Source organism: Streptopelia decaocto (assembly GCF_964273445.1).
Source record: "Streptopelia decaocto genome assembly, chromosome: 2".
NCBI lineage: Eukaryota > Metazoa > Chordata > Aves > Columbiformes > Columbidae > Streptopelia > Streptopelia decaocto.
Genome location: NC_138655.1, coordinates 142,071,636 through 142,143,724, shown reverse-complemented (window position 1 = coordinate 142,143,724; position 72,089 = coordinate 142,071,636). Strand labels below are relative to the sequence as shown.

The 72,089-nt window shown below is 41.1% G+C and overlaps 1 protein-coding gene across 6 annotated transcripts; it reads left to right on the top strand.

The window, feature by feature from the left end:
- Positions 1–21,645: 21,645 nt before the first annotated feature.
- ST8SIA6 (ST8 alpha-N-acetyl-neuraminide alpha-2,8-sialyltransferase 6) lies at positions 21,646–68,950 on the top strand. 6 transcript variants are annotated; one of them, XM_082046195.1, is made up of 9 exons: positions 21,646–22,052; positions 22,313–22,408; positions 32,286–32,384; positions 37,941–38,027; positions 49,967–50,111; positions 51,976–52,088; positions 53,413–53,505; positions 56,446–56,918; positions 58,967–68,950. In XM_082046195.1, exons 1-8 carry the CDS (start codon positions 21,796–21,798, stop codon positions 56,912–56,914), a joined length of 1,359 nt encoding a protein of 452 aa, XP_081902321.1. In that variant the 5' UTR covers positions 21,646–21,795; the 3' UTR covers positions 56,915–56,918; positions 58,967–68,950. The 6 variants fall into 6 exon arrangements, with proteins under 6 accessions (XP_081902321.1, XP_081902322.1, XP_081902320.1 ...); XM_082046196.1 differs by having other exon boundaries at positions 21,647–22,052; positions 61,225–68,950; XM_082046194.1 differs by having other exon boundaries at positions 21,647–22,052; positions 57,279–68,950.
- Positions 68,951–72,089: the final 3,139 nt, after the last annotated feature.

Sequence of the window (72,089 nt, the reverse complement as noted above, 5' to 3'; positions counted from 1 at the left end):
CACATTTTTCTATCAGGAAACTTCTCATGTCCCATTTTCCAGCCTACTGGAGATCTTCCCTTGACATTGACGAAGCTGCACAAATGTACATTGGAGACTCTCCAGCTGCTCCCTTCAGAAGCAAACTTTGTCATGGAAAAAAATGTTTCATTTCTGAGTATGAGGAACAAAGTATTTTTTCATCAAGCCAAAAGTTCAGCAAAAAACAGGTGCCACAACTCAGTGAAGCTGGCAACAAGTTTTCATGATGTCTGAATTCACAGAGTTTGCAAACAGACCTGGATTTGGGCTATAGGCTTCCGGTAAATAGCCCTCTCTCCCCTTGGATAAACAGCTTTACCATTGTGTTTTCCCATTTGGCTGGTTGGTTTGTGAAACTGGGTTTTGTCAGGAGAAATAAGAAATAACTAAATAAGAAATAACTAACAAACAGCTTTCTTAGTCAAGGATGGGTCCTTGCCTTGTTTTCTGCCACAGGCAATCTCAGAAGAAGCTTGGATCAAAGTAGGCCAGGGATTTTTGTTCTGAGCATATTTTTTAAATGTTTCCTGTTTAGTGAATTACTTATTTTTGTCTTCATATCATTGTCTTTTTAGCACCTCTTTAACTGGAGACTATTTTGGGGGGTGGCAGCAGCAAACAAATTGGCAGCGGCATGGAGATCTGACCTGACAGCAAAACTACCTTCTCATTGTAATGACCACAACTTGCTCACATTTGAAAAGCTCGTTCTCATTCATGAAAAAATATAAACCCTCTAATTAAGACTTCTTATCACTGATACCTCCTCTCTGCACAGACCTAGGTCAAGGCATGAATACTCTTTCTGATACATCCCTCCTCCGTTTGAATAAAGCATAATGGAAAATAAAATATGACAGTGAAATCTGCCAGTGACCATGAGGTGAATAATGAGTCTTCCCCATGCTTCCCGTGCTCTCAGTGTCTGTAGCACAGAGTTTGGCAGAGCCGCTGGGTTTGCTCATTTCCTTTACTCTGAGCCAACATTCCCAGTAGCGTCAGGACAATTTTAGAAGCAAGATGCACTCAACTGAACTTCATCTATGAAGAGACAAACAGGTGCTTATAGCTGAGTTTTCAAGTCCATATATTACCTTGATAGCTTCTTTTTTTTTCTGTCTGAAATAGAGCAATTTTTGAATATGGGCTTTTTGTCAATCCCCAGATTTCAGGAAGCCATCTACTCCTAAATCTGTTCATTCTGGGGAAAATGAAAAAGCATAGGAGAAGATAGAAACACATCTGCAGTATTTGGAGTAACTGAAATAGGTGAAATAAATGTTGAGCAATATCCAGAATGCCTTCTACCATAATAATGCCCTCTTGCAAACCTGCTAACTCAATGCATTTTAACTTCTCTGTGCTTTGCTGCATCGCATGATTTCAAATTATATCTTGGGAAGGAAGAGGGCTGAGTACATCCACCAGTGCAAAGAAGTGATAAGGAAAAGTTCTGGGGAATCATGACAGAGGGAGCTGGAGGTTGTGTGGGGATATATGAAGAGGAATGCATGGGCACTCCGACAGACAATTTGTGAATTTAGTCCACATATTTTTAAGTTTACAACCTGCAGGGCTGAAGATTTGTCAGCTGATGTGCTGCAACACAGTCGGAAGCAGCAGAGACCCCATATTGCTGAGCAGATCAGCAGAGACATAAATCAACATGCGTCTGGCCAGAGTGTCTGAATGGACACCCACACTGGCAAGTAGTGCCCTGCGACAGGAGTCGGTCTGTGGAGTGAAACAGTTGGCACTGAGGATCCAATGTCCACACTATTCGTGGCGGGGGGGCGGAGGGGGACGGGAGAGGTTACTGATGCCATGAGTAGTTGGAGCACATTAGGTACAGTCCAGAAACATGTCTTCTAGTTTGATTTCATCTGAAAGCAATCCAGCTTGTGCACCCTGAGACCATTCCACAAAGCAAACAAAAATAGGGTTGATAGGGTGGCTGACTTTAAAAACATTCTGAGAGTGTAAAATGCTGGTCTAGGTGCACCCTCTCTCAACTTCTCTAACGACATATAACAATACAGCTGAGTGTAAATCATTCCTATGGGTAGGAAAAGATTTGGTAACAGGTGAGTTAGTACCCATGGGAAACACAGCAGTATTTGTTCCAGAATTCTCTATTTAGGATGTTGAAGAGCTTTTTGTGCAGCTTTTAACAATTTGTAAAATACCACAGGCCCACAACTGTGTCTGGAAGACCTTCTTTGATCACCTGCATCTCTGGTCTCTGGCACTGCAGATCTCTGATCCTCCTGCGGGTCCCGGGGTGATACTGCACAGCCAGTAACATAAACCTATTGCTATTTCCTTTGATCATTAATCACTCAGGATTTCATCAGTAATTGAGATACCTAAGACACCCTTATAAAGACTATAAGGTTTCTTGTAGTTGAAGCCCTTCTCCCTTTCTAAGGCACTTACATTTTCTTTTTCTAGGAATAGCCTTGGTGATAAAATGAGTCACCTAACCCAGTGCCAGCAGGGAACACGATGACTGACACTTATACAGCACCTTTCATGCTAAGAACGTTTAAAGCTATGCCTGGAATCCTGCCCTGGCTTCTGGCTGTGCTGTCAATGTGATGCTGGAGGCTTTCTGCCCACACAGACGAGGGGTCTCAGTGTGAGGGTTCAACGCCCTTCACTGCTGCTTTGGGAAGGAGCTGTGGCTGTCTGACCTGGCTGGTGTACATAAATGTTAGGTACAGAGTTACAGTGTTCATATGCCGTGCCATGGGGAACAGCAATGGGAGGGACCATGCAAGCCTTGGGTGAGGGTCCTGCAGCAATGTCACAGGCACTTCTCCTCACCCTCCTGACAGCAAGAGCCAACAGCTCCATCCTCCAGCGCACCCATGCTGTCCCAGGTGCTACAGAGATCCAGACAGTTCAGTATGAAGAGGTAAGTGACATGGGCTTTATGCTTATTTTGGTCCTACTGGCTTAACATAAGCAAGACTTGACTACATGTCTTAGAAGGATGGGTTACTTTCTCAGGGATGTGGTGCTTAGCACTAATGTGCATCTAACCAACCATAGCGACACTAGAAATAATCAGACAAAGGAAAGAGATATTGCTTGAATGGATTCAATGATGACATTGAGTCTATTATTTGTATTATGTACTGTAAGTGGTTGAGTCACCATCCCTGGAGGTATTTAAAAGATGTGTAGATGTGGCACTTAGGGACATGGTTTAGTGGAGCTGCCAGTGTAAGGTTAAAGGTTGGACTTGATGATCGTAAAGGTCTTTTCTAACCTAAGCAATTCTGTGATTTTATGATTCTGTGATTATTTTCTAGTAACACCTTTGGGATCTTTATCTGTCTGTGTTGTTCAAGAGGACCTTTGCTTTATTTCTCATTTAAATTCCTCACCAATGTATATCCTAATCGTACTCAGGAGCTGGGTGAAAAAATATTCCCAGGTCAGTTTTCACTGGGTGAAAAAATATTCCCAGGTCAATTTTTAGAATCACCTTCTGTAGCCATTGCTGAATTTATTTGTGATTTTTGTCACCCAGCTACTAACTAGTCCCAGAGCAGTAAGATGTGATACAATGATGTTATAGAAATTGCTATTGTAGCAGTGCGAAGTTCCTGAAAAATAGATTTTTAGATCAAATCAGAAATAGGGTAGAATGTGAGTGTGAATGTCCTTCTTGTATTTGTCAGTCTGATCATGTACAGATTGAGTGTCCCTAATGCTATAATTATGGAAAGGGAGTTCAGGGGGCAAAAGAACAGGCTCTGCAAAGCCTACAGGTTGCTTCATTATGTCAGAAAGAAACATGGTTCTTAGTAAGCGTAAATGTCACTCTTCCTACCTCTTTGTGCAAACAGCCGGGACTGATGCCATGGCTGCTAGCAAGGAAAGCTCTGAGACTTGAATATTTAAGTGTACAGTTCAAATGCAGAAGTGCTTATATATGATTGAAATAGAAGGTCTGAGCTCAATACTTCAGTCACGGGCCATTAATTAATATCTCAGTGCATTAATTAATATCTCAGACTGTCATGCTACAAAAGGAGAACAATATATTCTTTTTGGCAGTTCAGCAGCAATTTGAAGAAGAAAAAGCCACCAGCAATTTTTAGATGACAGACTGACAATTGGGATTATTTAATGACAATAGGGAAGTCAATAGTGATCTGCAGAAGTCAGAGAGAAGGCTAAGTATGTAATACTAATATCAGTAGTTTATGGAACACTTCATGGACAGAGTCCCAACACAAAACCACCTGAGAAGCAAACAGCTCAGTTGTTCCTTCAGCCAGCGTGCCAAACACAGCTTCAGCTTCTGTACCACAAACTACCTGATTCAGAGAAACCTGAAAACTGTATAGAAAGGGTATTAGAAAAGTGACATTGGACTTCACTTTTTCTTTTATGAAACTTGAGCTTCTGCAGGGCAGGTACATAAGTTCTTAAATAAAAATGTTGTAAGTATCAAATGAAAATGTAATTATCATTTAGTTACAAAGGAAGTCAGTATTTCTGTAGCCAGTAGCAAGCAAGGGGAACAAGAGGGAGACTGAAGAGGACAGCGTTGGTGGGAGCCCTGGTCTTTTGAGTGCCTGTGCACATCTGCCCAGCGACATCAGTAGTTTTCTATTTAAAGTCAGGCACTTGTTCACTGAACCTGACTCAAAGATAACCGCAGCTTGTTTCAAAAAACTGAAAAAATAATAGGTGTGAAATGTACTGGAAAACAGCACGGTTATTCATGTGCCTCAGCAGTTTCCTTATTAGGTAAAACAAGCTTTTGATTGTTCTCCCAGGACATACAATACCTCAATATGCTGCAAAATAGGCTGTTATAAAATGAGCCTGCACGACTTGCATACCTCAATGACCACTTCTGTGACAAATGCAAATTAATATTTTGAATCCAAGGTCAAAGTCTAATCATGGAAATGACAATGGCTCAGTCTGTGATGAGCTGCGTTAGACGTGTGGCACAGGGTACATTGCCAGCTTGTCCTGGGCTGACGGGGATCTGGTGGCTTTGCAGGGCACAGGGACTACTGGCTGCCCTTGTGATGGGTTCCCTTGGAAGTTACAATGCAAATTCCTCCCAGCAGATGCAAAAGAATCCAACATGTGATCAAAATCTTCCTATGGAAAAGGAAAGCACCACACATTACAATAGAAAGATTAGAAGCTCATAAAACAAAAGGGTGGATTAGAGTTCCAGATATATCGTGTTGCAAATGGTCTTTCACAGTTGGCTCTGCTCTTTGGAACCACTGAATCATTTCCTACTTGGACACATTGGGAAATGTCAGCTTTTTCCAATTCAGTTCTATCTGGTTGCATCAACTGAAAATTCAGAGTCGCTCAGTGTCAAAGTGTGGTAAAGATAGTTACATAGAAGAATATCAATGAATTCATTATCCTAGCAAGATTAACCTCGTTTAAATAGCACCATCCCTCATCCTGAACGAGGTTAGAATAAAAGTTAAGGACAGGCCTTACTGCAGGAAGAAAGTGTCTCTTTTAAAATCTGGATTACTTTTCAGCAAGTAATCCAAGTTTGGGTAACCTTTTAAACCTTGAGAAGTTGTTCTGTTGGGAAGGGATGTACTAAAACTTGTGATCTCCAGTTCAAAAATACTTATTGAAAATGGTGTCTGAGCCAGGATTAAAGTCTGCAGCCTTTTTATATTAATTTCAAATTATACTAAGATATTCTTTAGATAGTATTCTATTATTAAGTAGATAAAACAAATCTCTAATGTGAGTTAAATTAAAGTCTTAATGAGGAAAAAGTCATTATGTATAACACAAAAGCTGCAATCATACCTAGACATGGAAATGTTTTATTAGGCATTAAGAGCCAGCTTCCAAGGCATGTGATGGAGATTGATGGGTAGAAACTCTCCTAAATGTAATGAAACAGAAAATCCATCTTTCCTCTGATATTAGTGTAAGAGAGAGAGATGGTCACAGCACGAATCTGGCAGAGTTAATTACAAACCTGAATGCATGGGACAAAGCTGAGGAGCGGCATCTGTGCATACGAAGAAGTTTTGTCACAGGAGCTGGGGCTCTTTTGCTGTCTCTCCTCCTATCCAACTGCAGGTGGCACTGGTTGGGCACCTAAGGATGACTTATGAAGTAGAAGATTATTTCTATCTGTGGAAGTTATGGAAATAACTGGATGCAGGAGATCAGAACACTCTGGGCCTCTGCCCTTGAGGAATGGGGTGATAAGACAAGAAATTATGTTGACTTAACCATGTGTCCAGAAGGATTCACTTTGACTTTGTAGTCTTGATATCAGCTGCCAGCTCAAAGGAGATGAATGTGATGGTGATGTTTCAAGGCATATTATTGAAGTGGCAGCTGCTGATCACTTTCTCTTGCTGTTCTGAAAAATGATGAGGCCCTCGATTTTACACGTCTCCAGCCTGACTGCAGACTAGTGCTAGGAGAAAGAAGTAAAAGGGATGGTGAGACTGCTTTACATACATCCTTACATCTGGTCTAAATGCAAGCAGTTTACTGGCCCAAGATGTGATCTGGCGGTGTGAGTTTGTTGAGCTCGTAAATCCAGGATGCTGTTAAGACCACACCAGATAGTGGATACTGCAGCAAAGTCCCTGTGCGAGCTGGCAGAGCCACTGTGGCAGCAGCACTTGCACAGGTAGCAGCTCTTCTGAGCCTCAGCTCTTAACTTACATGTCCGGGCTACGTGGACCATATAGAAAACATCATATGCTTGATGATTTTGGAGTGCACACACTTAATATTTGAAACCTTGTCAGTGCCCCTGTGGTTTGTGCACTCCCCAGGGCAATGCTGTGTCACTGCTCCCACCAGCAAACCCTCCATGGTGCTCCCAGGCCACCTCAGCAGCAGGTGGACAGACTGCACAGGTGGGCGAGTGGCCAGGGTGGCCAGGGTGGCCAGAGTGCCACCTCCAGCACCTCCCCCACTGCCCCCCGCCAAAGCAGCTCTGCAGTGGCCAGCGCTGCTGTGCCACAGATACCTGGGACATCAGTCTTTGGTACTGCGGGTGTCTGGCTAACACTGCTAGTACAAACTAGTGAAGAGAGGCTGCTAAATTAATGTATTCTGTGATTAAGTTACAAAAGACATACCCATCATTAACCAATCGACATGATAAATGCTTTCTAACTACCTACAAAATGAGCTGATATTTTTCAAGTTTCAGATCCTGCTGCAAGACAAGAGGGAGACAGAAGATTAAGTAATACATTGTCTAGAAGCAGAGTGCTTAGCTTATATTTGACCAGTAATTAATAGATGCATTGTAAGTAAGAAACTAAACTATTGTACCTAACTTCATACTAACTTTATAATTATGCAATTATTTCTTTGTATAGATGTATTGTATCTTAAAAAATTCCAAAAATTGTAATGAATATGCAATAATTGTGTGAATCAAAGCAACACAAGAGTGTCCAGTTGTGGAAGCACTTATAGAGGATGATCCTCAGTGTTCCTCAGCGCTCGTTCCCCAGCGCTGTTATTAAAGAGTGTCTGATTAACAGTATAATTGACTTTGCTGTTAAGTTTATTTCTTCGTTTCACTAGTGGGAAAACACCTTCATGCAAAGAAGAGGTCATAATAAGCTTCAAGTTAATTATTGCTAGTCTGCTTTTAACCGTTTTTAAAAATAAAGCTGCTCTAACACTCTGTTTCTTGAGGATCTCTGTGTTGTGAGATTGTCTCACTGAGCAAAGGGTTGGTTGAGTGGTTGTCTGCAGTGGGAATGAAAAGAAGTTTGCCACAAAGCAGCATCCATGAACACATAATTTCTGCCAAGACATTTATCCTCTATCCATATCATGTTTGCTGTTTGCAGACATTAATTTGTAAAGATTTTCTTTTTGTTTTCCTGAAAAAATTGGATTTTTATGAGTAAAACAATCAGTGAAGGTGGCGAGGGTGCCACTATCCTCTTCAAACCATCAAAAATAAAAAATAACCTGAAGTTCTACAATACACAGATCCTGTCTGTTTGCAATCTATTATTTATATTCATTGTCAATAGTTTATCAGTTCTGGCCTGTTTTGCCACATCAAAAAGCTTGTTTTTCATGCACACAGCCATGCAGTAGAAAAAATAGCATGATCAATGACCTCAGTACAAAGAATATAACCCACTTAAAATGACCTGTTTGCATACAGTCTACAAGCTGAAAACATCAGATCCCATTTCAGGGAAATGAAATTTATTCTCAAATAGAAAGTAACATTTTCTTACTGTTTTGAGTGAGGCATTTGAATGATTTCTCAGCAATAACAAATACACTGGCAGAAATCGGGATGAGTTTGTAAACAGCCTGCAGAGGAAAAAATTCATTCTGATAACATATCCCTCTTCATAAATATTGTATCTAGTCCTACCTAACCAAGAGCTGTTTGTGAACATTTCTCAAAGTGATTAATGACATCTCACCATTTCCTTCTCTCTTTGTGATGATCTGTTATAATGACAGCAGCTTTTATCATAACTGTTTGTGAGAGCCCCTCGCTCTTTTGCTTTCTTCTTTCTTTTACTGTAAAAGCTCTCAAAGGAAGCTTTTGTATGTCAGGAGAAGCCAAATTAACATAATGTGCAGCACCTATAAATAGTTTCCTCAAATTAGACTCTTCTACAAAACCTTGAAGTGATATTTCTTTGCTTTCTTTTTTTTTTCCCCACTGTAGGTAAAAGATACAATCTTGTATAACATTTTTCCCCTATAAAACATAATTTTTGTTGTTCTGATTAACTTATCCTGACATTTTCTTCGGCTATTTTTCAACACTTTTGTTGAGTCCCAGGTGAAAGATAGTCAGCACCTTGTTACCGTATTTTGAATTTGTGCAAAAAAACCCTGGATAGAAATGTGGTATGAAGTATTGGCAAATTAATTACCAAGGACAACAAAAAATTGTCCTAAAGAGAGATACTGCAAAAATTGGATTTTTCATAAGATATGTTTCTAATTTTTTTTTTTTAAACATTTAGAGAATTGCTTCCAGGTGTAAAGAAATTAAATAGAAAAGAGCTCATCAGCTGAGAAGCATTAAGATAAGGATATTTAAAGCACTGACTGATGTGAGGATCATAAATGAGAAAATGTTAGTCACTATTTGCACAGCATAAGGATCATGTGGTGAAATCATCAGATATTAATGCAAATGAAATTACAGAGTATTTTATTTTCATACAATGCTGAACGGAAGTGTGGAATTCAATCCACATGGTGAGCATGGTGAGTGGGTTCAAGAGTTTAGATAAATTCCTGGAAGATAAATCCCTTAGTTTTTTTAGCAAAACAGTCTGGGTATCACCAGAAACTCAGAGATTTCACAGTGCTGAGGGGTTTACACTACAGAAAAGCCTACTGGCTGTATCCCCTTCTTATATTTTTCTCTTTGGATATTGTTAGAGTGAAGTATTGAGGCTGCCCTACGCCCACATGGTGGTTGTTATGATCTGAAATGTCTCAGAGTCATCACCCAGGTTTCATTCTGAAGGCAAAGACCTGGTGCCACCCGGCAGTTGTGGGGATGATGGTGGGGGGGTGTCAGCCTGGCCCCTTCCTCACGCCTTCTCTCGCTCTCCAGCCAGCCTGCTGCCAACATCTGGTCCCGGAACAGGAGCACGGCTGTCAAATCTGTAGGAAAAAACATAAAATAATACTGCTTGTTGATGGAGAGTAGCCGCTACTGAGTTGTTAGTACTGTAAATATCAGTCACGGCCAGGAGGCGCCGGTTCCAGCTGTGCCAGATCCCTCCGACCTGGCACGCAGGCTGGAGGAGGCTCAGGGCTCTGCTCCTGCAGAGGCTGTGGCTCTTCTGCCTCAGTGTCATTTGCTTGGGGAGTTCCTCTAAGGACCAAGTAGGGCAAAATGGTTTAAAAATGATCCCTGTGAATTATAGCGTCTCTTGTCAGTATGAGTTGCCTACCACAGCTAAATAAAGCAAAGTCTTATCAAGCACAGCTTTTCAAAACCTGGATAGGAACACACCAATTCTTCCAAAACATTTCATCTTCTTTCTTTCTGATTTCCTTAAAACTCTGGAGCTTCCTTTCCTGGTTTTGTTGTTGTTTTCTTTCCTTTTTTCTTCCTCAGCAATTTTAAGGACTGATAATATAGTTTTTAAGAAAAAACTCAGCTTCTCAGAGTCTCGTGACTCTGGTGAATGAGCAGTGGGAAAAACACCAAATATCACAAGATGCATAATTAAATCACAGGCATCCTTCAGTTTCTGGAGATTTTGTCCTGGGAATATTTTCCTGATCTCAAAAGCATTTTAATCCCAGCCAGGGAAAGGCAATCACCCTTAATCTAATTTGATTTAATTTAGGGCTTGCAGTGACGCTAACTCATGACCAAACTGTTTGCTTTTTAATTCCATGGCAGCATAATCCATTGCTATATCATGGGCAAATTACTGATCCCAGCTCATGAATAAATACAAAATTTATTTACATAAAGCATAGACTAAAGTATTGGACAGCTACTCAAAGAATGTTGGTTTTGTTCAAATTAAGAACAGTATATGCATTGAAGAAATTCTATGAAAACTATTATTTCAAACTCATAGGGCTCCTCAATAAGCAATGGATGCAGAAGCATGAAATAAGCTCTTCTTGCAGCCAGGCTCACTATGTTTTGTGAGACAGCACTGTCTACATTAATTACTAGTCTCTCTTCTCCCTACCAGTTTCTTCTTAAAGAGGAATTTACAAAATTAAAATAGCATTGAAAGTTTTGCATGACAGAAATTCTTTTAACACTTCCGCTTCTGTAACTGAATACAATGACTCAAATGCAACAGAGAAAAGTCCTTGAAACAGGCTCACAGGAGGGGTTTAGAAACAGCTTTCATGCCCCCTTTAATTTGACTGTCGGCTTCCAAGAATCGCAGAGCGAGCCTTTCATTTTTTTCACAGCTTAAGTTGTTTTTTTTTATACTGTTGCCAACCCTTTTTTTAAGGACTTTGGCCCCTCTTTGCTGGGTAAGGCACTCCAGCTGCAATGCCGCCCGGGAAGGCCTCTGTGTGGCCGCACTGCCTCTGTGCTCACCAAGCTTTGCAGATCTCAGTGCTCTTTGTGCCCAGCCCATGGGCTCTGTTCAGGGCTTTATCTCCTATAATCACCTTGCACATTTAGAGCTCAGAACAATAAAACCTCTGGCAGCTTGCTTTCTTGAAGGAGCATGCTCAGCCTGGCAGAACACAAGTTCACTGCTTTGTTCTTCTCTCAGCTTTCTGTAACATCACAGCACCTAGCCTTTAATTTTTAATTTTTTTTTTTTTCTCGTCAATGTAAATAAAAATTTAACCCAATACTCTTTCCAGTTTCTGATAACTGGGGGAAGAATACCTTTGATGTAACTGAATTGCCAAAGTGAGCACACGATGTGTTTGACCTTAGTGTGAACATGGTGGGCAACAAGGCCGGTGGTGCTCTGCACGCCGATGGCCTCCAGATTCAGGGTACCAGAGCCCTTCCCAGGTGACGGATGAGTTACTCTGGTGGGGGCAGGATTTTTCTGAGTGCTTCCTACCAGCTAATTCCACTCTCTGAATTCAACAGCAAAACTGCCTTTGATTTCAGTGCCAAGTGGTTGGAAAATCCCACCCTGCTGTAAGGCAGAGGGTGATGAAAAGCAAAGGGAAGATAAAGGAAAATTTTGGTCTTAACTTCAGGGGAAATGGAAGTAGGCAACATAAATGCAGCACGGCGTCCATTGACAGGGTAACTCCTGTCAATAGGGATGCACTGTGCCATGTCTCTAAATTATTTTTCCCACATAATTAAATATGCAAAGCAATTAAAACCTAGAGTTACCAAGTCTAGTCCATGTTAAAATCCGACTTGATTCAGCCTTGCATCTGCAGTAGAAGTTATGTACCAGGCTATAAAAGAAATACTCATTTAAAAGCTTGCCACCATCTCATAGCATAATATATTTGAACAAAAGAAAAAACCTCTGTTTTCATATCAGGATAGGAATGCTTCTAATTCCCCTAAATTTCTCTTATTGTCAGGCAGGAGGGCTTTATCTCACCTGTAGCTGAACCAGCCTCCCTGGGATCTTTTTATATGTGCGGTAAAAGAAGTGAGCTTAAACATGTTCACTTTTGGATGAGATAAATTTATCCCCAGAAGCAAATATCTTTCCTTTAAATATTATATAAATGGAGCCAGGGTAAATTATTCAGATGCAGATGTATATATTTATATGACTGTATCTGATCATATGAAACCCAGCCATGGTATCAAAGCTGTGTCCCATTAAAGTAGACTTTTTGTGTCTTTGTTTTTTAAAGAACTTTTAAATAAATAGATCTAATGAAGTTGATGTTTTGCACGAAAAAAATGTATGATTTCAGTTTCCTTTTAAAAGCAGAAGTCCTTACAAGGTTTTGTATCTATAACTGGCAAAACAAGTTTGTTTGTACATCATTTATTCATTTTACATCCTTCCTAGAAAAACACAGTATCTGTAGGCTATTTAAAAACAAAATGTGAATGGGAAGTTAGTTTTCTAAGTTCATATTTAATAACTTAATTGCCCCAAATCTTCTCTGGACTTAAATATGAGCAGTAACTAAATATGGAATCAGGAATCTAACACAAGCTTCCAAATATTATACAGTCTCAACCTTATGATTACAGAATAGATCACTACAATCAAAGGCGGAGTTTTGTCTCTTTGTTTTTATGTTACCTTGACCTAGGAGTGCAGATACTATAGTCTGAAAAAAAAAAAAGCCTGTTTGCTATAGAGAGAAAAAACCAAGAGTGATCTGATCCTCTTGTGCCCAGCCCACAGCTTATTCAGTGCATCTTCACCCAGAGCCTGGAGAAAACATCGCGTTCCCTTCCCTGCTGTCCCCTCCAACAGCTGCTGTGGGATGCAGTTAGGATGATGCCTTCTGTGCTCAGAGCACGGCCACTCATTTCACATCAGGCTCAGGACCTCAGTGCCTCAGTGCACCGGTGCCCAACCAGTGCAATGCTCCACGCTCCCCTCACAGCTCCCAGGCTCATGCCTCCTTCCCCAGTTTCCCGCAGAACATCTGGCAGCACCTTCTCATCACACATTGGGAGTGTACTCCCATAGTCACGTGTTCTTGCTTTTGTTTAGCCTGAAATACCTTTGTGTTTATTAAAAACTTCCTGCACTGTTTTTTATGAGTCTAGATAAAATATATGCTCAATAAATTTAAAATGTCAGTATATGGTAAAACAGTATCTGTAAGTGGGCTACTGAGCAATCATTAAGGAGCAAAACATTGAATTATAGCACTGTGTTGCAGCTTTACAAACTATTTGGTATCTGAACAAAGAAATCGATATGTCACAATTTTGAATTACACTGCACCTTTTCATTTCCAGAGATCATCTTGCTTCAGATCTTGACACGTATCACTGAGTCAGGCACAAAACAGGCCCCATGGCGATCACTGGTTCCTGTCTTACAGGGCTCAGTGCACTACATGCAAATATCCCATATAGCAGCCAGTTCAGAAACCTGACACTATGTGTTATTCATCTTTAGCTAGACAGACGTGACACAGAAATGAAAACATGTAATTCTGTGCTGATAATTTGGTTCACTGAGGTTGAGAAAGGGAGCTAGTTCCAGTTCTCACAATGTAGTCTGAATTTGTGGTCTAAGTCTCAACCCTGGTGAAAAGATTTCTTTTTTCCCCAAAAAATCTATTGCACCATACATGTTACTGAAGGGTGAGTCACACAAGAAGGAAAACTGTGGTGCAGTCTGAAGCAGCATCTCTGCCCAAGGAAGATCCAGGCTGTGTGGTTTGGGGCAGTTCACAGAGGTGCTGCTGTCTGTGTTACTCTCTGGTCAGCTGTCAGCAGGATTAATTCAGTTTTGCATGACCATACCCAACAGTTATCAATAAAATCACATATTGCTTACTTGTTAAATTCTCAGTCTGCTCTTAACCACAGCTAAGTGGAGCCTGAGTACATCTGGAAAGCCTGAATAAATTTTCTCCAGCTGCAGGTTTCAAGTGATGATTCCTTGCTTTAGAATTGCCTTTTACATGTGCTCAGCTATTCGGTCAAATGCATACTCATGCAATATGCAAACAAAAAATTAAAGGCAAAGGATTTTAAATGTGGGTCTTTAAAATGCACATCTCCCCAGCACATGATAATGGTACTTTAAGCATCAGCTGAAAATGCCTTCATCCTCCCCCAGTCTGCCCTTGGGGCTCCACACAGCCTTGCATGCCAGCGGGGTGTCCCCCATGCTGAGCCCCACAGCTCCCCACGCACCCCCTCACCACCCCTCCCCCGCTCGCTCCTGCTCTCCCCTTTGGGTCCTCCTCCCGAACACTGATCTGCTTTTAGATTCCTTCAGATCCAATGGTGATGCTAACAAAGGCTGTTGAATAAAGACGACTCAGAAATGCTGTATGTAAACTGCACATTTATAAGCTTAGTCTGTTTAGCTGAACCTGTGAACTTTGGGCCATTTCTAACAGCACCTCACGCAGTGGGTCTCTGAATGAAGTACTATGGGTATTACAGCCCTCAAGGTTAAAAATAAGGTTGATCAATCTGTAAGAAGCAAATAAGCATGTGCTGCAGAAGTCTCACCTGGGAGTTAGGTACTGAATGCCTGTTCTGAAAGCAATGCTAAATATGAGCATTTATTGATCCCTTCTGTCCAGACAGCACTCACTTTTCCCAGGTTACATTTCGTTTTCCCCTCTGCTAGACCCTAATTCTCTTCTGCCAGGCCATTGAAAGCACTGGATAATTATAAACCAAAATGTGCTTTCTCTGGAAGTACAGTAATCGAGAGGCAGACAAATACATAAGTGGCTATCTGAGGACCATAGGAGAGATTCAGGCTTAGCCAGCATACAGATTCTGCACGAGTGGCAGTATATTTGCAGAGCCTAACAAAAGCGAGCCAGGAGAGTAATACGATCAGCAAGGCCTGTCACCGAGGCATGGGATATCAGCATATTTACTGAAATGGAAAAGGGATCATTTAAAAGAATTGTTATTCTTAATTAATGCATGAATCACAAAGGAGATTATACTTGTCTACCAAAGGATCTCACTGTGGGCATGGAGTCCTGTACCTAGCACTGTATGCTCAGAGGACAGAGAGGGAGCAAGCGGAGCCCAAATGATCTGCTGGGAGAGGGGCAAAGTCCCGACTCCCCCCTTGGCCCGTGCCCACTGCCTTTTGCAGCCCCTGACGGTGGCAGAGCCCATCCGAGGTTTGTCACTTGCTCCCCATGGCAGTGAGGGGCTGTGCTGCCACCACAGCCAGGGCCAGGCCCCATCCCGCTTCCAGGCCCTGGTGGGACAGCCACGCTCCTGCAAATGTCAGCACAAATCCCACCTTATTTTGGACTCCAGTCTACAACTGGTAGCATTCAGAGAGAAAATTGCTTCAGAGCAGAGAAAAGATGTTTGAGACAACCCCAGTTTCCCATAAGCCTTCCCAAATGCCTGTATATCTTGCTGGCTCTTCAAGCAGTCTGGACTTACTTCTGTTCGGAGTTAAAGGTTTTCAGTTTCAGTTTCTAAATGGCTCAAGATGTTATTAGAGAAGCAGAAATAAAGAATTGTCTAGAGTTTTTTTTCCCCTCAGCCTCACCGAGGATCCCGAAACAGGAAGGGTGTTCTGATACTGAGGTATTTTTTTGCATGGCTTATTTTCCTACATTGTTTCTCTTCCCAGGGCATGCTGAAGGTTCGGTGACTGTCCTGCTTTTCCCTGTCACTGCATGGATATGCCCCCTGCCCTGTGTAAGCACTGATTTCATCGTGGAGACACACTGAGCTTTTGGAGGACTCTCGCAGGTGCTTCCTCATAAGCACAGGACTGGTCCCAGTTTAAGAGAAATATTAATGTGCTTAAAGCTGTGTCTGAGTTCAAGCACCTTGTGAGATGGCTCCCTGGCCCTCAAGCATACTCAGGATTTATTTCCTACACAGCCCCATGACCTCTGGGACATGGGCTCTTCCCCAAATGATCTCACAGCCACCAGCCCTGTCTAACTGCCCCCGTGGCGGATCCCCACATCCCCCTCTTGGGCAGGGCAGCTGAGGCGGGGGGCTTGGGCACACCTGCACCCATTTGGCACCTCCCTTGTGCTGCAGCCTTGTCAGCATTGTCTTCCCAGGGCTGCGAACAGCATAAGTACCACCTGATGATGGAACATGGCAAATCTGGGATTTGCAGCAGATACGTTTCTACAGAGTATTCAACAGTTTTTATTCCAGAAAAGAGCAGGAGAATCAGTCTTACACAACAGTAGGTTTAAGCAGATATCTGGCCAGTTATATGTTTAACGGTATTTAATGTGGTTAATGGCTTTTTCTCAGTTTAAAGACAGAGGTCCTGTGTTCTTTCCTCAAAACCCCTCAAATCCATGTGGTTACGGTGCTCTGTATCACTTCTGTTGTTTTATTTGGTACCAATGAAGTAGTCCATCCCCACACACAAGCATATGGTGCTTCCTTTTTTTTTTATTTACTGTATTCTATGTGAATTTCAGCAAATTAAATGTAAGAATGCAAAACCAAAAACCAAACCAAAACAAAAATAAACAAAAAAACCCAAAACACCCCAAGCAAACAAACCACCCAATCAACCCACAAATACAAAGGGATCTAGCTTTTTTAGTGTGCTGTGATCCCAAGAAGCCAGTTTGGAGCTGGGCTGTCAGGCCACCATCCTGGATGAAATTCAATAGATTATCTTCCCATCTTTCTTCATATAGACATCCCTTTTTTTTCTTCTTCCAAGTAATCCCTGCTATTTGCTTACATCATGAATTTATTTATTTTCCTAAACTGTGGCTCTGATTTCCCATAACCATAAACGATGTTGACTGACCCCTGCAGCCCATCATGTGTGTCATTAAGGATGATTCTGAACTCCACTATGGCCCTTCATTTCTATTGCTGAGTATTTTATACGCACGCTTCAACAAACATGTGATCCCAAATTGGATTTTTCTACAGATAAGCAGCTGGACACACTGTGCCACACTCACTGATGGAAAGAAATGTTTAGCTTGACATAATTACCTTAACTATCGACCATAGTGCCTGATGAGAACTCTTCCATTATGTGACATCCCTGGAGGCATATTCCCCCTTCAGCGGCGCAGGCATTTTAGGAACCGCTGGGAGCTGTACTGTCAGTCTGCATGCTGATCTATGACGAGTAAATGTTGCTCAAACAATTTTTGTCAGTGCTGATTTACTTGCTTTGTTTGTTTGCTTGAGGTTTTAATAATAGTATTAAAAGTCTTAGCTCCTGGTGTATTTGACTTTGTGCCATTGGTCCATTAGGATTCGGTTGAGTGTTGTGCATTATTTTTAATTTGCATTCACAGTATGCTCTGTAATAACTCACTCTGAATTCTAGCAATGGATGCTGTGAATTTGTATTAACAGCAGTGTTGATTTGTGCAATGTGTAGTAAAATTCTTCACAAAAGAATACTTACCACTTCATGTCCTCTAGCATAGGAGATCAGAGTTTCCAAATAACAACAGACTTTTCTTAGCAAATTGTTCCTGGGCTAATCGTAATGGGAAGGATTTCAGCTTGGATGGCAATCATTGACACAAGCTGCTTTTGATGCCAGAAGTTTACGTGGTTTCAAAAAGCAATTAGACACAATTATGGAAGAAAAATCCATGAAAGGCGACTAAACACACAGATAGCTGTGGTTCAGAAATTCCCTGAACCGTAGATTGCTGGGAGCTGAGAAAGGATCCTGGGGACGGATCACTGCACAGTTTTTCCCTAGGAGCCGTCTTCTGGGCACTGCCTGAAGAATATGCTGTTCTAGTCTGACCCAGTATGGCCTTTCTTATGGTGTCATGTTCAGAAGTCATGCTGAGAGCACTTAGGAAGAGGACAGAATGGAGAAAAAAAAAAATCTCCCTTCAGGTTAACAACTTGCAAGTTTTCAGGGTTTCTGCATTAAAATCCTCTTTTGTATCTAATTAGAATTCAGATCTTTTTCCCTCATCAGCTTCCTTAGGAAGAGCACACACACTGGACTGCACTACAATCACGGGCATTTCAATGCCTGCGGTGCCCTTAATTGGTGAAGCTTTGCACAGTGCAAAAGCAGAGCACTGATTTTCAGTAGTTACTGGACTCAGGTTTGCTTATGCTACAAGATGCATTTTTGGCAATGAATGTTTATCTGCCATGGGGCAGGATTGTGATTGCTAAAGAGGAGAAGCTGGTTATTCTGTTAAACTAGGGGAATCTGGTAAAGCACACACAACATATTACTCTGCTAAAAAAAAAGCCAAACATAGCCAGTTTACAACGGTGGAAAATAATCGATTTTGTGCTTAAGAGGCAAGTCCTACCATAGCTGTGACATCTTAAAAGATGCTCAGCATCTTGAGGACTTCTCCATGTGCCCTGATTTTTTTCACCTTGACCTCTGGAGAGTGAACAGCATTGTACAGGGAGAATCATCACTGGCACATTTGGTGGACATCTCAAAACAGGGGTACACTTAACTCCTTTGAAACAGCTAGTATGCCAGCTAGTTTTACATAGACCTCAACAGACTGCTTGCTGGCTGAATTTAGTTATTACGTTATTATTTTAATAAAGCCTAATTTGTAAGTTACAGGCCACAAAATCCTGTCCTGAAAACGTTAAGGCCAGACTGATAAAACACAGCAGCAACAGTCACACAAGGTGATTACTGGGTTTATTTATTTATTTAGTGGGATACAGGGACATGCTGTTTTTTGTTGTTTTCTTTTGTGAAATGATCTGGACAATTCGATGTCCTAGAGTCTGGCAGACAGTATTTCAGTTCTTGTTGTTTATCATTATTTAAGCCATGTTGCCCAAAACTGTGGGTGCAAATAAATGAAAAAGTTGTGGAATGCAACGAACCAATTACTTTCTCATAGTTTGAAACACAGATAATTTGTTTCTGTGAGTTTGTTGGACTTTTTTTTTTTTTTTTTTTCACTGAAAGCATTCACATTGATGACTACACTGGAAATACCAAAAATAGTGGTCTTGCACTGACACCTCACTCTGGGGGCTCTCATGCTTTGCCACAATGTGGGACTCCACTTTCAATTAATAACTTTAGTACCTTTTTTTCCCATCCTAATTGTACCAGTCATCTCCCCTCCTATTTGCAATAGCTAATATCCCTATGACAGCCATTGCTTAGATGAGAAAGCAGCATTAGGAAAGCATTTAATGAGCATTAATTGCTTCTTAATATGATTTAGCTGCTGGAAAGAAGGCGGCTGAGCTAGCTCCATGTGACCAGCAGCCCCACAGGCACCACCACCAGACTCTTTGAGATGCAATCGTGTCAACCTGGGGGGCAGCAGCCTTTCACAGATGATACCCACAGCTACATTTTCCTTTTCCAAATTAGCAGCTAAGTAGGTTTGTAGGAACTCAGCAACAAAGTCATCATGACACCACCTGGCTGATTACTGATCTCTTCCTTCTGTGTAAGCCAGTAATTATCAGTTCCCACTGACTTTGGAAGCTAATGGGAGTCAGAGGCTGGGGGATGCTGCCAAGATGCAGCAGCTTCCAGCTGTCAGGAGGACGGATGGGACACAGTCTCAGTGTACACTGCTTGGTCTTTGTCTTCTCATGTATGGCATACTTGGCATGTGTGCCTTTATCATTTTGACCCTCTGAGTCATGTTACTTGACACCATTGCCTCTGACATGGCAACATGATGCAAGAGAAACTTTATCTTTGAATCCAGCATTCCTAATTTTGATTCCTGATTTACCATTGATTCTCCTCTCACCCTTCAGTTAGGTCATTTAACCTCTCTACTAAGCTGCTCTGCAGGAAATTAAGTCTGGTAACACCCAGAGATATTGTGACAATCAATCAATAAGTGTTTGTAAAGTTGTTGGTAAACAACAAGCACTAAGTGCCAAGTCTAATTTAAACCAATATGGTTTATAATCTTCCCCTTTTCCTTGCAAGAACTTTAATATGACACAAAGATTAACCTTCTGATCTGGGAAAAAAAAAAATCTCTGCTGATATTATAAACTGGTGTTGGCAACAGACCTCTAACTTGAAATACGATGTCCTCACTGACATCACTAAATTTCCCATGGATTAGCTGACAGTGATACTTGAGGACTCATGGGAAAACTGTGTTGCAGAGGAAAATAACAGTGAAGGAAAAAACCAAATAGTTTTCTGGACTGTAATTCTTGGTCGTCTTTCATTCAGAGCTGAAATAGAACACCAGTAGACTTTCTAAACCGAAAAATTTGTTGTTTTACATAGAGTATTTAATGGATATTATGACATAGTTGATAATAACCACTAAAATAAGCAGGAACCTTTAAGTTTTACAGAGGTAACAGTGGGATTGACATTTCTAGTTCATGCTAACCAGTGAACATATACTTATCCTAAGAAGCTGGACTGTTGGCCCCTACATGTTAATATATGTCAACTGGATTTATAGGATAGGCCTGAAGCTGAAGTACATGTTTTGGCAATGGTGATGAAATACCTTCATGTTCAAGACTTTTATGACTCATGACAACCTGAAACCAGTAAACTACTTGAGGACTTCAGAAGTCTTAACACTGGCTTTGTTTCTCTATTACGACTAAGTACTTCAGAGCCAAGAAGAAGACAGAACCGTGCTCACAAGGTGACCGTGCACTGAACCAGTCTGATACCCGCTACCCCCCGGTGACAGCAGAGCACAACTGCTGCTGGCTCCCTCCCACCAGCACCCACAGCGCTGCTCACCAGTGAGCTCACAGATACCCTAAAAAAATAACTAGATATTTCCTGGCATACCCCATCACAGCTGGTGCCATTCCTCTGGTAGACAGTAGGCATGCTGCTTCTCACTGCCCTATCTAACCGCTTACCAGTCACAGTATCAAGTCCCTTGTTACTTATACAGCTGCAGCAGAGCTCTTATTTTGAGGCTTTCCAGACATTGTTTGAGGAAGAAGAGCAGCTTCCAGGCTTAAGGGAATGCTTGAAGATACAAAAAAAGGAAAAGATAGGGAAGGTGTCAGCTGGCTCACAACTGGAAGGCTGCTGTAAAGTGTAGCATCGCTGCTGCCCACTCACTTAAAAACAGTGGCCTAATTAATGGCACCTTGTCATCTTACTAGGTTTCTCATAGCAATGGCTGGCCTTATGAAAACAATACTAAGTACACAATTAGGCAAAAAGATGCTAGCTTACTATAGAATCATTCTTTACCAAAACCACTGCAAATACATTTTATTACAGGCATTGAACGTTATTTATAACTAAGAGCTATTCAAGCAGCTCCGACCTCGCTGCACCAGTCAGAGGGCATGGCAGGCTCCGGGGCTCCCCGCCAGGTGACCCCCGCACACCGATGCCTCACCTCCTCCGAGCTGAAGTTCCGACAGTATTTAACTCCCTCGCACCGCGGGGTAACCGCGCTGCCACTTTTGCTACCGAGAAGCCCGCCCGAGCGGCCGCCAGCGAGGCCGCCCCGGTCCTTCCCTCCCGCCGCGGCAGCTCACCGCGCCGAGCCGGCACCGCCGCCCCGGCAGCGAGCGGGGAAACCGCAGCTGCTGCCGAGCCGCCCCCTGCACGGTGGCCACCGCCGCCGCCCTGCGGGGACCTGCCCGGGGAGCGCCGCGCTGCCCGCCTGAGGGGCGAGTTCGGCGGGGACCCGGGCCTGGCCCTGCCCCTCAGCGCGACCACCGGCGCTGCGAGCACCGGCCGCGGTGGAATGGGGACTGATGGCGGCGGCGCAGGGCTGCGGCCGCCGAAACGGGCGAGGGGCGGAGCAGAGAGACCCTGTAGCTGCCACGGCCTCCTCCCCCTCCTCGCCGCCTCCCTTAAATACTATGGGGCGGCCGTAGCTGCGGTGGGCGCCGCTGCCGAGCGCACGATGCGAGCTGTCATCGCCTTGGCCGCGGCGCTGGGCAGCCTGCTGCTCGGCGGCTGCCTCCTGCGCCTGGGCGGCCAGCAGCCCCTCCGCGCCAGGTAGGGCGGCCGAGGGGTCCCCCGCTACGATGGGGCTGCGGGGCGGGAGAGCCTGGAGCCGGCGGGGGAAGCCGGAGTGGGACGCGGCGAGACGCCGCCGCCGGGAGCGGTGCGCGGCGGAGCCCGGCTGGGCTGGGCTGGGCTGGGCTCGGGTGTTGGCGGCGTGTGAACGATTCGTGGGGAGGAAAGCGGCGCCGCTCCCGCCTGATGATGTTTAATCACTGGTTTTGACAACTTTGTTTTCCCGTCTCCTTTGCCAGGGGCTGGGAGGAGGACGCGGGAGGAGCTGCTGTCACGCCGAAAGTGGTGCGAGCCCTCAGGTCCCCTCTGCCGTCCCTGCCTCAGACCGAGAACAGGTACGGGCTGCCCGCCGCCGGGCACCGGCACCGCGGGTCCGGCTGGAGGGGTCTACAGAAGCAGAAATGTGCCTTCACTCCAATTCGTGCTTCCTTTGCTTTGGCAGCTCAGTCAGAGAGAGCGCTGAAGACCTATTAGACCAAGGAAATGAAAATTCACTTGAACTGAAATAAATTATTTGCTCGTAGGCCCTCTTAATGACAGCTGTCACTCTGCCCTTGGTTTTGAGCCCGATAACATGTTGCGTGAAGCAGTTTTGTTAGCATATGATGCAAAAAGTGCTTGCTGAATGGCATGTTCCAGGTATCTTTTATTCTTCTTTCCAGGAAGGTGAAGCAGCAGCTGGGTAACATTATTACCATTTTTGTAATGTGTATTTAGTTTAAAATACAGATTTCTCCTTTGAAATCAATAGGATGAAGGCCAGAAATATGAAGCATTTTTATGTTACATAGCATCTTACTTTGTAGGAGTCCTTTCACTTGATTCCCCCATCTTGGTCCTTTAGATCAGTGTAGATATTTGCATTACAGCCTGTTATTTTATACTGTGAAGTTTGATATGAAAATAGTTTGCAAAATTAGCTGTGAAACCAGTCATGTCTTAATATGCAGGCTTCAATATTAACTACTATTTTCGTGCTCTTGAGTCTTCATACAATGTAGAAAAACAGTGCAGAAGAGGGTAGTGTAATCCATGCTAGAGATTACTATGTAAGAAGTCATTCACAAATATTTTTTCTATAGTCTTTTACTTTATATGGCTTAATTAGCATTGTTGTTCCAATTATTATATGTTAATATAAATTATAGTCAGAAACACATGATAAAAATTACAAAGAACTGGGGAATTGGTTCTTTAATGGGAACTGTGATGGCTGGCTATACTGAAGTGAATGGTCACAATGCAGTTAACCTTACTGAGGCCACCATTTCACCCAATCTAGCTGAATTTGGGGTTGAAACAGCATGTGCTTTCCCTAAGTGAATGCAAGTGACATTAGTCAGAGTAATCATTGCAGCGTATCCGCACAGTTGGTTTCTTAACATGTTTCTGATGAGAGATCCTGTGTGCTCCTTGGCTCGAAATTTTGAACTTTTACAAGTTGCAAGTTTACAACATCTTTCAGAATTAGAGTAAAGCAGGAAAAGGAACAGGAACATTTGCAGCATTTTAACTGCTGTTACGTGCCTCTAGCCTGCTTTTCTTTCCTGTGCTTCTTTTTTCCCCTTCTGCTTTTTTTTTCTTCTTTTCCACTCCTTACAATTTATTGGTTTTGCAGTATGTGCTCTGTTCTGCTTTGAGTTTTGTAGCTGTCACTCTGTTCTCCTCTCCACTCTGTTTTGTGTTATGTCTGTGGTTCCCTCCACCCCATCTTCTCATACTCCTTTTCCCTTTCTGAGCTGCAGTCTCCTTTCACCCAGCTCTGTGTGCTAAACCATGGAGTCAAATTGAGTAGAAATGCGAGCAGAGAGTATTTCAGAGAACAGAGTCCAGCTGCTTCCCAACTGCTGTTAGTACAGTCACAAACGGAGCAAAGAAAGTGGAAGCAGCACATACTAAAGAGGGCTGAAAATCTTTGGCATGTATGGGTCAGTTCTTAATCTCTATAATAGGGCGTGTGAGCATGAGATTTTAAATACACGTTTTTCCTTAACACACTTGGAGGATTTTGGCACCAATTTGGAGCCAGTTTTTATCAATTTGAAATTGTATTTTTTGGTAACTGAGTGACCACAAAAGTGTGACAAGTGAATTATTCATTTAAAAAAAGTTTCATTTTGCTCTAGCTCCTATAGCTGTGGTGTCTTCGGAGGGAAGTCTTGATGGCTGAATCCAAGAGAGGATGTTCTTTCTCACCTGAGTGACTATGCTCAGTAAGCTGGCCTGCCAGGAGCTTGTGGTGCATGTTTGGGATATGAGGAAGGAGAGAGAGCTGCTGGACTGACCAGGAACTGTTACTTAATCCAGGGAGCAGCTGGACTGGGCATAGAGCCATGCTGGAGGGGTTTGATCCAGGCAGCAGCTGGACTGGGCCTGGGTGAGGGCCATGCCGGAGAGATTTGATCCAGAGGGCATCTGGACACATTCAGGAGGTTCAAACCAGTCCCTCGGTGATGGAGATGGATGGTCCAGTCAAGAGGAATTCGATTCCAGTTTGCAGTGGGGTTTTGCTGCCATATCCATGAGTAGAGCAAAAGTACAGAACAGTCCCTCATTGGAATAGGTTGTGTAGGGCTGACTAAATTTTTTATCATGTGAGGCTATGTTGATGCATAAAACTAGGAAAACTCTCTTGTTGCAGACTCCCTGAAGTATGGTTTTCCTAAAGTACCCTGACAGTTTGAATAGCGTTGTTGTGTTGCTGACAGCAAAGTCCTTTCCTGCGTAAGAGTGAGAGGATGTGCATGGATGTTGGGTTAGAATGTGATCTCTTCCTCAGTGTGATGCATTTTTCTGGTAAGTGTTAGTGAAGTTTCTTTTTCCTGGTTTTCCTGTAGCAGAGACACAGGCATGGATTCCAGAAATTCTTCTGAAATAACTAATTTATTCACAAGGTACAGCATAGAGCAGCTCAAGCTGGGTGCCTGCTGGAGAGGGACCCTCAGTGAAGAAAAACTTGGGCAATTATACCCCCACAATCCAAGCCCTCACCCACTGTGTGTCACTCTGAGCCAACTGCAAAATTAGAGTCTAGGGTCTCCCTGTTCTTCATTGGATCTCTTAATTTTTGTCAGGCAGGCCGTCAGTCAAAGTCCTGACCTTCTGTTGCTATTTTGTGCCTGCAGCTGGAGAGAAATAAGTTCTTGGCAATAACCAAAACATTATTCTGTGTCTCATCTTCTGTTAGATACCATTTTGTTCCTTCACTTATCTCCAGGGGTGCAGCTCCCCTTATCTTCTAGCTCGAAGACTCTGAGGCCTTTTTTACTTAACAAAGCAGAAAGTGCAAAGGTTCACAGCTTGCAGAAGTTATGCTAAGCAAACTTACTTATGCTAAGCGAATTCTATATAAGCAGTTTCTAACTAAGTTCTATAAGCAGCAGCATAATCAATAATTTAATAAGCTAAGGCAGTCTATTCCCTAACACAAGCTAAGATTTTCTCACCAAGTTTGGAGGGAGGATCTGGGAAAGGAAAAAACTGGCCATTATCTTTCTTTGAACTCCAAGTATATGCCAATCTTCAGAATGGCAAGCTAATCTTATAGTGATTTCCTTTGCTTTTGGAGACATATTTGTAACCAGACATCTCCTGAAGAATCTCTAAGACCCTGTTATTTGGTTGCCTTGCAATACTGAAAGCTAATCTGTTGTTTTACTTTGAGTAATTCTTCTAAAAGGATGAAACTGAAAAATGAAAGTATGAAAAAGAGAGGATGGGTTCAGACTGCCATAGGTATTTAGGGAGCTATTATTCACAGTGGTGTTTAATTAGATGGTGACTAGGCACCTAAAGTTCTCTGAAGATCTGCATCTTAGTAAATAACCTTGAAGATGTGGTTTGTGTCTTACAGGACATTTCTTACCACTTTTTCTTGTTAGATAAATCGACTGCCTTTACAGTGTGACTTCCAGTTTTTGTCTTGCGTTTATTTTGCAGCCTGCTATGCTTCTTACTACAGTTTCTTACTAAAACCAAGGTCATTGTTAGTACGATTTCCCTAGTAGTCCCCAAATTTATTCACGGAACCAGTATAATTTACACTGCAATACTATGGTTCGCTGGTAAATCCTAGTGCCTGTGCCTTATACCATCCTCTCAATTTTAAACTGTGCCTGCAAATACCGTTTAAACTTGCTTAAGCCAACAGTACAACCAAAACAAGTAGTCTTGCACTTGTCTCACCTTTAGACACTTGGTGCTCCCTCCCCACCTCTGTGCTGGTATATTTGTGTAGTCACAGCATTAATAGCAAAATAGAAGGCTCAGTATTGCTAGAGCTTATCGGGGAAGGTGACAATAATATGAGGAGCTAGGTGGTCTTCTCTTTGTTATGAGGCCAAGGGTGTGCTATGTTAAGCTTGGGCAGAAATTCTAGCTCCTTTTGTACTGCCCAGGAATATATAGAAGATAAATAATGCCATCTCCTACAAGGGAAATGAAAATAGTCTTCTCAAGCACTATTTATGTATTCTTTATATACAAGTAATAACAAGGCAGCAGTACCCTGCACAACTGACCGCCACTACTCTGTTATTCTGTTTGTGTCATCAATTTTACAGCATTCACTTACTATTTCCCTTACTTACTGTGTCTTTGCAGGTCCAAGGCAAGCACAGTGTAGAGGCTGTTGGGGTAATTGAACAGTGGGAGGAAGTGATTGAGGAGCTATGAGTAAACAAGTTAGTATTATTACAGTGTTCATAGTGTTGGTTTCTCCATTTCCTCTCTCAGCAGCAGGTCTTTATGCAGGCCTAGGGAATAAACAACTATACTTAATTAACTGTGCTACAGAGACCTGTACATTCTGTCTCTTGTCAAAATATTGCATTCTGGCAGGGAGGGAGAAGGGGAAGAAGAGACAGGCTATTACCTCGATTATGAACAGTAGCTTGGTATATTGCACAAATAATTTGCTACAGTTTAGATCAGTCGGCACCGGTGGCCACTTCACTAATTTTACTGCTCTCTTAGTATTTTTTTCCTTCATCCCCAAGAGATGCATGCAGACATATTTTAGGAGCGCATTTCTAACACATGCCTCATGTATTAGTTCTGTCTAAATGAATAGATGTTCAGCTGAAAGCCACTGCCAGGACACATTTATGTTCTGACAGTGGTGAAAGGTTTCCCAGCCTCTTTCTGTTTACTTGGTCCAAATGAAACTGCTCTGTCATTCTGTCTATCGTGTACTATTGTAACATCATTTTAGTGTAAGCACCTTATTCTTTTCACTTTACCCACTGTGAGACTCTGAATGTTGTTTGTCATGTTATGTGTCATGTGGTTTATGGATTTTATAAATAAAAAGTATCTGATGTTATGTACAAGTGGTGAATGCACCAGAAGGTCTTCCAAATAATTTCAAAATGCAGCTTGTCTTAAAGACTTGATTTAGCATTCCTTAGATAAGCAAAACCTGCATGGGAACTTGAACAAGAATTGTAGGATCAGTCTCTTTCATAGTTACTGTGATTAATGTTACAAGACAAATTCTTACTCCTATGGCTTGATAAAGCCATTTTTATAGTCCATTTCACCAAGCATTTAGATTGTGTATTGTCTTACTAATCAAAGTGTTGTGAACCTTAAAAATGTCACTATATTTTTATCGTCTGATGCATTGACAGTAGTGTCAAAGATGAAAACAATTAAGAGCACCCTTCCTAGGGAAGTATGGATTATGTTTTTTAATACTATTCAACTAATAGTCTATGAGATTCAAATATAAATTAGTCTTTTCAAGGAAGAGGTTAAGACAGAAGGTATTCACAATCTGGATAGTGTTGTTCAGTGCCAGTTTGGTAGAAGGGTGGAAATGTGCAGTTTTGCATGCAGAAGTTTTTCTTTTTAGCAGGAGATGCTCAGCTGGAGCAGGGTTCGGAAGTCCAGTGCTGCTTCAGGCAGACAAGAGCAGGAAGCCATACAGACAGTGCAACAACTAGTTCTGCTGGGCACAGAATGAGTAAAGCTAATGAGTGGGATTTTTCCTTGCACTCAGTTTGGACTTAACTTCTGCTGAAATTTGGGGTGAAATTCCTGTTGCTTTCAGTCCAGTTGCAGACAGTCCAGTTCTGAGCTCTTCTGAAAATGTCATCCCACACTCTTTCAATTGTTTCCAGCTGATTTTGTGGGAATTCTGGAGCACTAGACTTCTGGTCCTGGACATATCTTTATGTTATGGTATAATTCACAGCACTGTATTTCCTTTTTCCGTCTGTGGGGTTTTTTTTGTTTGTTTGTTTTTTCCTTACCATTCATTCTTTTCTTCATCTATCTTATGTCCAGCCATTTTCCTACTCTACTAACTGTTTGGGGTTGAGTTTGCTTTTTTTTTTTTTTAAAAGAGCCTCCCTTTTCTTTTCCTCCCTGTACAACTGCTCCCCACAAACTCTGTGTTAACTGAGGTACATGTCCTCTGGTGATTACCTGCACTAGGGCTCCCTGTAGTCTCAGGACTGAATGTTCCAGGTGCAGCAAAAGGAGTCGTGGACTTTTCATATAGTTTCCCTATTTCTTATTCTAAAGGTGGGTGCAATCCTCGTTTTAAAGAATTTTACAATTTAAGGAACTGCTGTCTTCCTGAGAGATAGATATAGATAGATATAGAATAACAACGTGCTGATAAACGTGGCACATGGTCTTAATCTAACTGTGGATTTATTAAAGTACAGATGGTGTACTTTCTGAGTTCCTAGGAAGGATGTGATCCTCAAGCTGTTTGTATATGATTAAAAAAAAAGGAAACTTTTTCAGATTGTGGCCAGTGAGGTTGGCTTTGAGTACATCTTAACTCTAAGAGAAATGCAGCAGAAATTTCTGTTTCATCAGTTTTATGAGTTCAAACCAACAGAATAACATGGTTTCCACTTCAAGTTCTCATCTAGTTTAGGAGTTTGAAAAATTAGTTGAATGTAGCCTGGTATCTGTGTTTTTAGGCATATTATCTCATTTCATTGCAGAAGTTTTAGTGCAGTTCTAAGTATTGAAGAACGACTGTCATCCACTAGGTCAGGTAAATTCATTTAGTGATAAATGTTGCCTACCGTAGTTGTCCTAAGTGATCAGAAATCTAATCTGAGTCTGTCTGCACAACTCTGCAATGAATAATGCAGCAGAAGTCTGGACTGGCCCTTGCACACCCTTCTCTATCTGAATGCAAAAAATCTTTCACTCCTGAAGCAGGGGCCACTCAGTGAAACAGAAATGTAGAAATTTAACTTTTACTAGGAAAAGTCATTGCTTTGCATATCTTGCAAATAAATAGTTTTATTTTTTATCTTTTTGCACCATATAAAGTCCATTGAGTAAATTTTGTGTGGAAATAGCCACAGAAGATGCATTTTGGTGATCTTGTTCCTACCTTATATGGATAAAGAATTTGGATTAAAATTAATATCTGTTTTTCCTCACAGTTGTGCCATTTCCACCAATCTTTACATGTGCCATGGAAAGGGAAGGAAAGACTCATTCCTTTTTTTCTCCCCTTGATGGTTGTAAAAGTGATTGTCAGGATTTAATGACAAAACAGAACAGGGATTTATTTTGCTCATTCTTTTTTATCCTTGTAATGGTTCTCTGCACATGGTTGAAACACTTGTGGGAGAATGTTCGTTTTCTGACGGAGGCTGTGAATGCAGCGAGCTGCTCCGGCCTGGCCTGCCTGGCTCGGCGTGGCAGGAACGGCTCCTCTGGCCAGTGGTGCCTCACAGGGCTGGGGCCACTTCTGAAACCAGCATCCAGCAGCCTCATTTTGAGTTGTATTGAAAGACTTATTTACACCAATAACATGCACCTGGCTTATGATATCAATAGTTTGTTTTGTTTGTTTGTTTTTGTTTGTTTGTTTGTTTTTAAGGCTGTGTTTATACTGCTAAGCTTTGCTTGTAGCCATTTCTCATACTTCAAGCTGCAGAAGAATCATTTGAGCTTACTGAGTTAAAGAAGCAAGAGAGAGGAAACATTACTTAGTGCTAACTAACTGTGTTTGAGAACTGGTATTGGGTTCTTTTGTGAAAGGGCCCACCTGGTTCTTTGGTGTAGACAGAACCATTCAGGCTGCAATAAACCTGTGTGTGTAAATGGTATATGCAGAATATTTGCTGGCACTTACTGTGTAAGACCTGCTGAGTTGTGTGCTTGATCCTCTGAACCGCATGCTCTGAGAGCCCTCTGCCCTCGTGTTTCTATGTCACTCCTTGAATTAGATAAGGAGCTGTATGCAAGATCAGTCAAGGAGCTCCCAGCAGGTAGTGCCAGCTGTTACTACTTATTAAAGACACTGCAGAACTCAAAGGATAGAGGTTTGTATGGTATTGTCTTATTAGTGCCCGCAACAAGGGGTACGCAGACTGCCTATGGGGCACCGAGTGTATACTGGGAAGAAGTTCCTGATGGAAAGAACGGGGGAGATCTGATGTCTCTCCTCTGAATTGCTCCTGTGGAGTGACTGAATCACTAGAAATTCATGGGCAATGGAAAGAGAAGGTGCTCTCTCCCTATTCCTCCCCTGTCTTAGCTGGGAACATACCATCAGTTCAGTAGCAAAATGAACAAGCATTTATTCTGCTCTTTCTTCTTCAGTCAGTTTTCTTATGTGAATTGTTTAAGACTTTAGTTGTTTAAGAAGGCAAGTCTTAGGGAGCAACCTTATTAATACCTTTAGGGAGGGTGCAAAGAGGATGGAGCCAGGCTCTTCTCAGTGGTGCCCTGTGACAGGACCAGAGGCCAAGGGCACACACAGAAACACAAGAGGTTCCCTCTGAACATCAGGAAATGCTTTTTCACTGTGACAGTGACTGAGTGCTGGCACAGCTTGTCCAGGGAGGTTGTGGAGTCTCCAACCGTGGAGATACTCAAAAGCAGTCTGGACATGGTCCTGGGCAACTGGCTCTAGGTGGCCCTGTTCAAGCAGTAGGTTGTACCAGATGATCTCCAGAGGTGCCTTCCAACCTCAACCCTTCTGTGGTTCTGTGGCTTGAAATGGCATCTTTGCCAAGTAAGAGCTACAAAACCAGCTTGCCAGAAATCCTGTTGCTAAGTGGTCTCTGTGTTTTAACAGGTGAAGGTCCTTGTTAGTAGAAGGGATGATGGTTCAGAAGCAGAGTGTGTTGTGTGCGAAACAGGAAGGCCCTTTCCCATGCATGAGTGCCACTTTACACAGATGGCTCAGCCGTTCTGTGTTTCTGAGAGCAACGCAGGTTGTGTTCACTGCTGCAGCTCACACCCCTGAGGGAATGATCCAGCATCTGTGTCTTCTGTGTTTCTAGTTCTGGTTGGGACAAACATGCAGTGTCCAAGTGTTCCGTTAAGTGGTGAATCAGTGGAAAGAACCCAAATGGATTGGGGTGTGGGGAGGGGAAGATGGTCAGAAGCAAGGAAAATAAAAATGCTGGAGGGAAGAAACTTAATAGTAAATGGCAATACACACAGCAGAAGAGTGGTGAAGGAAGATGGTGATTGTGTGAGACTGAACCTCAATACAGGGTGAACTGAGGTGAATGAAACAAGACCTTGGTATCTCGATCATTTACTAATTTACAGCTCAATCTTCTACCAGGACTGCAGTGTGAGAGGACCACACAAGGAGTTTGGTGAAAATAAGACAACAGGAATTAAAGATCACTGTCTGGCACTTGCTTTGGTTCCTTCTGCAAATATTTATTCTCACTGTGTAAATAAAGAATAAACGAGGGAGGAAGTATTAATCTCCAGTCAATAAGTAAAGGTCCAAATACAAAGATCCACTTCACCTCTGTGTTTCTTACGCATATTATATTGTCTCTGAATATTGCATTTCATCAACAACTTCAGGAAATCACATCTGCTAAATATTTTACTGGTGAATATTTTAAATATCTCCAAAACATAATGTTCAAGAGGTGTCCGATTTAATTTCTTCTTTTTTTTTTCTTTTTAAATTATATTTTCTGATTACAGTGTGAAGCAGAAAATATAATTCAGACTATGAAATAGAGTTACTTTAAAGAATCAAATATTTTATAGTCACTAGCAGCAAACTCCCCTTTTATACAAAAGCTTCACAATAGAAGTCAATAAGATTTCTTTGGTAATGTTTTCAGCTAAATCAACAGTTATTAATCTTATTGTCATAGCAAAGTAAATGTGACAGCATTGTCAGAATATGTTCTTTCTTTTAAAGTTTGTTGCTTTTTCTCTTCCCTGCCCACCCCCCCCCCCCATTTTTAACAGAACAACTGTTAATAAAAATGGAATTTACCAGCTTGAACAGGCTTCAAAATGTAAGGCAATTCAGGACAACATTTTGTCATCATCTATCAAGAAGAAAAGGTAGGTGTTTGCTGTGCATTCTGCTTTGTTTGTTTTAAATAGAAGGGTAGAAGATTGTCCTCTTTTTACATAATTCTCGATGATATTAATGTGGAGCTATACAACAGGAAACTGAAATTGTTCAACCAATGATTGCCTGCATTTTTTTATTTCACATGGATTAGATCTATTCAAAGTTAGAATTTTTTTTTCCCCACAGCGTAAGTCACCAAGATTTCTCCTTGCCAGTTAGCAACATTTTATTCCAGGATATTCGCAAAAACATTGAAGAGAATCTGTGAGGTATAATTTAATTCTTGAGTGTCTTTTTCCTGATTGGTGAACACTCCTGCTATGAGAAGCCTCAGTTAATGGATTCTTTTTAGCATATTCACTAGACTAAGTACGGAAATGTACTAGTATAAAAACTTACTAATTGATTGCTCTCATTATAATAACTATTCCACAGGAAACTAATAATTCAATTTTAGATACATTGAAAAAACACCCCAGATTAATGTTGAGTTTCAGCTTGCTGTTCTGCCTTTTCCTGACATGGAAAAAAAAATCTTTGACATCAGCCCTGCTCTAATTCCTTGCTATTTTCTAATGTGAAAGTGGGAGAAACAGCCCGTTGCTTTTGACATATAACATTCTGCCTATATGGATGCACAAATAAATAAATCACTGTAAATAAGAAAGGCTTCCCATTAGGACTGAGTTCCAGCTTAAAATTAATTATGTGCCACAGTGTCTTTAAAACTGGAAGCTTTTTCTTCTCCTCCCTCCATTTGTGAAGAGAAATGTAATGAGAAACAAAAGCTCATCTAACAATTACACGCCTTTCCCTGTTCAAAGGACTGGAGAAGTCAAATTCTTCCTTAATACAGAAACAATATTAAATCATGATTTTAAAACTTCTCCCATCTTTTCTGCCCACTCCTGACTTTCTGATTGCGTTTTGAGATATTTCACCCATTTAAGTCACCATATTCCCAGCATTCTGTCTTTACTCTTTTAATTCTTTTGTTTTTCTCCTCTATAACTTCTTCTCCCATCAATATTCCATCTTATCAGCAACACTTTTATTGAAGTTTTTATTCTTTTGAAAGGTAATAGACCACTACGTCACTGATGCGCTGCTAGTGAGAGCTAAAAGAGAAACTGTTAAACAGAGGTCAGAGAATGCAGTTGACTGAAAAATTGAGTGATTAGCCCCAAGAGAAGGACAACCAGTCACTGCATTGCTTCCAAAATCCAGTTATAGCAATATAAATGCTGTTATTTATCCCATTAGTTAAAAGGTTGTGTAGGCTGCAGCGATGCAGACGTGCTCTTCATATCTAGAATGTTTTGGAGCTGAGGCAGTAGGAGAAACTTTATGAAGTGCGAGACCTTTATTCTGTGGCTAAAAGCTGCAGCATTTAACGAGGCAGAAGATGAATTGGGCAGATAGGAAGAGAAACCGATGCTTGGAACAAAGGAGCAAGGGATTGCTTTGTGCCATGAATATTGCAACTCCTTGCCCATCACCAAGAGGAGCTGCAGGGATCTTTTGTTTTTTTCAAGGAGTGACCCACAGGCACAATATATAAATGCTTTATGTTGCAGTTCTAGACTTTCAGGGGCATTCTGGATGCTCTTACCTCATAAGTTGGCTGAAAGGAAAAAAAAATACTAAAGTTAGTCAAATGATTTGATAGTAAAAACTGCTACGTAAGTGGGAAGTTATTATTATAGCAGGTATGTGCTGGTGGTGATAAAGAGCCTGAAATACTGAGTTTTGCTGGCAGTTTTCCATTTTTATTCTAGAGCAGGCCCTGTGCACACTCTCCTGAGGGCTTTAAAAATTGATAGTTGTTTTGGTAGTATTAAAATGTCCAAAGGCAAAAGGGATCCACCTTTTCTCTTGCATTTCCTGCTGTTGTTTTTCTTTGTATTTGTTTCTTTCTTAAACGTAAGCTGCCAAGTAGAAATATCTCCTTTTTTCACTCCTGCTGCTCAATTTTCTTTCTAATTCAAATAGCTTTTTTCAAGTGGGTATTTAGGCTTAGCAAGTAACTAGTGGGGCTGCATCTGTCTCTCTGTTCTGACGTTTTACGTATTGTCTCCCTAATACCTCAACACTTCTGCCCTTGCTGTTGTCCTTTAGATATCTGCCAAAAATCAGAAGATACTTATACTTTGTCAGTGCTTCAACTGTGAATAATAATTCCACCTTAGCCACTGCAGTTAATGTAGAAGGTCACTGCGTACCTGTGAAGTACTATAGGCAAAAAAACCCTTCCAGGTGTTATTTGTCAGCCAGGCTCATACAGTGTGAGTGAGTTTCCTACAACAGCAAGTTATTATAATGGTTGTGGTGCAGGTGGCAGACAAAAACAGGACAAAACATGTTTCATTCACTATTCCCAGCACTGTAATTATTGTCTTGTCCACCTAATTTTGTAATTCAATTTACCTGAGTTGTTTTATCCTAATAATAAAACCCTTTTTGCTGTAAGCTCCTGGGTGTCAGTGGAAATATATTTATTGTCTCAGCTCTTTAAAACAGAACAGTGGAGGACTATTGGGGTTACATCAGAGCCATGAAATGATATTCTGATGGCCTTCTGGACTGATTCCATTGGAGGAGTGAGTCCCCAAGGCTGCTTTAAAGCAGGAAATGCTAAAAGAGGCTTTCTGAGAGGAAAACAAAGCTTTCTGGGCTGTAAATGCAGCTGCAGCAAATCCCAGAGCCTCACTTTGAGTCTTTAAAAAAATTAGTCTGTGGGAATATTGTCTGTATTTAAGCAGAGTTCGTTTCACAGGAGCCTTATGTCGGTGTGAGCAGCCGTGGCAGCCGCCTTGCAGGGCTGCCGTGGTTGGGAGCTCCTGTCCCGCAGGACGTGCTCCTGGGACACAGCTGCCGCTGGCCATGCTGTGCCAGGGCTGCCAAAGATGGGTTCTGGCAGTCTGCGGGCTCTTTGTGAGTCACAAGAGGAGCAGAACTGGATGCTGGGGTGAGCAGAGGTGGTGTTCTGCCTTGTGAAGACCTGTAAGTGTGGCTTTTCTGGGTGAGCTGCTGAGCTGGGACACCTCTGAGCAAGAGCAAGTCCAGCCGGTAGGCAGCAGTGGAAAGGCAGTGACAGTTTTGTATTGCAAGTGGTGTTTTTAACCTGGTGCAGCTTCTGTTACATGTATAAGAAGGTCCTTACATTTTCTGACAGTGAGTGCCCGTGGTTCTCCTGAGGCCTCAGAACTAGCAGTACAGATGATGCTTTGGTTTTTATCCTTACCAAACGTTTCCCTGTGACTTGCTAATAACTTGTCAGTCCATGCAATTTCCTTCTGAGCTGATGGTAATTTTTCATTTCTGACTGATCTTCATCTTATCAATGTCTTTAGGCTAAAATTTGGTTTTTTTCTGTATTTGTTTTTCTCCTGGATAATGATAGCCTATGTAACTCTTCATGCTCAGTTATCCTATTAATTTTTGGAATTTTTCCGTAAGTCCCAGCATCTAAGAGTTATTTATTGTTTAGCCTTAAGGAAGAGAAGTAGATGAGTGATTCAACATCAGCACAGGCTATTTCTGTCCTGTGCTTCTGTCCCATCCTCCCTCCACACGCACTCCCTGTCCTGCCCTGTGCTGGTGCTGACACTTGTCTGACCCATGGGGAGCCAATTTAGGTAGCAGCTTCAGCAGGAGAGCAGCTCCTTTTTCTCTGGCAGCGCTTCCAACACTGCTAATGCAACATACCAGCAGGCAGCTGCCAAAATAGGAAGGCCTTGTTCTGTCCCATCACTCCTTGCTTATACTGGCTGTGAAGTTCGATGGAATCTTTCCTGATCTGGTTTAACACACTAAAGAAGAAGAAAATGTACGTGCATAATTTTTTTTTCCCTTCTGGGTTATTTTTTTGCCATGGCAGTATATTAAAGTGGCCTGTGAAGGCATTGGACAGGTGCAAAAGCTAGAGGAGAGAAAACAACCAAACAAGAAAACAAACAAAGCCACAGAGGTGTTGTCAAATATGTGCCAGAAAGTGGCACAAGGAAGAGAACAGATTTGGAGTTGGACTGGAAGGAGGAAGAATGGACTGCACCAGGTCAGATTGGCCACAGTGAAACTGGTTTCGCTCCTCTCCCACTTCTGCCCAGTCATTCCTGCTCTCTTGAGTTGTGCAAGGGCTCAGGAAATCAGTTTAGTCACAATCATCTTGTTCATTTAAGAGTTTGTTAAGTCTGGAGAGTGAAAATCATACATGTTGTCATAGGTGCAGACTTGAGCCAAAGATCGGTTCTAATGCAGTATTCCTCTTAAAAGTTTCATTTCTTTTTCCATGCAGAAATGGGACATGATTTTACTCGGGGGTAGATAAACAACTTAATTTTAACACTTGCAATACTTTTATGAAGCAAACGAAAAAAGATATCTGTTTTTTTTTTTTTAAATGTTTACCAGAAAGCTGTGGTACTAAGAGCATGTTGAATACAGAGAGAGAAGGGAGCTTTTGGGTTGTTGACCTCTGGTGCTGCAAGACACCACAGCCTTTTTTATATTTCTTTTTATCAATTCTCATGCTCCATTGAAAAACAAGTGAGGTTTCTTGCCCTTCCAACTCTTGTAAAACTGTTCAAAATACACACTTCCAAGTTAATCTTAAATAAACTCACCATCCTCTGGGTTTGGGCCAACACAAAGACATTTTTGCTAAAATAATACAAGGTAGACCTTTTCTGGAGACTTAAGTTCCATAGAGTTTGTAACCATGGCATCCCTATAATCTCTTCTTCCCGTTCCCTCAATCCTTGTAAGTCAGAGTTATTGTTTCTAAAAAACCTATAGTAGGATCCAGGCACAAATGGGAGAAGTATTAACATTGAACCTGTAAGAGAAGAAATGTCTCCATTCTTTTGACTTATGTGTTCTGAAGTATTCCATGTAGGGACAAATTTAATTCTCTTAGAAAGGGTTTAAAAGCAGCAGAAAGCTCTTGTGTTACATGTACCAATGTAGCCAAAGTGCTAGTTTATGTAAAACAACAGATTGTTTTGTTTAAGATAATTTGAAGGAAAACTTAAATCTGCAAGTATTGGTCTGTGGTCTTAGATGATTCAGTTGAGTTTGGGAAGTCTATAAGGTAAATGAAAGAAAAGGCATAAGAAGTGTAATGCTTCATCTTGGCTTGAAAGAGCCACATTTCAAAACATTTTCGAAGTTTAAAACACCAAGTAAAAGTAAGAGGCTTTTTTGTATTAGTTTAGACTTTTACACTTAGGATGATTTCTAATAACTTCGAGGTATTTATGGTCAAATATTTCAGTTTGCAACCAGTGTACTTTTGAAAGTTTCTGAGAAGTTCATTAGGACAACACTGTTAAGAAGAGTTGTATAATAGGTCATGCTAATTAAATGAGGATTGTACTGTTAGAAATTAGAAAAATAAAATAGGTCATGGAGTTCTAAAAGCAATCTATTATATATGCACCGTTCACATTATTATTATTAATACATGCATCATTTGAATGTTTTAGAGTCTGTTTCTAAATATACATATATATTCTAATGTTTGATGTTCTTGCTTTTTTTAGGTATTCAGAAGATTATTATCTTCACATAGTCACAAAACTGCAGAACTGCACGTGGATAAGGAGACCAGAAGAATCTACAAAATTCAGGTAATTTTCATTGTCTCATTTAGAAAAACTGTTGAGCCTAGATTTGTCTAACAAGCCATCAATTTAAATCTTCTCTTTTGAAAATATAATTTTATATTGCTTTTAGGCTGTATTTGTAGCTATCCATTTCTATTAATCTTTTGATGATGGGGCTGTTCTTTATTTGAATTGAACTGTGCAAACTGAGTAGGATAAAAGAGCTATATAAATGAAGTAATTTCACTGATCTCCACTATAATGAATAGTTAAATAACTTAAGAAGAATGGATTAAAATATTCCTGACACAAAACCTACTGTATTAAAAAATAATATAAGTAATGTGATTTTTGTCCATCTGAATTGGCACTCTGGTAAAAGAGTGTGTAGTGAAGCAGAGTACTTCTGACTCCATGACTATTGCTTCTATTATAGAAGTGCCCAAGGCACTCATTAGGTTTGATGATGTGTGTTGTGGCCCCTGAGCACGTGGTGACATCTGTCCTTGTTCGGGATGGTGCAGAAGTACACGCTTAGTAGGGACAGTGATCCCTGAAAAGCTTCTACTCTCATTTGGAAATGCATCATGCTGGTTTTAGAGAACAGCTTTGCTGTGCCAACTCTGTTTTCTCCAGGGGGAAATACTCTTTTGAATTACATTATTTCATGGATCAGAATTAAAGATTCTGTCATGATCATTAAAAATAAATAAATTGACCTACCTTCCAATTCTTTGGAAGGTTGAAAACCTAATATCCATGTGCTTGGCGTGATACTCTTGGAAGAAGTATTAATAGTTTAGGGCAGGGATAAAGGGTTTTCTGCAACATGAATTGCTATGTTTGCTGTGTATCGTAACTGACCAACGGCGATTCCCAAAGCTGAGGTAGGAAAACACAAGGTTTAAGAAACTTTGGGTTAACTCAGGAAGGCTTTAGCTGTGCACAGAGATATCAGAGCATGATAAGGAACTGTAGAAGCAGCCCATTCTGTATCACAACCGGCAGGTGTCTTGTACAGAGTTGACAAGAGGCAAAACTGCTCTAATCTGCTCTTTACCTTGCTACATTTAGACTTTTAGTTTTCCAGTCTTTTTTTTATAACTTCTCTTCCTTACGAGGGGAGAAGGGACCAGCCACCACTTACCAGCAATTTGTCAGTTCTTCTGCTGTGCTAGTGTCAGAGTAACCACTCCTTGTTCCAGCTTCACTTCTTCATTTATTGCTTGTGCAGTCCCCCGTCTACTGGGCAACTTCTTCTGCATCTTCTGGGCCTATGGGAATCAAACATGACACCCTCTATGTAAATAGTCATATGAGACTGTTGGACTTTAAGTACAAGATGCTTTACTGTTCCTCTTACTGTCTTTGCTTTCCAGCAAGGAGTGTGGGCCGTAAGTAGTCAAGATGGGTCATACAACCAATTATTAGACTGGAAATATTCAAAAGTGAAAACTGGGGGGTGCACCAAGCCACTTATGAAATGTGGGCTGTATGTACATTGAGGTGAGCTTGCTAGGTTAAACTTAGCTCAAATTCCAAGTGAAAAAAAATATTTTGAAACCCATGATTCGGCAAAGGCTAGACAAACTCTTGTTACTTAATTGACGTTCCATGGATGTGCTGTTATGGTTTAATTGCTTTTTAACATCCAAACTAGCTCGAGTATTAGCTAGTACACATGCCATGCTGCAATTCTGGTGACAGTACTGTATATTCTTGTGTCCCTGTAAAATCTGATCTTCTTTGATGTCTAAAAATTCCATTGATACGATCAAGGACTGGTACTTTGGTTTAGGGTGTTGCAGATGATTATTTTACAGAAAACGCATGCTTTTGCATAAGTCTTTTTTTTTTTTTCCATTCTCAAGCTCCTTTCTGTTGTTTTCTGGAAATAGGATATTAAAATTTTACAGTTGCCCTTGCTCCCAGACCATACTGGAGACTTTCAAAGCTCTTATCAGTTGGTCAATAGAGGCTTCAAAAGAAAAGATTAAAAAGAAAAAGAGATAAAAACATATCCAGTATAAAATTCACTGACTAATTATTCTGTATACACTCCAAGCTTACAGCACTCCTAAACTTATTTGTTTGGCTTAAGCACAAGAGCCTGGAACTAGCTTTGCAAGAACACTAGCTGAGAAATGATGAATTGACGGAGCTCTATAGGTAACAAAGCTTCTAGAAATGTGGTGAAATAAATGAATTCATAATCCCTTGGCTGTACGTATCTTCCTTTTTCTAACTTTGCCTAGTGTCAGTAATTCATAATATTTGTGTAATACAACTATTATTTATTTCTAAAAAATCTCATTAAGTGGGTAGATAAATACACACGTTTTGCAGAAGAGGAAATGAATCTGGGAGGGGCTGTGCAGCAGGAATGGGGTGACACAGCCAACCACCCGCAGGTGCGGAGCTCGAAGCAGCCTGTGCCGTATCATTCACCTGCTTGTGCCACCAGAAATCTGCTGCTGACGAGACTGCAGAGAAGCTGCTTGACTTGTTTCCCGTGTTTGCCCATCGGTTAAATGGAGTGAACACTTAGCTGCTTCTCAGCCGTGGTGTCACTTGTATGACATCTCTCTGTATTATCCTGAAGTTCTGAAGAACAGGCATGCATATTTATAAGGGATTTAATGTCTTCTCCTTCGGGGCATAAACTAACCTCTAATTAATAAGGTTCAAAAGCAGCTTCCTGTGGGGCAGCGGATTTCTCAGAGAATCTTTCATATGTTTTCCTTTGCAGCTTTTGCTGTTGGCTGCCGTCATACTGTAGTGGAGTGGAGCAATATGTGATCTGAGCCAGCAACGGTTATGTTCCTAGAAGACAGCACTGTGTGCCAATGAGTGCACATCAATCCTCTTTGTGAGCTGGAATCTCAACAGATCCTGGCCAAATAAAAGAATATAAATTAGAAGTGCAATGCAGGAAAGAAATAACTTGTCTTTGTATTTGGCAGAAGGGTTACAGCTGACAGCCACATGTGGCACAAACCACAGTGTTTTTACCAACCCATTGTACAAAAAGCAAAGTGCAGGATTCCAGGGTCACCCTCATTTACTTAGCTCATCCTTGCCATGCAGCTGTGTAAACTGTGTCCGTTTGTTGTCAGAGAGCTGCCCTTTTTCTCTCCAGATGGCTTCCTCTGAAGCTGCTCTGCTGTGCATGCTCACGTCCACTTGGCTAGATAGTATCTGCCAGTGGTCGGTGGCTCTTGACAGCTACATGATGTTTACTCATGTGTTTCTCAAAATCAAGAAGAATCATGAGGCAAGTACAAGCCATGATGTTCTCTTTAATAGCTCCCATATCCACAGTCCATCTTCTCTGGCTGATTTTTGCCTGGCCTCTGTCAGGGAACCAGTGTTCTGGCCTTTCACTTATTTCAGTATCTGTAATGCTGACATCAGCACTGCCAGACTTAGGCTGCCCTCAGAGGAGCAAGTGCAAGCACTTGGTTCATTGCTCTTATAATCTAGTTAGATTTATTATGCCCCACAATAATGTTTGTCAGTCATTGCTAAAGAGGTTTCATCTAATTTCACAATAGAAGCTGGCAAAGGTTACGTATCTTTACGAGAAGTGGTGCAAATGGCATCCTACTAACAGTGATTTGGGAAAGTCTTCTCCAATATTTACTGCTACTGACTTGTAGAGAACTATTTAAGTATTTGTGTTTCAGATCTTTCCTTTATGAAATTCAGCTGTGCTTCTTTTGTTCTTTTATTTTTCTTGTTCTTTATGGCTCTGCAGTCATCTAGTGTCTCCACATTATCCCTTTTTTTCCGAAGCCCACCTGAATTTTTCCTCCATTTTCAGATTTACATCAGCTCTAACTTATTTTAGACAAAGCAAGACCTCAGGTTTCTTAGTTATAAGAGAGGACTGGTAGAAAGGGAGGGGACATAATCTTGCAGCTGCCTGGAAGTGTCAGTCTTAAAGCTCCGGGAAAAAGCTATGCCGGTAGCTTCCTCTGTAAAGGAAGGCTCTTCTACAGAGCTACAGTCAGAAGAGTCTCAGGTTCCCTAGGTAACCTGAATATTAATTATTATATTAGTATTCTTCAAAGGTTTTGCACTTAAAAGAAATGTTTCATTAGTGTAACAAATTACAGAGCCCAACTGGGTGTAAGCTATAATTGTTTTTTACACCTCCACATCTCTTTTGCTTTATAGACTTATAAGCTTGATTTATTCTCATTTGGGCTATACACCCATTGTGGCAAATAATCTGCGGATTTTCCCAATACTTGCAACTCCTCTCTTTTTTTGCTGTTTTTGCTGGAAGCTAATAAATGGCTAAAACAGCCCTCAAAATGACAGGAGTTGGGGGGGACATGGAGAAAGGCTGAGCAGATGCTGCATTTCAGAGAAGCCTCTGGGCGTTGTTTTTCTGGGCAATCTCGCTGAGCTTGGAGCCTGGCAAAGCAATGCGACAGTTCTTCAGGAATGGTGTCGCACTGCAATAGCCCCGTGTGAGCTGTGGATACTGGGCCTCCTCCCCATGGAAATACCATTCCTGACAAACCTTATTTGCGTCTGATAACAAAGGGAGAAAAAAATTCCTGGGTGTAAAATACACTTTTAAAACCCCTGATGTTACACTGCAGTTTAGCTGGCACACTGCTCCGCCTCACCAAAATATTTTTAACTTGTTTAAAAAAAAAACCAAAACAATAAAAAAACAAACCAGAAAAACACCACTTCAAAAAGGAACCCTGGGTCTTGAGAAGAACAGTTAAAAGATCAAACCATTTTCCTAGTCCTGTAATTTCCCCTCCTGTTTTTTATTCCACTCGACCTCTATTACACTTTTCCTACTTTAATATCTCTTCTGAAAAGTGTGTTAAACATTCCTGCAGATTATAAAATCCCACTCTTTCTTGAAGAGGTTGATTTGTACTGTGCTACACTCTAACATATATAACAGCATTGCTTAACACATCTGTGTACTGCACTGAACCACAGCTGAAACACAAATAAATACCCTGCAAGGTCAATTTATGCTTACATAAGCTCACACCACCACATAATCAATAGCTTTCCTAACACTAAACAGATCAATAATTCCACTGTACTCACTGAAGTCTTCCATTCCAGTACACAAGAAAGCACACAGAACTCTGAAATTACAGTATGATTTAAGAGTACATTTGCTGCATAGGTTTAATAGATCATGTGTAAAATCAGGAGTACGTATTCAGGGACACATTTCTAATTCAAAGGAGAAAAAGGCTGGGTGGAAAGATAGGAATTGGTGACAGTTTGGAGAAATGGTTAAATCTTTTAATTGCTCTACAGACGACTTACTTTTCTAAAGGTTGGAGGACTCCTATAAGGGAAACCTAATTTTGGATCAGACTGAGTTAATTATGTCTTCATGGCAGATTCTTTAAATAATCTTTGGTTTGAAAATTTTATTACACTTTTTACATATTCAGCCTTGATTTCAGATTCAACCCCATTGGCTTTCATTGTCTTAGACATTTATGGTGTTACTTCATTTATAGGCAGCTCAAGGGCTGTCAGTGTAGCATTGCCCTTCAGCACATTCTGTCTCAGATATCAGATTTAACCACTCTTTTCTAAAAGATTGGGATATGTCATAATATGCCTCATTGCACTTTGGTGCTATTGACTTGGATTGACAAGAACCTGGAGAAACCTGTATCATTCTCCAGAGCCCCCAGTGCAGTACAATAAGATAATTGCTTGCTCATTAGAAAATATTATAGCAGTGGACATAGATAAAAGGTAGTCTTGCTGTTAGTAGTTGCACCAATGAAATTTTGCTATTGTATAGTGGAATTTTTTTGTGGGTTCTTCTCTGTACTGTCGCGATAGTCTCTTCAGTATGAAACTTTGAAGTCTTTGTTGTCATCATATGTGCAGTACAATAGTTTGCATGAAGTAATGATTACAAATACCCAAGCTAGGTGAACTATTAAAACAAGCTATCAGGCAAGCATAGACTTTTCCTGGTTATTAGTAATCCACAGACTTTTGTCACTTGAAATACTTTACCCTTTATTCAAACGATATGACAAACTGTGCTGTGAAATACACTGAGCATCAGGCTTACAGGAGTTATAGCTTAAAATATTTGCTAGTCTTTGTGTTCGGTTTTCTCTTTTGTGTGGTGTTTATATGGGGGTAACTGAAGATCCACAAAGATACATGTCTGTGTAAGCATTGCTGGTGTGGATAATGTGCAGTATCAGTGCTTTATAACAATACTGATATTCTTTTTGCAAACAAACATTCACTTGTACAGATGTTTGTAAATGATGACTTAGAATCAAATAGAGTCAGGCTGTTACTGAAAGGGCTTTGGCCACATAACGGTAACAAAACCAGGATAAACAAAGATCTGCAGTTGTTGAAATTCTGCACCTTGCCTAGGCAACCTGTTTCAATGTGCTTCCTAATACCGAACTTAAGCTTTCTTCAGTGCAAATTAAGATGATTTCCTCACCTTCCCCATTGTGGCCTCAGGGGACAGCTGAGCATCTACTATTTAGAACAGTGTTTTGCATATTTTGATACTGCTGCAGTGTCCATCCTCATCCACTTTCCACCTCCTCCCACCTCAGTTTAGTCCAATGCATAATGACAGTGAAATATTTCAATCTCCCCAGCAATGAGGAATGCCCTCTGGCCTCAGGTCTACAGGCACTGGTGTCACACTGAAGTGTAGTCCACACAAAAGAAATACTGTTGAGTTTACACAGTTTTGCCAGATTCTGTAAGCTTACGTCTTCCTGGGGCTGCTGTAGCCCCCTGAGGATCACGGTTACCTGTATTGGCCCAGTGGTCCAGCTCTAGGCTGGTCAGAGAGTTTCAGTGATACACCCTCCTTCTGTGTCTCAAAGTACGAGGCTGTGTGAAGTTTGGTGCAGAAGCAAGTGCTTTTTCACAACGGATATATATACCTGAATAAAATATTTAAAGAAATATAGAACAAAATGACTTTAGCTAAGCATTTCTAATGGAAGAAAGTGTTCCGAATAAAACCCATTCTGCTTACTGCAGGAGGATGAATCAAAGGTCCTTTTGGTGCTTGTATCAGTAGTTTGAAGGAGTGGACATTTTTGAAACTCTGCAGAAGCTCTTTGCATAAAGGCAAATTTCATCCTTATTATAGATTCTTCCCATTCTGCTCAGGATAAGGGCAGTGCTGGATTTTGGACCAGCTGAGAATCTGCTAGCCCTCTACTAACTGTTGGCTGCTTTAGCCCTTATGTCTGGTTCAGACAGCTGTTGGAAGGAAGATGTTGAGATGTTTGCAGGTGCTTCAAGGATGTCTGGCCAGGCACGTGCAGCCTGTACGCAAGCACTGAACGAGCTAAAATGCATATATTCATATGAGCCCAGGACCAAGCTGAGCTAATTAATTTTGCTGCTAGGAGGGATACAATAGTTCTGGCTGAGCTTCTTGGCTACAGAGCTGCTACAGGAGCTGCAAGAAACTACATCAGCATCTTTAGATCCTGCAGATACTGACTGACATCCACTAAATAGAGTGAATCCATGTGAAGTGTTTTGTTACGTGGAGGCATTTGGAAACATGTACAGTCAAGGCAGTAGTCTGCTATTACTACCTGCAGTTCAGCGTGGACTAACTGCATAGCAGCTGGAAAACAACATTATTCTTTTGGCTTGTCTATTGACAGTTTGGTAACTTGCTTCAGAAACCAGGTTTTTCTTAGGTTCTCAGCACCCAAAAACCTGAAGAAATTATCTGGATGCCATGTGGGCTCACAATTCTATCTCCGCTGACCTCAGTATAAAAATGGGTCCAGCATCCTTGGTCCATAAAGGATGAAATTTGGCGAAAGCATCTGCTGAGCAACAAAAAAGATTCTCCAGTGCAACAATGACTCTGCATTGTCTAGTATGAACAAAACTTCAGAGACGAGTGCAGCACACCACTCCAGTTAGGTTATTGATTAAGACTGTCATGATGGTACTTACTCAGTTTCATGAGGTATGTGTTACCAGTCCAAATGGTATAGTCTTTTTCCAGGTACTGATTTTGTTCCTTATTTGTTACAAGTGAACTTTCCAGATAATGCAGTTGACTCCCGTTCTTCTTATCTTGGCATAAGAAATATCTGTGGTTGATGTTACACCTCAGGATTTAAAAATAGCACTTCGGTCTCACTCTGCTTCCAACTGCCTGCAGGAGAAATGTTGGTGAGAAGGCTTCCTGCAAGTAAGAAACTGGCAGTACCAGCCTGTGCTCCAGAGGAGATACTTTTCAAACCTAGGGCCCTACAAAACTTGGGTACTTTGACTCCAGCTTCCTTCACTCTGGGCATCTAACGCTGTGGCTGGATCATAAAAACACTTTGTTCTAGGGCATTCCCCAAGCCCAGCAGCTCTGTTAACAACTGGAACTTAAACCTTCTTACCGTAAGCTACATCCATGTTCTTACACATATCTGAGGTGGCTGATGAGCCCGTGTAGCAAAATGCCATCTTCCAAGAGCTGCCATCCCAGTCAGAATGTACAATTTGGATCACTTTCTACCCTTCCAAGGAAAATGCACAGTTTGGCTTTAAAGTAGTACAGTTTGGTTCCGTTAAGATTCTGACCCATGTCTCTTACCCCACCATCTGGTTAGGCACTTTGTCGTATGATAGGTTTTAACAATTTCTCTCCTCGGGCAGCATGAGACATGAGTTAAAATGTCTTGGCTTTGCAACACCTTATGTATAGCACTTGTTAAAAGAATTGGCTTGTACGATACGTGTCATAATCTTATGAAGTGCATGCTCTTTAGGGTATAATTACCTTGTGACAGAGACCACAGATGACATTAATACGATGATGATAATTGCAGTAATAGCTTGCTTGAACTGCCCAGTCTCTACCACTTCCTCATTGTTTGCTGTCAGTTACAGAGGTACCATGTGTCACAGCTTGTACAAAATCCTATGTGAACAGATCGCTAAATATATTGCCAATGGATATTGCTGACTTCAGGCTCCGTTCTCACTGGATCTCTGTACATGGTTGCCTGAGCACAGTGGGATTCTCTGTCATGATGTGATCTAAGTACGAGGTTTCTGTTGTTACCTCCAAATTTCTAGTACATATGCTCTTAGGTAACGTAAGTATATATGTCTTTTATGTATATTCTCTTATTCTCACTGCGTTTCTGAACTAGCCTGGCTCTGTTTTACTTCCTCAGTGGATCCATAATATTAATTTAAACGATTACTTTCTAATTAATTCTGATATCTGTTTTTCTTCCAGGCTGTTTCTGCTTTTATTGAAGCACTCATTCTTTTGGAATGAGGAACAAAAAGCAAAACTGTGTCATCTGTGTTAATGAATGTTATCTATCATCGGTTTGCTTTTTCAGGTTTTGGTCGCCATCACACACAAAACAGCTGTTTTCCTAAACCTGGGCAAGAATATTCTGGCATTATTCCTTCTCCTCTGAACACCCCGTGGTTGACACAGATAATACATGGGCCTGCTTGTTTTAGCTTTATGAAAAAAATCAAGAAAATCAAAGTTATTTGTTTTACGATTGCTCATGTCTGTGTGATTGGCAGGGAGCAGCGAGGAACAGCTGCTCCCTAAGGGACAGGGATCAGGGTCCCAGCACAGTGACCTGGCCAGCAGAGGCGGGACTGGCAGCCACCCCATCCCATCCCAACCGGGAGCAGGGCAGTCCCAGGCATCAGGCACCTCCCCGGGGACGTAACGGGCACAGCTGGAGACCAGCTCTGCTGCTGTGTCACTAGGACAGGGACTGATGGCTCTGGGGGCTGACCTGGGTCCATGGGCAGGGGTGGCGGTGGCCCCAGGGTCAGGGGTGGTGAGCCTTGGTGGTGCCCTCAGGACCTGATGGTTGTACCTGAATCCTCTTGTTAGTGCAGCACACATTAAGGGTAGAAAGAGCTGGTTATAGGAAATAGTGTATAAGAAAAACAAGTGGACGCTAGTCAGGAGTGCTTCAATACCATCTGGTGTTCCCAGATTTCATCATTTGGCTCTCCTCCCTCATTGCTCCATTTGTATTTTTCTGTATGTTTAAAACAGGACACTATATGCCCAGAGCAATTGCATTCACCATGTGTGCATCTCCTGACCAACAGAGCACAGTCTCTGTTCCATCCCCATTATTGTGCCTGCTGGTTTTCATTGACCATAGAGCCCCCCTTGCTCCTTAAGGCAGTGGGAATCACTCTTCAGGAGTGGAGCTGAATATGGCTTGTGGAAACATGACCCCTACTGTTTCCTCCCCCAGGAGGAATCTTTCCCTTTGACATTTCTTGGTCGTTGGATGTTCTTGGACATTCTCCTAGCATGATTATTTCAGATCTGTGCCATCCCAGCACCCAGTCGTTCTCAGTGTTCCTCACACATCTGGAAACGCTGAGGAGTTTCAGAGCTCATTATTCAAAACATGTTAATATGTCCCAGTAATCCATCTGACGATTGAAATGGTACCCTTTCCTTTGGTATTTTATGTAGGATTCCAACCAACCTTCCCAACACTTTTTTTCCCCCCATTTTGACCATTATTTCAAGAGAAGTGAGACTGAGATTTATCCCAGACCTGTTCATTCTCTTCCCTGTCTTCCAGGAAACATAATCCTTGAGTTCTTCCATGTGCCAGACTATGCCTCATCTCTATCAGAAATAAAATTACATTGTTATTAGATAATTGTTCTGTGCATGTTCTTGATAAAGTGGAATGAAACAACTTCTCTTGCCTGTGTCTTACCCTATTAAAGTCAGCTTACTTTCAGCCAGAATTTGGCCTGTTATTGTTTAACCAGTTCTAATGGTTTGGGTTTACCTCACTTACTTTAAAAGTTTCTATTCCTCTGTCTCTAAATGTAGATATTGCTTTTATTCACAATTAACCTTCAGTGTTGGGACAGGAAATATTTTTCCCTGCTGTGTTATCTTCTTAAAAATTCCAAGCAATTCTGCTTTCAATGAATTTTCATCTCTAAATGGTTAGTAGTTCTCTTAGTATCTCACCTAATGAGATAGCTATGCCCTAACGATTGACAGATAATGTCTGGCCATTATTATTTCAGCCTTACGGTCGGAAAATCGGATCCGGTGGCAGCAGAGAGAATATTGTTCCCTAAAGCGAAATGAATTGTAGTGTTTTAGGTCTGATTTCAAAGGTCTGATGGGGCTTTTAATAGAATTTCACCGCTAATAATACAGAATGTTTGCACACATAATATTTTTATAAGTTTGAAAGTAACAGGAATTGTAAGACTGATGATAGCCTTCACTCATACATAAAGTCTGGATGAAACCCTTGCACTCTTTATCTATTTAAGGACTTCGGCTTGGTGTTTTGGGGAGCAGCTAGGCTGGCTGTCTCTAGTACAAAGATATCTGTCTTTTTAATTTGCCAGTTGTGATGTGGTTTATTTAACATCTGTGAAACTGTGCACAGGAAAACTGTGCTGAACAGTTGCAGAAATTAATTATTGATTTATTGGTTTTTGACCATCTAGTTGTTCACTAAGTACTATAGCCAGTACTTCCTATCACCATTCCTTTCATCTCCTTGGTTCTTTCTTTTTTTAGCCTTCTAGTTTCTTACAAACACTCATTTTATGTTGATTGAAATCACATAGTTAAATCTTTGGAGACTGAAGTCTCTCAGTGTTTCTATAATAATCTTAGCAATTAATAATAAAGAGAAGACTATTTACAACTTTTTCTGGATGGGAAAGGGAGACCAAGAGAGAAAAATAGGGTAAGGAGTTCTTGGTCTGATTAATTTCTGGACATTTATTGTGAAAATGAACTTGCTCTGCAAAGCAAGTCAAGAGAAATGACATTCTAGATGCTTTACATAGCCTTTTGTTGCTTAGTTAATTAGAACTGGTTTTTGTTCATCTAGTTCTCTGCCACCACTTTTCTACTTATTTGTCTGTCTTTGAGCAGGTTTTGTTTGGCTTTTTTGCAGGTCAGAATTAGCTTCCTGCTGTGATGCAGTTCACAATTTTATTGCTTCTCAAAGTAACAGCCCACTGGGAAGTAACATGAGTTATGAAGTGGACAGTAAAAAGACCATCCTCATTACAGAGGACATTTTTAAGATGCTGCCTGTGGTAAGAACTGTTATCCCTACCTGTTGTTATAATTGCAGTATGATATATATTTTGCGTTAGTAACAGAGCTGCTTTCTTTGATCCCTCTGGAAGAGACCTCTCACCCCTGTATGCACTTGTTCATTCACTGTGTAAGAACTCTTTTAGGCTTTCTCTGCAGTGGTGGAGGCATGGACAGGGTATAATAGATCAGATTGTAGGAAGAGTTGCTACAGAACACAAGCTCTAGCCTGGCTTGGCAGCCAGCTGAATTCAGGAGTGCGTACGCTGAGAACATCTGCCTTGCTTTTCTCATTCCTATTTTTAAAGTCATTTCAGTCTTGAACAACATTTCAAATTCCTCATATTCCCATGCCATTTCTGGTGCAGGCTTGGGCATATAACTTGTTAAAGCTATTTTGGTGATATAGAATAGAATAGAATAGAATAGAATAGAATAGAATAGAATAGAATAGAATAGAATAGAATAGAATAGAATAGAATAGAATAGAATAGAATAGAATAGAATAGAATAGAATAGAATCAAATTTTGTAATTCGGTACTTGCAATAGACATATAAGCTCTGCAGACCAGACAAAGAGGGACACAAAGATACACTTAATTTCTCACAAATAAGAGCACATGGAAGCCCTCTTCCCAATCTCTGGCATTCTTGATCTGTAAGATCCCAGCTACCATGAGTCTAGTCCTTTCTAATGCTGCTGTGAATTACTAAAACCTTAATTGCAATGGGGCTACAGTGGTTCCAAATTTAAACTGAAAAAGAAAAAAGTAGTGTGTTTTATGTATATACATACTTGCTAAGCTAGCCACAGGCATCTGGCCTTTGTCTTCTCCTACTCTCTTTTCAGAATTGAACAAAATAATTGAACATGTTGTTTTAATATATTGCCAGGCAAGGTGATGTCTGCCACTTTCCCCGTACTTTTTGCCTTATTTATTAACAGTGTCTCTTCCTGCTTCTCTTTGAGCAAGCTGATAGGAGAGGAAGGAAGGATAACATTTTGTGTGAGCAAGTTTTGACTCAATTTTACAAGTGGGTTCAGTTTCTGCAGTCAAAGTAGCCCAGCTGTTGACCTCTGTTGACTCTGTGCTCCCACAGCAGGAGAGGCTGAAGGAGATGTATGAGATGTTTCTGAGTCCCTGAGATAACAGCCAACTGTATTAATGTCAGCTGAAACAGCCAACAATTTACATTAATTTGCCAGGTTGTGATCTAAGCTGATTCACAAGTGGATGCACTTAGCTCCCATTCAGCTTCCCTGCTGCAAGACAACAACCTCTAACAAGAAGACGAGTAGAGAGGGTGACAGCCAGAGGCAGTAACCGCTCCAGTAGCCATCACATTCACCATGAATTAACCTTTACAGCACCTTCAGTTTCCCCTAAATTCCTTATTTTATATCAAAAGTAATTGTGTGATGACAAAGTAATGAGCAATTACAAAGTTACCTTCTATTAGCTGACAAAGGCAAGGACTTTGTGACAGCCTTCAGTCCATTCCAGTGCGAAGGAAAATGGGTAAATTTAAACTGTCTGCAGTACAAGTTAGTATTTAACTTGTCAAGGGTTCAGTCCACTACTAAGTAATTTTTGTGTTAAGTATATTTAAAAGGTATTAATCCAGTTTTGGCAATCCAATGTTATTCTTTCAAAGTATTGACAACAGAAGTAGAATTTCTCAGTATGCTCGTGCCTGGCATTGGCTCTTGGCTGCCCAGGCCTGCCAGCCCTGTCTGCTAAATGGTGAATGTTTTCACTGGGATTTGCTGGATTAAACCTGCAAGGACAAATGACTAAAGATGTGAAGAAACAATCAAAAGATTTATAGGGCATTGGCTGTGTCTTTTTATTTGTTTGCAGTCCTCTCCTCTTTCAGTCCAGCCCTTCAAAACCTGTGCTGTGGTTGGAAACGGAGGCATTCTGAAAAATTCCAGCTGCGGAGCTGAAATCGATCGTTCTGACTTTGTGTTTAGGTAAGAGCTGCTTGTCTTACTGAAGTGTGTCAAATGTTTCTAAAAACCTGGCAGGCTTGGAAGCGTGACAATGCCCATTTGTAGCAATGAGGAAGAATCTTGACAATTCTTTATTTCTGCCTCTCTAAGGATACTCTGTCTGCTCTGTAGATTTCAAAACACTGCTTCCCAAGTAAAGAGAGGACTATATGGATACATGTGTGATCTATGATTGCAGAGATACCTTCCCAGTGATGCGAAACATGATTATCTGAGAACCTGAAATTTCTGTTATTTTAACATCCTTTAGGAGAGGGAACCTTTATTAATTTTATTTTTTTAAATCAGGAAAAAAGAATAAAGAAAAGCCTGAAATCAAAAGAAGAAAGACTGATATTAAATGTCACAAGTTTACCTTTACCTCTGGTTTAACAAAGGGTTTATGTAGCCTTAGGTTGGCTCACTAGTGCAGTTATTTAATTGCCCTGGTATTTGTCTCACCTTCTGTTAGCCATCTAAAAAAAGCCAGACATCTAATTTAAGTATTTTTTTTCCAGCTCCCTCTATAGATTGTGGAGAAAACCAGGCACAATCAGAGTGTAATTTAGCCCACACTCTCAGTCTGTGACTCATACTCGCAATGCCTGCGAGGGAACAGAGTAACAGAGTGGAGGTTTTTCTCTCAGTGATGTCCAGTCACAGAGTCTGCTGGATTTTGTTTTATTTCCTACTTTTGACTAATATTTGGGCTTTTCAATCAAAAAGAAAAAAAAAGTCTTTCCAGTTAGGCAGTTGTCATAATAAAAGTGGGAAATCTGCATACTAAGGTGCTAAACTTACTAAGTGACTGACTTTAAAAAAATGCTTTCTTTACCTTTACAGAAACCACTGTTTCTGCAGTTGGGCAAGTTGTGCCATTGTTGTCTCATGAAACAGCTGTCAACATTGCTGTGTAAGCTGAGGGACTGGTATCAGTCAGACTTTTTTAAACAGAAAATAATAGAAGACTTTCATATTAAATGCATTGCTTAGGCAAAAGGGGCAATGTCTCCTAGCAGCTAGCATGAGGCATTCATAGACTGGCTCCTTCTGGGATTTTAACTTTGCTCCTGATTTGTGAGGTAATTTATGAAAATGAGCTCTCTGTGTCCTATTTTAACCATCTGTACAGTAGATTAAATATTTTTACTAGAAGTGCTGTAAGCCTTATTTAATATTTGTAAAGTGCTTAGAGATCCATGGGAGCTTATGTGAAAGTGTCATTGCACAAGAGGGGAATTTGCAAATAATAACTGTAAAGCATCTCTGGTGCACATCTGTTTAAGTAAACGTTTCTCAATTTCAGGTGTAACCTCCCTCCAACCGTGGGAAGCATTAGCAGAGATGTTGGCAATAAAACAAACCTTGTGACTGTTAACCCGAGTATCATAGCTCAAAAGTAAGTACTACTGCGAATCTGTTTCTGTGCAGTATTGTATAATTGTGTGACATGATTTAGATTTTGTTGGAAATCCATTGGGATACCAGCATAGAGAGCAGTGCATGCAGATTACTTCATTAAGCCTTATTTCCTATGTCAAATATGTACCAGTCTAAATGGAAATGTGTTAAACCTGGCCTTTTTTTTGTAGCAGAAAGGAGTTGGCAACACCCAGATTAGCAAGTGCCTTGGTTGGCACCAGTCCACCATTTATAACAGGGTAAATTTGATGATTGCAAGCCCAAGCCTCTTATTTCCCCTCTCACCCCGCCCCGACCCTCATCACCCCCAGCATAAGAAAGGAATTGTAATCGTAAATCGGGAAAGCTTGGAAATGTGTGTCTGACTCTATCAGTGGGATTGTAAGCACATTTTCTTAGGTAATGTGCTTAGGGGCTGTTCTGATGAAGGCTATTTCCTGAATGAAGGCCCAATTTCTATAATCCATTTTCTCAATCCATATGAAAGCTGCTCACACACTTTTTTCTCAGCAAAGTTGTGTGGGTTTTTTTTTTTTCCTTCTTGATGAAAAGAAAATCTAATAAGGCCAGGCTGACTAATCTGACATCTTCAGCGGGCTGGAACTGCAACTTATCTATGAAAAGGACTGCTGTGGCATGTTATTTACTGCTTACTGATCTTACTGTATCTTATTGTCTGTCATATCTGTATTTGTCAAATAGACAACATCAGGCAAAGCTTTTTTTTTTCCTTTAAAGGAAGAAGGAAAAAGTACAGTGAGCATAGAAATGACTAGCAGGCATTTGTCATTGATTCAAGGATAGAACTTGATTTTTTGCAGTGACTGCTAACTACCTTCATGCTTACTCAGCCCTTTTTGACTTAAATAAAGGTGAACTATTGCATCCCTAAAAATAGATTTAGCTCATTGATGTTAGTGGTGCTGCACAAGAATCCAAGGAAGGAAAACTTTGTCTAGTGACTCAGCATCATTGGTGACTACTGAGCTGATGCATGATTTGTCTGGGCTTGATCAAAGAGTTCTGTCACAGCTGCACTCATTTCTTAGCCAAAGGAAGCCACACCAGGGTTAATAGGAGTTACACTGAAGGAAATAGGAGCTAAACCTGTGTGAGAATGAAATGAGATTATGAGAGGATCTTAGGATTTTAAAAAATGGATTATTTAAATATTCAGAGAACACTGCAAAAGCTTTTGAAGGAGCAGCAGGAAGCAACTTGGCAGAACTAAGTTAGTTTCTTCTCTCAGAAGACCTGCTCCAACTTTATCACCTCCATTTCTAATTCTGTGTTTGGATACTGGGTTAGTCTGATGTTATTATTTTTAAGGTTAATTAGCTTTTGAACTATGTCTGTCAGGGTGTACAATGTAGGTGAACTCTCTTGGAGGAAAGAACCACATTCTTTATGTCCTAATGGAGCTGGACTACACTGCACCGTACCTGGGCAGAGCTGGAAAGAAGAGCAAGACCAGGTTCAGTTGTTCAGGTTTCTAGCTAAGGAAGAACAGAGATCTGAATTCTGTCCTGAAGGCTCTTTATGTGCTTTATAGCGAGCAGAAATAGAGAAAATTCTTGGAGTAGAGGCCAGAAGCTCACCCATCAGCTACTCTTCCTAGACAAAGGCTCAGGTGTTTCTGGCTTGTTTTGGCTGTTTGACTCCTGCATGCACAGGGGCCCAGGGTCAACAGGACGGGCTCATCTCATTCATTGAGTTTCAGAGTCTGGTGGTAATGGCACTTTTTGGGGAAGCAGAAGCTCTAAGTTTAAACCCCTCAGGCTGAGGAGGAGTGTGTCACTCCTCACATGAGTTCAGTTGTGCCGGAGTTAACTGATAATTCCTCTGTGAGGGATTTGAATGGAAATGGCAGTGGCTGCTCTGTCTTGAATTGCTTTTTGAGGAAAGGGCTTGAACCTATTCAAGCTGTGAAGTGAAATGAAACCAAGTTTTCCGGTTTCTGCTGGAGCCATTTGTGAAAAGTGGGCTCTGGTAGCCCTTAAAAGGTGAAAAAAGCACTGCTCAGATAGACAGCTATCTGCAAAAAAGGACTCAGTGCTTTGAATCCCAAATGGGGTCCAAGTGCCATATGTTCAGGTGATCCAGACAACTCAGATCTATAGAGGAAATGAGTTGAGGGACCCCCTTATGTCTTGCATTACCTCTTAGATAACTGTGGAAGTTCACTATTCAACATTAGGGAGCATGGAATTATCCAGTGGTGAGAACTAAGTCTCTGCTGGTGTTTGGGGAACCAAAACATCTGAGGGTAAATCTTCTTTTGTGAAGTTAGATCTCTAAGTCTTTACAGATCTCCATGTGTTCCCTTTGTAGGCGAAGCAGATAAATAGACATGCCTATATTTTCAGTTATTTTAAAGGTATATGAAAAGCAGCTAAGACCCAGCAAAACTTGAGCACACACTAATCTTTAACACTCCAAGACTGCTCATACACATACTGCTATTTCCACAGAGAGCCGACACCCATATTTTGAAGACAGGTTATTGTATGCCTATTGATGTAAGGAACAGACTTCACAAATACATGCAGCGCATATCATAGTGCATGTATTTTTAAACAAAGAAAGTATAAAATCAGTTTTTTTTTGCATTCTCCTTTGGAATTTCTTGAATTGATCAATTCTGGTCTTATTAGCAGTAAATTTGATCTGCTTCAGTAGCTCCCATGTTGCAAATTCAATCTTACGAATGTGTCGTTTTTATACAATAAAGTCAGATTTTCATAACTGCACATATAACAACATATAAGAGGTGGGTATAAATCTGTAAGGTAGGCTGAACTGGTGCAGCAGAGTTCATAACTCATATATGCAAGTGCAGTTGTGCTGTTTTGGTCTGTAATATTTATATCAATAGTACATTCCATTCACACTTTTCCTAAAATATTCTACTTTACAGATACAACAAACTAAATGAAAAGAAGAAAGAATTTCTGGAGAACATTGCGGTCTATGGAGATTCTTTCCTTTTATTGCCAGCATTTTCCTTCAGAAGCAACACAGCCACTTCCTTTAAAGTATATCACACTCTGCAAGAGTTCAAAGCAACCCAAAGGGCAATATTTTTTCACCCCTCTTACCTGAAAAATCTTGCCCAGTTCTGGAGAACTAAGGGTGTGAAAGCCTACCGGTTATCATCTGGTTTTATGATCACTAGTGCTGCTCTTGAGCTGTGTGAGAATGTGAAGCTCTATGGCTTCTGGCCTTTCTCAAAATCCATAGACAACATGCCAATCAGCCACCACTATTATGACAACCAGCTGCCTAAACCAGGTTTCCATGCAATGCCCAAAGAATACAACCAGATCCTTCAGCTTCATGGCAAAGGCATTTTGAAGTTGCAGTTTGGTAAATGTGAATCAGACTAAAAAGGTAGGTCACATTCTTACCACATAAAATGTCTTTCTTTAAATGTGTCAAGGGACAACTTTGTGATCAGTGTGGGTCTGTTCTTCCTTAGAGAGACATTTCTACCTTACACTTAATGCAAGTTATTTTCATAAAGAAGTGAAAGGCTGGAGTTTTCTGAATAAATATACTGTATCACAGAGTTGAAAGATGTTTTCTAATTGTGAAGTTTAGATGGGGAGCATAGCTAAATACACACTGTCACCGTAATTCACGGTCATTCAGTAGTATCTCCTTATCTCTGATATGTTTCTCTACCAAACTCTGTTTGGTTTGTTATCAATTCCCACGAACCAGCCTCTTTTGTGAATTGCTGTATTAAAGGCAGCCACATACTGTGATCTACAAGAGAAGACACCTAATCCTGACACAGCCTTTCCTGATGTGTACAGAGGCCAAAATGAGGATGAAGGTTGCCCCACGAAGGAGCAGCGTGCATTTGTGCTTTTGTTCCCTCTTGCTGGGCAGAGCCGAGTTGGGAGCCGTGTGCTCCCGCAGCCCTGGCTGCACAGCAGCCCGTGGGCAGCCAGGAGGACGCTGCCGCACACACAGCAGATCTGGCTGAGGATTTTACCTTCAGGCAGCTCAGAATCTGGGAGTTACAAATAGGGGATGAAGTGTCATTCCTTTTCCTGTCTTTGCTGTCACATACCCCTTGGATGTCTACCTTCTATGTATTGCCTTGGAGAAATGCAGCACAGAATCTGGCCTCTGACCTTGAGCCAATTTACCGTGTACAGGTTACAGATGACTTTGAAAAGATTTGTCTGCGTGTTTTCAATCTTGATTTGCCCCTTTGACAAAATAAGAGCTATTTGTATAAATAATTCTTTGTCTTTTAAGCTAACTCAGAAATTCCCCAGCTCATGATACTGTTGTCAGATTTGCTTTTCACAGAACTCTATTTCACCAGGGGCTTCAAGTGAATATAACAGTAAGTGAAATGCACGGTAGAACTACCATTGTATACAATATGCTTTAATTGGACTGATGTAATCTCAAGACTGTATTACTCAAGTTTAATAAACTAAAATAGCATCATCTTGTTCAAGCCAGAAATTTTCAGTTCAAAAGCTAAGGTCTTGTTTTCTGGCTAGGTTCTGAAATGTATTAGAAAAGATCTTTTGATGGTATTAGTATTTAGAAAACATGCTATCAAAGATACATTCATACTTGGTTCATTGTCAGAGACTGCTAAATTTTGAACTAGCAGATTGCTAGTACCAAGAAGGCACAATTTTATTCAGCTTCAGTTTATTTGAAGAAATAGAAAAATAAACTGCTTTCATATGTTATTAGATTAATGTAAAACATGAGAGAAGCCATCTAGTGAATCCATTCTCCTGCTCCATGGCAGGAGATTACATAGGAGGAGGTGTATGTGTATGCAGTTTCATGTGGCTAGGGTTTGCTTTTTTTGCTTGTAAAAAGTTGCAGCAAAATGGAAAGGTTAAGAAATACATAATGTATTTTTCTTAGTGGCTAAGCTGTTTATACCCTGCAGTTTCCATTGTATTTATTCTTCCTATGATACAAATCACAGGAGACATACCATGTAATTTTAATTGTAGTAACTACACCAGCTAAGAAAATGAAAGGCAGCTCTTTATGAATATTTAATCTAGAGAGGAGCAGATAGAAGCCACAAAAAATGTTTAAGCATCTGTATGGTTTGATTAAACGCTGTCCATGCTTGACAGACTGAAAATCACTTCCGAGGCCAGATTTGCTAAATAAGCTGTAAGGAAAAAGGAGCCAGAAGGATAAGTTGTGCTGCTGTAATTTACACTTCTATTTACAGAAAGAAAAGTTAGCCCTTTAAAACCAAAGAAATTAAATGCTTTCAGTTTGAGCTAGCATTCTGCTACTATTTTCAACTATTAGAGATAATTGAAATTCTGTAATGAGTATATTTAACTGAAGATGACCTTCTCTAAAAATTGAACAATTTCCTTTCTGTGTTCAATTTGCCTTTTATGTTCTTCTCCCTGCTCCACGCTCTTCCCTCTAAGTGGGCAGCTGAAGGTTCCTTACACAACTGGGTGCCCACTTCCCTCACACGCTACTGGGACACAAAAGTTTGCTGCTGTAAATAAGAAGTGCAAGAAGCTGCTCTGCTGCAACCAGCTGTATTGCAAGCAGGTAGCGGGTTCCGGAACAGTATAGGGAGAGCACAACTGTATCCCAATTAATCATTTTGGCAGTATTGCTCTTAAACACCATCCTCGTCATCGTAAGTGTGATCTTTTCATGTTGGATAGAGAGAATTGTCAGGTAGGAGAGTCCTGCAGAGCCAATGCTGAACAATGTGGGAAACTCCATCTGCTTCAATATCTGCCTCTGCGCCTTTATGATCATGCTCAACAGACACGTGCATGTCTTCGCTAAAGTAGATGCCTGCCTATCACAGATAGTGAAGTAGAAAATGAAACATCAGCAAAATCTTGAAATGTAATTGGAATAATGACCTTTAATATTTTGTATTGAATTACCAAATCATTTTTGCTATGGCCCTGCAGCTGAAGGAAGTCTTGTTTGTGCATCGATTTAACCTGATAAGCCTGAAGGGTATGTCATTAGCTTCAAGTAAACATAGGGTCAAGGAGGGGAAATGGCCTGATTCATATTTAAAAATAGACAGAAAAAACTGATTAGAAAAATTGTCCGATGATAAATTAATCAGACAGCAAAAATTTGATTGCCCAGAAGCCTGGTTAAAATGCAAATTTTGTCTGACCAAGAATCCATCAGGTTTTCTGTTTGCTAGAAAGAGACAGCGGGGAGGCTGAGTATGTGTTGCTTTGACATACACCACAGTAACATTAAGAAACTGCTCAGAGGAGTTAGTCAACAGAAAAAACATAGAAAGAAAGCATGAAAGAATGAAACTGAGACTCCTGAAGCCTGGGGAAGAGAATAGTGCTCAGTTGTCTGAGCAGAAGGACTGAAGGTAGAGAGGCTGAGCAGAGGTTAAGGAGTAAGAACTGCTGAACCTTCTGCTGACTGTGAGTGTATCTTACCTGGAAAGTAAAAATTGGGTCTGGACTTTTTAATTCCATGCAGATGATGAAAAGCCACCTGTTTGTGCCAGAGGGAGCAGCAATGCAGCTCTCCACTCCAGGTGGATCCAGCAGGGCAGGTCTTGAGAAGCAGGTGGCCACCTGCATCCTGGCTTGGGAATTAACATCAAAGAGAGTAGTTTTGTTCCAAACTCTGTCAGCATGTGATCTTTTTTAATCTTGAAAGCTGCTACAATGCTACAATCCAAATAAGTGATAGATACTGTTATAAATAACCTATTTATAAGTATAATTGTTATAAATAATGTATTTATAACAGTAGGATACCAACCTGAGCTTAAATTCTGCAGAAACTTTTATGCTTATGGTGTCTTGATGTAACTAGAGAAATATGAACTACCCCACAATTCACTTTTAATTACCTTGAGAAAAATGGTACCACATTTTGAAAATAAGGATGCCTCTGGATTCCTGTCAGGGAGCCAGATTTCAGCCTATCCCTGACTTGGGCAAATATTATCCAGCATGAAATTATTAGATGTATACAGCATTGAAAGAAAGGTCTTCTGCATTAGTATCCATGCAGTGTAGCTTTTAAGTACATACCTCGCTCATGTGTTCAGCCACTAAGTAAGCTTAAGTGATAATAATGTCAGTAATGAAACAATGAGAGAAAACTTGCTTCTGGTTTAGTTAAAACCCACCAGAACATAAAAATAGGGACTAAATCAAATTAGAATTTATGTTAGATTTCAAAGGGGTTGGTTTGTCCACAGCAGAACTAACCTGTTGAAAAAACAGAATCATTTCAATCTCTAGCTATTTAAAAATATGATTAAGATAATATAATTTAGAACATCTCCATACTCAGATTAGCCGTGGATGTGTCCCATGAAGATACTGGTTAGACCCAGCCTTGGTCAGCTTGGGAAGCCTGAAGAGGGTGGTGCAGGTGGGGTGAGTGTGAGCAGTTCTGGGGTGTTCCAGGGAAGGCGTCCTGCTTCAGCAAGAGCAGCTGCTCCCACTGGGTCAGGAACTGGCAGCCCAGCTTACCCAGGAGAATTTTGTGGACCTGTGATGATGGGTGAGGAACGTCACAGACTCTCAGTCTGAAATCAGGATAAAAAAGCAGCTGCAGAAGGTGAAGTGCATACACAGAAGACTAAGCTATTGTCTTATTTTGAATATAACAAGCAGTTTTCCTACTATACAAGAAATGCCAATAACATATTTTATTGTTTTAATTCCAGGGTGATGGTCCTAAGGAGACAGTTTGTGTGTATCTCAGCAGTTTGGTGTGGGATTTGATCTGATGTGGTTTTGTGAGCATTGAACTATATTATTACAATAGAGAAATATTTTATACTTGTGGAGGAAAGGAAGTGATTTTTTCACACAGTGACTGCTACATTTTTTTTAATTTCAAGTAAACATTTTTTTTAAAATACAAAATAACATTTATTTGGGAAATTCTGAAACTCCTGACTATTGGTTTAATTATAACAAAGCACCATCTCAGGTTGGTGGCAATATGTGACATTCATCATGTTTTTCTTCTTAAAGTGTCATTAAAATATTTTGCCATAAGTTCTCTGTTTTGTTAATGTCACGTAATACAGACAACAGTCTCTGTATGGTAGCTACATGAGTTGGCAGTGAACATTTTCAATTAAGAACTTGATCCTGTAAACACTAGCATTTGTCTGCGTGAGAAGAGTGATGAGAAGAGCTACAGAGGAGTAATTAGTTCAGAGCCATGTCATTCCTAGTTTGGCCCAGGTGCACAGATGAAAAAAATCCCTCAGGTTAGAGATAGTCAAATGATTTATGGGCTTTTTTTTTTTTTTTTGTGGGCAATAGATAATGCTGTGGATTTAATGGGATCACTCATGTGAATGATGTTAATTTTGTGAACAAGTGTGTGAAGGACCAGAGCCGTATAATTGTTTAGAAACCCCTCTTCTTGCTTATGTTCGTGTCCAAGGTGCAGTTCAGTTCCAGGTCAGGCCAATAAAGCAGGTTCCGGGCTGCAGTCCCCAGAGTCCTGGTAGGGCCTGACTTTGCTCACATTCATGCAATCCCAGCTCTCTATCTCAGCTGGCATAAAAGATGGACCATTCATTAGAAAGACTATAGGCACCAAACCTATTATTGCTTCTATTTCTTTTTTCACCAAGCATACCTCGTATCAATATGTGACTATAGACAAGAAAACTGCACTAAGCATTATTAGAAGAGTATTCCTTTAACAATCAGCCCCAAGCTCTTCTCCTGTACCAGGACATAACAGGAAAGAACCTAAAGTCACTTAATTTAAAACCCATGCAGTTCTTGTGCATTAGGTTTCCATATGGTCCAGGAATACCTGCAGAGAAACATCCTACAACAAGAAGAAGTGAAATATCAGCCCAATGGAATGAATCACATTAACATTTACAGGAGCTGCAACAAGCAGTTGTTACCCCAGCTATGGCTGCTTGTATGTTACTGCTAATACGTCTTACTGCAGGAAAAAAAAAGCAAAAACCAAGCAAACACACAAAACAAAATGAAAAATAAACCCAACAAAAATTTGTAATAACTGCTTTCTGTTAAAAGAAGAGTTTCAGTTCATTTTTTGAGAATCTGTTGAGTGATCAGTTCAAAGACAGAATGTCCTTCTTTTACAGTCAGATGCCTTTGGGTATTTTGTTTACTAAAACTCCTTTTGCCACTGTAGCATTAAATCCCCAATCAACTGATTTAAAGAATATTCAATATTCCACTCATTGAGGATTATATCTGAAAAAAATCTCACTTAAATGAATTGAACCTTATAAAACAAGGTTCAAAAAAACTTTTAAACTGATACTTCATAAGAGCATTTCTATATCGTTGTAATATCTGAAAGCTTACCTTGTAGCTGTTTTATAATCACATAAATAATCCTGAAAGTATTAGAATCAATCATTCATGGTTTCAGGTCAATTGGTTGAGACACCTTCAGCATCTCGATCCATTTCCAAGATAATGATATCAGAATCCAATACTACTCCTACCCAAGCAGAAGTGTCCATGAATCCTGGCTGCATATTATCAGTAATAAAGTCAATTTCTGAAAGTAAGGTTTTTAAAAAATAGATAGTGCTTTAGGGCATTGAATGACACCACTAATACATGAGCAGACCTCTGAATATCAGTATGGCTTTTAACAGAAATAAAGACATCAGCATTGAGTTGATGGGCACATCTGCATTATCAGCTGGTGACTGAAAGAGGCCAGCACAAGGGTTTGATTTACCGTGGTCTGCTATGGTTCCAGCACCACAGATCCATGTTTTGTCTTCTCCAGCAGTGGAATCTGTGCTGGTTTCTGGCCACAGGTGTCTGCTGCTCGTGTGTGGGGAGCTGGCTGCGGCAAGACCCTGTGTCCACGTTACAAGTGTTCTGGATGATTGCCTGCTGCAAGACTCTAGTCATAGATCCAAAGACAAATTTGCTCCCAAAAGAGCTCCTCCTGTGCCATAAATGCCTCACATAGACTGTCCCTGAACATTCACAGCTGGAAGCTGTGCAATGTGATGTAGTTGTCCTTTGGGTGATGCAAACAGCCTACGTTGAGGAAAACCATGTCATATTTCATCCAGAGACACAAAGACATACCTGTGTTCAGGCAAGGACTATAACTTATTCCAGTCTAGTGTAGTGCAATGAGATGATCTTGGCTGTGTAGCAGCTACGTGGTTTGACTTGGAAGAATTCATATATCTTTTAGAGATGGAGAGGATCTTGCGTTGTATGCAGAGCAATTGCAAGTGCTTTGTGTGTGCTGAGAGATGATACAAAGGGTACCATTCATTGCTCAGATTAAATTCAGTGAACTGCTCAGCACGAGTGAAGTGGAAAAACCTGCTTGTGTGTAAGTAGATGTGGAGAGGAGAAAATAAAACTTAATTGCAGTGGAGAAGCAACTTTTTTCAAAAGTGTTTGCTACTTAGACACACCATAAAGTGCTGAAGTTACTGCATATCTGGAGTATTTCTGTGCAGCTATGTTATTAGTAAACTGAAAGGTTATTGGAATACATTTCAAGAGGCGTTTAGCCAAAAAGAGGAAACCTATTCTAGTTTCTTTGATGAAAAGAGGTCTTAGCTGAAGGAGCAGATGAAAGCAAACGGAAAGCTCTGTGACATGGACAGACACTTTGACTTTGTAGCATTTTTTCAGCAAGGTTTGAACTTGCCATTGACCCAAAGACCAGGTCCTCTGTGCTCTCAAAGCTCTCAGTGATTTGTATAGAGCACAGGGCTGACAAGAAACGTGCGGAGGAATTGTTAACCTTTCCTACCCTTTCCTACAAATACTCCTTAACTCATAGAATGAAAATGTGCTCTATTAGACTTCAGGTTAAGAATCTATTTTTAATGTAGCTTTCTCTGGCCTTGGTGCAGACATGAAGTTATTATGAGACATTAGTTGGATTCACTTCGCTCCATGGGAGCACAGACCTTGTACGCGACTTTATTATCGTTGCTGCTGCTGCTGTGTGCTTGGCGGCTGGGTTGTGTTAATTTGTGCCCAGGCTGGGCAAGTTAATATAATAGTGGTGTTTCTGTGTGACAGGGTATGGTTAGATGGATTAAGACTCGCTGAAGTACACTCACTGCAACAAAGGATGTTTTCTCGAGTAGCCAAATATATTATTTCTCATTTTTCTACATCTGTGCCAGGTTAATGATGAATAAATGGATTTTGCACCTAGTTGTGAATGTTTATGAGACTTCTGCAGGACTGAGCCAAGTGCAGCTTTGATTAAGGATTCTTGACCAAAGTTTAAGAAAGGCCTTTCAGTTTCTCTACTTCACATAAGGAATAATGAATTTTAGGGTTTGTGGGCCTCCAGTGCTGTCACATACTATGGAGTGAATATTGAGATTAAATAGTTTTCTAAAGATAGAAACACTGACAACGTGCTAATAGTTCCACTGTACCTCTGCAAAGGCTGACAGTGTCCTTGCACACGACTGCTTCACAGCGGCATTAGATTAAGGCCTGCTTGGCTGCTTTTATTTCTTTTTCTCCTCTGAATCTTTAATGTTGCATCTTCCTTTAGGATCCAGTGCTGCCTCGAGCTGGTTATTTCTCTTCCCCCTGTGTGGTGTTATGTGGGCCTGTTTAGTGTCTGTTGGGGGGTTTGTGTGGCTATGAATCAAATGTTGCTGTGCTTGCAGCAGAATAAAACACACTTTAAATGGCTGGGTTTTTATCTCAAGGAAGGTAGCATGGTGGGATATTTGCATTGCGTAACCAGAGGTGCTAAATTTGAGCTGTAGCTCTGCAGTGACTTAAGCTGTAATGGCTGGCTATGCAGTCTGTTCCTCATTCTTGCACTCCAACCTTTCCTTCGTGCCATCTCTGGCTCCTGTCTGGTCCTACACGAGCTGTTTTGACACACTGAGCTGGCAAAAACCTGGCGTGGCAACAGAACAAGAAAATTGGTTCATGCCAACAGAGCCTGGGAAATTTCAGAATCAAAGCAAAAGAGAAGGTGAGACCCTGCAGGTGGGACCACAGGGCACGACGGGGGCCGTTTGTTATCTGGTGGCTGCTGGGCAGGCCCAGAGGTCCCTGAAGCCTCGGGCAGGTCCAGAAGGTGACAGCTCTGGGGGACTCCCTGGTCAGAAGGGAGAGATGGGCTCCTGCAAGGGGGATCACAGCACGGTGGCTGCTCTGGTGGGCAGGAGCCCAGCTCTCCCTGCAGTGACAGAGGACATTTAGGGGCTATAGGTACCTACACTGGGTGATTATTGCCCCCCATTTCTTTCCCTTCACAGTCACTTGAACAAGCTGTTCACCACCAGCAGGTTCAGAAATGACGACAGTAAAAAAATACCTTTGACTGTAAATACTGTTTCTCAGGTCACTGACAGTGAACTTGCATAAATTTGCTCATTATTCAGCATGCCTGCGCTTTCAGTCTCTGCTAATCCCAGAATCAAAAACAGCATCTGGAGAGAAGAGAGCTGTGCAAGGTCTGGCAGTTTGGAGACCAGTTAATCTCACTTTGATTCTCTTTCCTTTGTACAGTAGTGAGATGTCTGACATATTGCCACGCTTGAGTCAAAATGAAATTCTCCATCCTGTGTGATTTAGGAAAAGAAACTAAATGTTCTAGTTGACCTAGCATCTTCTGTGGGCTCCCCAAATTACTAGCAAAATATTCCTGTTGTTATATATTATTTTATCCAGTATAGGTGTCTGGATTGGTTAATTGGTCTGAGTTAACTGATCACTTAGACCTTGACCCTGCACAGGCTCTGTGGTAGAGCTACAGCCTGAACGTGACAATCTACATTTAAAAAATGTTTGACCTGGAGATCTTTCCTGTCTTGTCACTTGCTCTCAGGTGACAAATCTGTGGAATGAGATCATGACCATCTATGCAGTAACTCCTGCAGGGGCTCTCAGGTCTTCAAACCACACATCCACTTGTGTACAGGAGTCTGCATGAGATCAAGCCCAAGGAACATTCTGTGAAGTACTTTATTCTGAAACAGCTTTGTTTCAACAGCTGATAACCACTTGTTGCATGGTTTGAAACAGCAGACTTCTTATACATGTGCTTGTTAGTTGAACATACCTTAGTTTGAAGTATATTCACAGCCAAGTAATAGTTCATTGTGTGGTGCTTCATCAGCTCATCTCTTTCATCTCTAGGTCTTGTAGCTGAGAACAGCAACAAAAGGATGTGTATTTACAATCTAAAGCCTGGCTTTCTTGATTTTGAGTTCTGTTGTTTTAGGCAGGAGCATCATCCTTTTCCGAATTTCTGGACAGCCAAGTTTCAAAGGCTGCTGAGATTTCAGGGTACTCAGGAGAAATAATTTGGGGCCTCCAGCTATCGAGCACAACGAGTGGGCAGATTTGTGTTTATTAAGCTTTGCTCCAGATTTTCATGACGTTCATTTTATTTCTTAATTGGCTCTAAATTATCATGATGGTCAAGCAGAGCATGAAATGATCTGCAGCATGCCACTAAACAAAGGAGCTATTGCTGTTACTTAGCGGTCTCCTTTCATAAAGTTGCATTTGAGAATACCTGCCTATTTGGGGAACGCTGGCTCTCCAGGGGAGTGTCCCCAGGTTACTGGGTTACTGTGCACTGGTCCAGCTGGGCTAGCATCCTGTCAGTGTGCTCTCCATGTCAAGTAAATGCAAGCAGTACAAGAGCTAAACCAAATGGGAGTGCTTCTGCTTGGGTTTGCCATAGACCAAGGAGTTCCACACAGTAACTAAACTTATTGCTGTGATGTGTGGCCATTTACTGAGCTCACACCCTTCTGTGTCTGAGCAATAACTGCCCGTCAGTGGCAGGTGTTGGCATATACTAGCTTAAGGACAAAAACAGTCCGGCTGTGCTTCTTTATTGCAAGTACCAGAACTACTAGAATTTTTTTTTTATCCCCTGAGGTTAAATACGAGGAGTGGTATCCTTACATTGCCATCAGATAAACAGTCAAATCTGTCTTTTGCTAAACCCTGACGTAGCTTCAGCAATACAGTGTGAGACATGGGTGGTTGTTGCTGCACCTGGTACTGTTGTGTCTTGTCTTTTTTTCATCCCACTTTTCTCCAGTGGGGGAGAAAACTCAAGACAATTGTATGATGGTAGTATTTGACGATTCCACCATGAATTCATGGTATCATGGCAAGAGGCCGTCAGAATGAATCATGCTAATGGTTGTGACAGGATAGTCTAGTCTACAACAAGATTGCTGGGTTTAAATTCCTCACTATTCACTTTAGTCCTTGACAAGAGGAGATTCTTCACAGCAAGTCTGTAGTTCAGCAGCTGCCAGGCTTTTCAGCTCTTGGCTCAGCTGTCAGGTGATTCCCTGAAAACACCTCCTCCTTGGGGTATTTATTGTTAGTGCTTATGGTACAAACCCATTCTTAAATTCTTGTGAAATTGAAGTGTAATAGCTGAAATTTCTGCATATTTTATATGCATATTTTATATAGTAGCTTCATATGTATGTTTTGTGTTAATATTTTTAGTATTATTTCAGTATCTAATTAAAATTATTTAAAATATTAATTACATTTTATGCTACCAGAGTAAACTGTGGGGGAAGTTACATAATGTCACCTAAAAAAACAGTGGTACAACCCAAAATCATTTTTAAGAGTATCTGATTTCTAGGTGGTTATTTTCTTTAGTTATTTGGACATTTGCTTCTGAGATTTACCTTTCTAAGATGGCTCTAAGAGTCTACCTCTGCTTCTGATTTAGGTCGAGAGCTACAAGTGAGAAGATAGGTGTATTGAGAGGTTCTGCACGGGGCTGCTCCTAAGGGATGGCAAATACATGATTTTTTCTTTTCAGAGACTGTTCCATATGTCAAAATGTAATGTCATCAAGTTTCCATGATAGCCTTTGCCCAGAGGTTTCATTGTCTCTTAAGATGTGTTATGTTTGCCTTCATTTTGGTTCCTTTCTTTTCAATGCAATTGTCCAAGCAGAGCTTACCTCCCCTTGGAGCTGGTATAATTGTGCTCCCCACATGCGCCAAGCTCTGTGTGAAGCTGCTAGTGTAGGCTCTGCTGCTGCTGTTTCCAAAAAAGGTTCCTTCAAATTCTCTCAACACTGAACTTATGTGTGTTTTCAGATGTGAATTTGATATTGTCTGAGTAGAACGTGTGCAGCGTAACATAGAAGTGTCTCTGCGCAGGATTTAGGAGGAGGCACAGAAAGCCCCTCAACCGTGTGTGTGCTTTTATTACAGAAAAACAAGATGAAGTTGTATTGTTGAGTCATCTGTTATGGCTGATTTAATTTGTACTTTGTTTTCCTGTTTTAAGTGCCTAATGATTTTTTGTCAAGGAGGCAATGGTTTCACTGTTATAATGCATACTTAGAATTCTGCAGTTGTTACCTGTTCTGTAATAGAATATTTTTGCAGTTTCTGTTTGGAAATAAAGACCTATTAGGCATAATTGTGATTTTTTTTCCTTTTTGTATTCTGGAGACTTAACAATCAAAAATATGTTTTCTGAGGCACAACAGTGTAAAAAATGCATTAGTGTGATTCCTCTGCATCAGTGCTAGCAACTCTCAGTAGAAATATGGGCGGTTGCTTAAAATTGTACAAGGAAAAAGGCAGGCTGTGCTTAAAAACGGGTTCAGGGGTTTGGGCATTGGGGCATGTATAAATATGTATTCCTTAAATAATACCTTCATGTCATTTCAGTCTTTTCCATTACTGTATGGCAACGCAATCAACCATCTTTTATTGCTTCTAATGACTCAACATATTTTAAAAATTATTTATTGATGAAAAATCAAAGAAGAAAAGGAACTAAACAAGAAACAAAAATTGTTGCTTTTTTTCACTAAAAATATGTATTAAACTTGAAAACTACCTCAAAAAATCACGGAACACTTTGAAAACAGTGATTACCTGGAAATACTAAAACTACTGATGCAAAAATTTTTCATACAAAATCCTGGCCATGAGTATATATCTCATAAATGTGCACCTAGGAGCCGTCTAGATACGTTTCAGTGGCTTTTTGATGTTGCTTTTTTCCTTAGTAAGGTTTTGGTTGCGAGACATGTACAGAGATGGTTGTAGTAAACAAATTTCAAACAGATGAAGTTCAGAGAAAGCATTTTCACTCAAAGCATTTGCTTTTTACTTTTGGACAGAAGAAGGCCATGTAGCTTCTGCCTTGCTTATTGACCCTTCTCCAAATAGCAGCTGTCTGGTCAAATCAGGTCAGATAGGAACATGCAGCTGTTTTGTGCTGTGGACTATTATCCTTTAGGGCCCTCTAGGGACTGACCTTCAACTGGCAAATGTTAGTGTAGCCAGAACAGAGGATTAGAATTGAAAGTTGTTATTTGGCCTCAGAGACCACCAAGTGGCTTCTGCCCAAAGATGAAGATCTGGCTCTTTGCAGCCTCTCTCCTTCCCTTAGCACGTCAGTCTTTCATATATGATCAAAACCAAAGGGTTTCTTTTGTTTGCTGTGCTAGCAGATGGAATTGTGTATATGAGTGATGCAGATGCTTATGTGTCTTTATAATTTGAGTGATTCCTAAAGCAGAAGTGTGATTCCTACGGTGGAAAGAAAGCACCTTAGAATGAGCTTAGCCGTCTCAAATATTTAGCTGCTTAGTCCTGGTACAGAATAAGCAAGTGCTGCCCCAGACACAGCGTTGCCTCTTCCTCATCACCCGCTTAGAAGGGGAGCAGTCTGCAAAAAGCTGTCTGGGCAAGAGGAGAGTGGGAGGGAAGTGGTTCTGCACTGATGTTGTGCCTGTCAAGTGAGAGTAGTGCTTCTGGATCGCACCAAGTGCAAACTTCTGACGGGCAGAGCATCTCCCATGAAGCTGGCACACGTGGTCCCTGCTGCTAGAAGGGATGAAGAAGGAATTTTCCCAGGAGCAACAAGATTGTCCAGGACCAGGTTAGGTTTTCCTCATGCCTCAAAATATTGTTAGGCAACATTAGAAGATGTTGCAAAACAAGGGGACTGGGTTAGTCCAGGAGAAGAGAATGGCCAAAGACTAGTCCACAAGTTGAAAGCCATGGCAGTGGGCTAGTGAAGCTGGGGTCATGGCCACATCACACCCAGATGCTGGAAAAATACACATACAGGAAGACCATTGGCATTTTAAAAAAGAGGGGGAATCGCCTCTTTCTCAACGATCCCAGTGTGCCCATGTCCTGGTATCGGAATGTGCCTGGATTTTGAGATAACGTGTAAGTTTTAACTTACCTCTTCCTTCCCCTATCAAGTGCCTGTGTTGTCCTCACTCTGCAGCCAGAACCAGTTAATAGTGAATAGGAGTGTTAAGACTTTGTGGCCTGTGCAGACTGATAGATGGAACCATCTGGTTAATGGAGATAGCATAATGAAAGCATTAGCTCTTAAGTATATAAATGCAGAAGAAACTCTTTTATCATGTAAGTGAAAAAAAGAGAGAGCTCACTGAGGACTGAATTCAAGCTGCTGTCTGTTTTCTACAGCACAGGGAAGCAAAGCTGAATTAGTCCAGGGGCTCATGTCCCGCCACTGTCCTTGGAGGAAGAAATACTGGATGTGCTGGGAAAAAGACAGAAGTATTAGAAACAGAATAACTTTCATCTTCTAGATTTATTAGGCATTTGGAGAGACTTTTAGGGCAAAAATAATCTGACTGAATTCTAAGCGCAGTACTGCTTGTGTAAATCCAAACCTGCAGGGGCATTAGTTCTTTATGTTTAGCTTTTAATCTCCTTTGTAAGGAAGAAAACTACTCTTGTATTATGTGTGGGCTTTTGACAGAGTAAAAACACTCAATAACGGTCTCTCAGCTCGAATTGTCCCTCTGAAGCTGATAGTTTGCCATGAACAACATGCGTTGTGAAAGACTTGTTGTGAGCCCGGGCCGGACCCCCCGGTGGTGGCTGCAGCCCCGGGCCCTCCTGCTCTCCAGCAGAACACAGGCACAGGTCCTGCCCACCACCGGCCCTCCCAGACCCCTCAGCACCTGTGTGCCATGGACCTGCCAGAAAGGTGGGAATGATGGGTCTGTATCACCTGTGGGAGAGGAAGGAGTTGGGCTGAGTGGCATGCTGCCCCAGCAAATGCCCTGAAGCTGGATTGTGAGAGGACCGCAAGGACTCTTACCCTAGCTGGATTTTAGATGAGTGGTTCTACTTTCCAAAATACAGGGTTGTTACAGTCTCGGGAAAGGTCTCAAAGCTGGTTCCAGATAAGACAATGTTCTCTGAGGGATTGGAATAGAAGTGTAAGAGACAAAATATAAGACACTCTGGATATGTTTGTACATGATACGTCATGGAGAAATGTTATGAAGGAAGGACGAGGGGAGTGCAGTCATTAAGTGGCAGAGGCAGTGACCTGAATTGGGAGATTATAGTACTCTGGCACTGAATACACTGTTCTGCATCAAATGCTAGCATAAAATAACTTCCTTTAAAAAGCCAGATTTGTTGAGATACTGGATGGCCAGAGTTGAGGACAGATCTAGCAGCTATGACCCAGGCCTACTGGTGTCCTTGGGCAGCTCACCTTGCTGTAAAGCTGAGCTTGGTGGCAGAAGGAAATAGCCTGAGATTCATCT

Bases quoted from the DNA above. Each gene is read 5' to 3' on its own strand.
- ST8SIA6 (XM_082046195.1), top strand. From the start codon at position 21,796: ATGGGGACTGATGGCGGCGGCGCAGGGCTGCGGCCGCCGAAACGGGCG. The intron at 50,112-51,975 runs GTAAGAACTGTT...ATTTGTTTGCAG, and splicing joins TTTTTAAGATGCTGCCTGTG to TCCTCTCCTCTTTCAGTCCA. The intron at 53,506-56,445 runs GTAAGTACTACT...TCTACTTTACAG, and splicing joins CCGAGTATCATAGCTCAAAA to ATACAACAAACTAAATGAAA.